At 36.6% G+C, this 72,089-nt stretch overlaps 1 protein-coding gene and 1 non-coding gene across 3 annotated transcripts; both read left to right on the forward strand.

The window, feature by feature from the left end:
• Window positions 1-8,920: 8,920 nt before the first annotated feature.
• LOC128294334 (small nucleolar RNA R71) lies at window positions 8,921-9,027 on the forward strand. Its single transcript, XR_008284646.1, has one exon. It is a non-coding gene; the product is annotated as a small nucleolar RNA R71 (small nucleolar RNA).
• Window positions 9,028-40,590: 31,563 nt separating this feature from the next.
• LOC108487031 (constitutive photomorphogenesis protein 10) lies at window positions 40,591-43,695 on the forward strand. Of its 2 annotated transcripts, none has more exons than XM_017791235.2 (4): window positions 40,591-41,053; window positions 41,887-41,960; window positions 42,723-42,870; window positions 43,199-43,695. In XM_017791235.2, the coding sequence occupies exons 1-4, from the start codon at window positions 40,846-40,848 to the stop codon at window positions 43,294-43,296; spliced, it is 528 nt and encodes a 175-aa protein (XP_017646724.1). In that variant the 5' UTR covers window positions 40,591-40,845; the 3' UTR covers window positions 43,297-43,695. The 2 variants fall into 2 exon arrangements, with proteins under 2 accessions (XP_017646724.1, XP_017646725.1); XM_017791236.2 differs by having other exon boundaries at window positions 40,591-41,008.
• Window positions 43,696-72,089: the final 28,394 nt, after the last annotated feature.

Consider the following 72,089-nt stretch of genomic DNA (forward strand, 5'->3'; position numbering starts at 1 on the left):
GTGACCGTGTAAGAAAGGCAGTAACCTCTTAAAAATCACACAGTTTTGACACACGGGCGTGTCATATGGCCGTGAGCATAAGTCAGTAGCTAGCTAAGTATCACACGGCCATAGCACACGGGCGTGCCTAATAGCCGTGGGTGAAAGTCAGTATGGGTGCCTTGTTTTGGCACGATTGGTTCACATAAGTGTGTTTGATGCCCGTGTGAGGCACACAACCTGGTCACACAGGCATGTGACCTCAACAGAAGTGAAATTTTCTCTGAATTCTAAAAATTTTTGTATGCGTTCAGTTTAGTTCTGACTATTCTTAAAAGTATGTTTTAGGTCTCGTAAACCATCTTAAAAGATGATTGCTTATGCAATGATGTTATATGATAATTTTGATTCTGAATTGGTCTGAAGTGTTCTGTCTGTCTAGTAATGCCCCTTACCTATTCCAGCGACGGTTACGGGATAGGGGTGTTACATGGTCACACGATCATAATACTTCTTGAATTTCTTAAAATAAAATGAATGTGACTTACTCATGGTTCTTTTTCCAGAAACCCGAGCTTCTCTTTTGGCTTGTTTCTTTTCTTTACTCAGTTCCTTCGCTTTGTGTGCTTTCAAGAATCCCAATTAATAACTTGATATCTTCATTTAGGCCCTCTCCAAAGTGTTTACACATTTCAGCCTCGGTTAAAACCCATTCTTAGGCATACTTGCTCAGTCGAACAAATTCCCGTTCATATTTAGATACGATCATGTTTCCTTGTTTGAGCTCTAGAAATTCATTCCTTTTCTGATCCATAAATCTCTAACTAACATACTTCTTCCTGAATGTAGCCTCAAAGAATTACCACGTGACATTCTCCCTCGGTACTACTGAAGTTATGGTATTCCACCAAAGATAAGTTGTATCTTTCAGTAGAGATACTGCACATTTTAGACATTCAGCAGGTGTACAAGAAAATTCATCAAAAATCCGGATAGTGTTCTCTAGCCAAAACTCAGCCTTTTCCGGATCATCATCTGCGGTAGATCTAAATTCTTCCACCCTATGCTTGTGGATTTTATCTATCGAAGGCTTACCAATTTTAACAGGTTCAGCACCCTGTGGTACCTCAGGGATTTGTTGGAGAGCATGTGGGGGAGGTTGTTGTACAGCAAGGTTTGTTCTCAAGTACTGAGTAAACCATTTATTCATCATTTGAAAGAAAGTTTGTTTTCCCTCCTCACTTCAGCCTTCAGAAACAAGCCTTTCACTACCAGACGCAGACGCAACTCTTTGTACTGAAGCTGAAGCATTGCTCTCAGCTTCTTCGAATTTAGCTCTAGTTCAGTTAGATGACATTACTATATGAAAAACAAATTTTAAAATGACCAGGAGTCATCACACTATCACAATTTATATAATGGCATGTATAGCTAAACTCGTGTTCGCTACGTCAAATTTGAGAATCGGCTAAACCACAGCTCTGATACCACTAAATGTAACACCCTTAACCCATACCCTTCACCGAAATAGGGTTTTAGAGTATTACCAGAACATTCAAAATATTTTTTCCATTAATCTACATAAATTACTATTCATTTATCGAGATCAACCATAACGCCCCTTGATCGGGCCCTCGAGACCCAATACGAACATTAGAATCAAGTCAGGACTTAATCGGACCTCTAAGAATTTTTTGTGAAATTACAAAATTTTTCCAAGGTGCAAGGCTCACATGCTTGTGTGGTCCAAGGGACATGCCCGTGTGACCCTCGGACATGCCCATGTTAGAGTCCGTGTTTGACTCTGTGTAACTTTCTGACTTGCACACACGGCCATGCCACATTTTCGTGTGCTAGGTCGTGTGGTTAATTAATTCAATTCAAAAATAGGTGCAGGTTTCACATGGCCAAGACACACGCCCATGTTCTAAACTGTGTGGCATACACGGTTGAGAAACACGCCAGTGTCTCTGCCCATGTGCCCAATTCTGATCATTCTGTTTCTCAAAATTAAGGTACAAGGGACACACGGCCTAACCACATGCCCATATTGCCAGGCCATGTGTCACACACGATCTAGTCACACGCCCGTGTGGACAAAATGACGCCATTTCTAGCTCCATTTCTTAACCAAATTTTCACCCAAGACCTGCACATGAAACACACATCCAATACCAACCAATCCAAGCATTCAAAATAGACAATTTTATCATTCATCATAGCATACCATTACATGCATATATGGCTGTAAACTTACCTTGGATGAACTTAGGCATTACACAACATTGATCACATATTCTTAACATATCTCATGTGTAAATATATATCATGATAATCTACTTAATAATACCAAAATGAACAATTACTAGCCATTCCAATGGCTAGATTACAAAATAATATTTAAAGCCACTATTGGCCAAATTGTCCTATACATGCCATTATACCAAAATGATTTCACTAAGTATATCCAAAATGACTAGTTGATAGTGTGACAATGCTCCAACGATCTCCAACCCTCGCGAGCTTCTAAGCACTATAAAACAGTTGAAAATAAAATGGAGTAAGCATTACATGGTTAGTAAGTTCGTATAATGGAAACTAAACTTACCAATCTTGCTTATTAAATCTAGGCATACAATGTTATGTTTCCATCCATTTGGCTAAATTTTCCTAATCTCATACGTTCAATCAAAAATGTTAGTCACCAAAATCTTTAAATCAATAAAGTAACATACATGAGCTCATCAAGCAATATTCTTTCAAGTCATTATCATATCATCTCAAGATTTTCATGTCATGTCAAGAGTTATATGTCCATTGAATCATTGAACTCCAATGGATGCTCAAGTAGTACACTTGAAGTGTACGATTCAATAATCTGTCAATTTCATGTTCAAGCGTACCCATTAGGGCACTTAACCAAGAAACACTCGCTTGAGCCACATATCGTATAACAGGTTGCCAGTCCAGGCTAAATCATTTATATAACGTAAGCTCAGAGGAGCTCGATTAGGATTACCAGTCCAGGCTAAACCCTAATCATAATGTATGCTCGAGAGGTATTATATCGGGATTACCTGTCCGGGCTAAATCCTTTATATAACAAGGTCAATGGATTATTCATCCGAGCTAAATCTCGCCCGCAACAAATACATGACCTTATTAGTTTTAGAAAAGCACAAATAATCATCGAAATTCACATTCAATTAGGACTTAACCCTTTATCACCATTTCAAGCATGTATCAATTTCCCATCATAGTATACAATTAAAGCACATTACATACTAACACAACATTCAATTAACATAATTACATGCTGATGCGTGACATTCATGATAGGTTTTAAAGATTTATGAATGAATCGTTCTTGAAACTAACTTATTATCACGATTAAGGCAAGTGTACCTATCAAACAGTAGTATAGTTCAGCAAGACCGGATTGTCGAACCTAAAGGAACCACGAGTACTAGTATTTACTTCCTTTTTATTATCTAGCCTAAAAATTAAGAGGTTTGGTTATCTAAACTAATTACTAAACTAAGAATGCACAGAAAGAAAATTTGGTAAAATACTTTTGCGAAAATTTGATTGATTAAGACAATACCTAAGGAAAAATCCACCTAGACTTCACTTGTTATTTGACTCTGAATTAGACGATTTATTCGTTTGACTTGATCCGTAGAAATCCCTAAGTTATATTATTATCTCTCTTGAGACTAATAACTCTAACCCTAAGTTGAACAATTGAAATCTCTTTCTAATTAACACCCTAGAATTGCATTAACTCGATCTATGGATTCCCTTACTAGGTTTCACCCTAATTTGATAAAATCTTATCACCCTATCTCTAGGGTGCAATCAACTCAGCTTATGACAAATTTACTCTTATACAGGGTCTATTCCTCCTCTGAATAAGAGCTTAACTTGAATCAATATCCTAGAATATCAAAGCAAGAATTAAGAACACATAATTAAGAACAAGTCAAATATTTATCATACAATTCAGATAATAATAACAAGATCTGTCTTAGGTTTCATTCCCCTTAGGTATTTGGGGGGTTTAGTTCATACTTATGAAAGAAAACATCTCAAAAGCTTAAAGATAAAAAAACATAAGAAAACACAAAAAAACTCCTAAAGGAACTTGAAGGGAGATCTTCAGTCTTGATAATGTATCCAGCTTCTGAGATGGATCAATTGGCTACCCTTGAGTAATTCCTTGCTTCCTACTCTGCGTTCCCCTCTTAAGTGCCTCCTCAGGTGTTTAAATAGGCTTTTAGATGCCTAAAAGCCCTAAAAATTGGTCTTTTCTGAATAGGACTATACTTGGGCTCGGTAGGGACACGCCCATGTGCGATTACTCCAGCCCGTGGTCAAGGCTATTGAATAGGCACGGGCATGTAGTCTACCCGTGTAAGTCATGCTTCAATCCTACCAAATGGACATGGCTATGTGACACACCCGTGTGAGGAAGTCCAGGCCGTGTTGATTTCCCACGTGGGTCTATTTTCTCCTTTTTCGGCCCATTTCTCGCTCTTTTTACTATCCTATGCTCTCTTAAGTATAAAACATGAAATTAAAGGATTAGGAGCATCGAATTCACCAAATCTAAGGAGAAAGCATTCATAAATGGGCTAAGCATGGGATAAAAATATGTATAAATTACGGTTTATCAAATACCCCCACACTTAAGCATTTACTTATCCTCAAGCAAAATCCTCAACTCACAATCAAAATAAATTTTTTGCAATTTATAATCCCTATCAATAATATCTCAAAATAATCCATAATTATTTATAAATTTAAAATTCAACTAAAAGTACATTAAAATTTCAAACATTCCAAGTTGAGCATTTTATCACGAAAATATAGGTGTCTCCCCTTATCTAAGTGATATCCTTTGATAAAAATATCGCAGAGTTTAACATCCTCACTAAAGATTCACTCAAATCACTCAAGGTGTTTAAGGACATCAATAAAAGCACTCATTAGTCAATATGAAAAGTTATTACCATAGGCTTGCTTGAAAACCAAATCTCTACCACTATATATTGAGCTGATACATCAATCAAAAATGTCTTTTAAGAGGGTTGTAACGTGGCTTTAGTTAGGGGGTGTGGTCACAAGCTGAAAGAAAATGTTAGAATTGAGATTGAATTGAAAAATTACCTAGCTAGAAAAATAAATTGAATACAAGTGAGCTTCTTCTCAAAATATGGAATTAACACTCAAGCTCAAAAATGATGAATTACTACTAATATGTAATGAATTAAACTCTTTTTTTTTAAGAACAAATCAAATACATATAAGAGCAAAACATAGCTAAGCAATTAGTTCAAGACCAATCTCGACAAAAATAGGGATCAAATTAGGGGATTTCAACAATAATGGGTTATGGGCTAATATTGAGGGTAAATCAATTAATGGCTTGTTAGGCTCAAAAGGGTTCACTAAGAGTTAATTATGAAGGTAGGATTTTATGGAGTGAGTAGTTTAAACCTAAGTGCCTTTATCATCTTGACATATCAAATCAAATGGTGTGGTCTGGACATGCATAATCAAGCAAGTTCTAGAATAACAAATCAATACTGACGCACTCATAATAAAAGTGAGCATGAAAAGAATAAAATATGCTCTAAAGGCTCAAGATCTCACAAAAATTATGGCTTTTTATGTTCAAACTTGTGAATTTCAACTGAAGATAATACCTAAACTTAGGGAAACAACCTAAAAGTTTTTAATTCTTCAAAAATCAACTCATCATGCTTGATTTCCTAATGTCTTAAAGTTTAAACAATCAATGCATAATTGCCTATGTTTTAATTCAAGACATATCAATAAAAATCATAAATTAATTAAAATTCATTCTAATAGTAATATGAGTGATTCACGTGAGAATAAGATAAAATTCAGAGATTTCTAATGATGATATGAAAGACCCCCCCACACTTAAGATGTACATTTCCCTCAATGTACAAAGATAGATATATTGAAAAAAATAGATATATAATCATAAGATAGGGAGAGGAGTGAAACTTCCTGAATGATGAATGAACTCCTTGAATTGGAGTTATGGAGAATAATCGGCCAAAGCAATGATGAGGGTGGAGGAGGATACTCCTGCTGTGGTAGAGGCTCATTAATCCATAAGTCTTTTGCCCTTGGAGTTTTTAGTCATATTTGATGATGAGCTTTGGAGCTCTTTATGACTGTGATAAAGTCAGGAACTCTTTAGGAGATATACTGAAGCATAATTACTCGTAATGAAATAGCTGAAAAATAAAAATTGTAAAAACTCAATATAAAATAGTATTAAAAGGAAATTAAAAAAATGATTTCAAAATATAGAGATAAAAATAAATAAATAATAGGTGTTTATAAAGAAATTGGGGCACACGGCCGTGGGGCACGCCCGTGTGCCTTCGTTTCAGCCCGTGCGTTTTGTAGTTTTCGAAATTGGGCGCATTGGTGTACACAGCCATGTTGCACGGCCGTGTCAATATTAGTTCGCTTCTCTCACGCCTGTGTATGCAGGCACATGCCCGTGTTATTGTGACGACCACGGGGGCTGGGCACAGGCGTGTCGAACGCCTATGCTAAATTGACAGGTTTGCCCACAGTTTCAAAACACGGGCATGTCGTACTCCCGTGTTATTTTGGCAATTTTTCCCACGGCCATGTTGTACGGCCATGGCAACTTATCGCATCCCGTGTTGGGGAAAAAACTTTTACCCTGTTTTTACACGACCGTAGCGCACGCCCATGTTACATCCCGGGGTATGTGCACGGCCTACAGCACGCCCTTGTGCCTGGCCGTGTGGTTCTGAAAATCCTGTGTTCAGTGATTCAGTTAGTGAATTAAATGTTAAAGACTAAAATTTAAAGAAGTTAGCACCGTTAGTGCTCGGGGTGCCTCCCGAGAAGCGCTTGTTTATAGTCTAAGCTCGACTCTATCTTGTGGGTATATTTAGGTAATTGATGGAGCCGTAACACCTCTTTATTTTCTTTAAAATTCTCACCATTATACATTTTGAGACGATGTCCATTTACCTTAAAAGTGCCTTGATGACTTACCTCTACTGTCCCATATGGAAAAATACTGAGTACCGTAAGGGGAATTTCTTCATTAGGTTTAGGAGTGGTAATGCGAGGATCTGGTGCATCTAGTAGTACTTTGTCTCCAACCTTAAGTTGATTTGGTGAGGTATTGAGCTCGTCCTGGCTCAGTTTCAGTTTATTGGGTGTTCTCGATTTTTGTGTCTGCCATTCATCTAGCTCCTCGATTTGTAGCCTTCGTTCTTCATAAATAGGTCATTTGCTATTGTTTGAACATGACTCATATGCGTTCTTCGTAATTGTTTCCTACACAGAGGGTTTCACCACATGATCAGTACTAGTAGAATGATTTATACAACCACCTTCAATTTTTTATGTGTTACTCGAATTACGAGCTTGAAGGGTGATTGTTTCGTCTCCCACATGAAGTGTGAGTTCACCTGTATCAACATCAATAATGGTTCTAGCAGTCGCTAAAAAGGGTCGTCCTAAAATTAAAGGTGTGTTACTATTATCTTCCATGTCTAGAACAATAAAGTCTACTGGGTATATCAATTTATCGATCTTAACAAGAACATCTTCAATGATACCCCTAGGAAATCTAATGGTTTTATCAGCCAATTGAATGCTCATCCTAGTTTGTTTGGGGTTCCTAAGACCTAGCTGTTTAAACATTTTATAAGGCATAACATTAAAGATTTCCCCTAAGTCAGCCACTGCATTATGAACATCTAAACTACCAATTAAATAAGGAATCGTAAAACTCCTTGAATCTTTTAATTTGTTGGGTAGCTTATTCTGTAGAATGGCTGAGCAAACTGCATTCAACTCCGTATGCGATGCCTCATCCAACTTTCATTTATTTGTTAAAAGCTACTTTAAGAATTTGACTGTGTTTGGCATCTGCGAAAGAGCTTCAATAAATGGTAAGTTAATATGTAATTTTTTTAATGATTTAAGGAATTTACCGAATTGTTCTTCTTTTTGGCCTTTCCTTGTCATGTTTGGGTATGGCACACGAGGTTTGTATTCTTTACTCACCAATTTCTGGTCATTGTGGTCCACATCACCCTTACCTTTACTTACCATAGTTTCTTGCTTTGGTTCTAGTTCAGGTGCAACTAACCCTTTCGCATCTTGAATGGTAATTGCATTGATTTGCTCCCTTGGGTTAGATTTAGTGTTACTCGGCAGACTACCTTGTGGTCGTTCAGAAATCAGTTTGGCGAGTTGGCCTATCTGAGTTTCGAGCCCTTGGATTGACGCTTGATGATTCTTAAAGGCTGTCTTGGTATTCTAAAAATGAGTTTCTGACACCGAGATAAAGTTTGTTAACATCTCCTCAAGGTTCGGCTTCTTTTCTTACTGGTAAGGTGGTTGTTGAAAACTCGGAGGATCTTGTGGCCTTTGATTTCCTTAACTGCCCCACGAGAAATTGGGATGGTTCCTCTAACCTGCATTATAAGTGTTACTATACGGGTTATTTTGGGGTCTAAAGGTATTGTTACCCATATATTGGACTTGTTCCTCCTCAATGCTAGGGTTGAAGGGTTGATATTTTGTGTATGCTCCTCATCCATTCGAATCGCACCTCATCACTAGATGTACTTGAGTAGAACTACACAAACCGTCAATCTTTTTATTTAAGAGCTCTACTTGGTTAGATAGCATAGTAACCACGTCGAGGTTGAAAACATCGGCTGCTTTCGTCGACTTTGTCCTCATAACTTGCCACTGATAGTTATTCAGTGACATCTCCTCAATAAATTCATAAGCCACCTCAAGTGTCTTATTATTGATAGTTCCACCAGCGGCTGGGTCAATCATCTGCCGAGTTGAAGGGTTTAGGCCATTGTAAAACGTTTTGACCTATAGCCAGAGTGGTAACCCATGGTGAGGGCATCTTTGCAAAAGGTCCTTGTATCTTTCCCACGCATCGTAGAGTGTTTCTAAATCCATCTGCATAAAAGAGGAGATATCATTACGTAATTTGGTTGTTTTAGCGGCGGAAAATATTTTAATAAAAACTTTTCGGTAATTTTTTCCCAAGTAGTGATTGATCCTCGTGGCAACGAGTTCAACCACTGTTTAGCCTAATTCCTCAACGAAAAGGGAAACAACCGAAGGCGAATAACGTCATCAGAAATGCCATTAATCTTAAAAGTGTCGCAAAATTCTAGGAAATTTGCCAAGTGAGCGTTGGGATCCTCGTCCTGCAAACCATCAAACTGAAATTGTATCATTTGAATTGTGTTAGGTTTCAGTTCAAAATTATTTGCAATAATAGCAAGTCTAACTATACTTGACCCAATTCCTGTTAAATTAGGTTTAGCATAATCATACATAGTGCGTGGAACAGGAGTCTGATTTACTGGATCAGTAGCAATCGTAGGAGGTAGTGGATTTTCTTGGTTTTCAACCATTTCCTTGGTTGTGGTTGAAGTATCGTCCTCTTGCTAGTTCTTTGTGTATCTTAGGCCTCGCCTTATTTCTCTTCAGTTTTTGTGAACTGTGCAGTTGATCTCACCGTCAAAAAGTAGTGGTCCTGACAGGTTTGTTCTAGTCATAAACTAGGAAAACCTGTCAGAATAAAATAAATGAAGAATTAGAAAAGAAAATAAAAATTTAAATTGTAATAAAAGTAAAATGGCTAAAGTAATAAAAATTGAGTGTTCCTAATATCCTAGTTCCCCGGCAACGGTGCCAAAAACTTGATGCGTGATATTTGTGACAAGTTTTAAAGATTTATGAATGAATCGTTCTTGAGACTAACTTATTATCATGATTAAGGCAAGTATACCTATCGAACAGTAGTATAGTTCAGCAAGATCAGATTGTCGAACCCAAAGGAACCACGAGTACTAGTATTTACTTCCTTTTTATTATCTACCCTAAAAATTAAGAGGTTTGGTTATCTAAACTAATTACTAAACTAAGAATGCACAGAAAGAAAATTTAGGAAAATACTTTTGGGAAAATTTTATTGATTAAGACAATACCTAAGGAAAAATCCATATAGACTTCACTTGTTATTTGACTTTGAATCAGACGATTTATTCATTTGACTTGATCCATAGAAATCCCAAAGTTATATTATTATCTCTCTCGAGACTAATAACGTCTAACCCTAGGTTGAATAATTAAAATCTCTTTCTAATTAACACCCTAGAATTGCATTAACTCGATCTATGGATTCCTTTATTAGGTTTCACCCTAATCTGGCAAAATCTTATCACCCTATCTCTAAGCGTGCAATCAACTCCGCTTAATTATGACAAATTTACTCTTAGACAGGGTCTATTCCTCCTCTGAATAAGAGCTTAACTTGAATCAATATCCTGGAATATCAAAACAAGAATTAAGAACAAGTCAAATATTTATCATACAATTCAGATAATAATAACAAGATCCGTCTTAGGTTTCATTCCCCTTAGGTATTTGGGGGGTTTAGTTCATACTTATGAAAGAAAACATCTCAAAAGCATAAAGATAAAAAAACATAAGAAAACACAAAAAACTCCTAAAGGAACTTGAAGGGAGATCTTCAGTCTTGATGATGTATCCAGCTTCTAAGATGGATCAATTGGCTACCCTTGAGTAATTCCTTGCTTCCTACTCTGCGTTCCCCTCTTAAGTGCCTCCTCAGGTGTTTAAATAGGCTTTTAGATGCCTAAGAGCCCTAAAAATTGGTCTTTTCTGAATAGGACTATACTTGGGCTCGGTAGGGACACGCCCATGTGCGATTACTCCAGCCCGTGGTCAAGGCTATTGAATAGGCACGGGCATGTAGTCTACCCGTGTAAGTCATGCTTCAATCCTACCAAATGGACATAGCTATGTGACACACCCGTGTGAGGAAGTCCAGGCCGTGTTGATTTCCCACGTGGGTCTATTTTCTCTGTTTTCGGCCCATTTCTCGCTCTTTTTACTATCCTATTGTGACAGCCCAAAATTGACCCTAGTCGGGAAGTGGTTTCGGGACCGCTAAACCGAGTCACCGAAATGTTTGAACGTAATATTTATTGTCTAGAATATGTAATTATGAATGTGTGAAAATTTCAAGCTTCGATTTAGCCGATTGCATGTGAATTCAGTTAGTAGGACTTGTGTGACACTTTTGAAAAGTGATAGGCTAATCTATAAGGACCTAATAGTGCATGTAGTCAAAGGGGAGGACTTGCATGTCAAATTTCCCCCCCAAGTTCTAGTGGCCGGCCATGACAAGGAATCATGGGCAAAACATGTCCTAGACATGTTATGTCGGTACATCATGGGAGAAAAGAAATAAACAAATAAGTATGGGTAATAAAGAATGAAAAAAAAATGTGTGTGAGTGAACCCCCCCTTTTGCCGTGAGTTGAAGAAAAGCAAAGAAAAAAAAATTGTTCATCTTTTCTCATTCTTTTTGGCCGAAAATACTAAAGAAGAAGGAAGGAATTTTGCTTCATGCTTGGTTTGGAAGAGGATTAGGAGGAGGCTTGGCCATACTAGTGTCTACATTAAGGTATGTTTTGTGACAACCCGAATTAGGGCCTAATCGAAATAGTGGTTTCGTGACCACAAATCCGAGATAGAAATAATTGTTTTATAATTATTTTGGGGTTTATGATATGATTGCATGATTGTGTGAAAATTTCGTGATGAAATTCTATGCCTAAAGTGCTTAAATTGAAAGTAGGGACTAAATCGAATAAGTTGCAAAATTTGCATCCCGAAGTTTTAGTATGAAATTGTTTTGGAATATTAATTAGGAGGTCTTAAATAGCAATTTGACCAATTTTAAGTTCATGGACAAAATTAGGACATGGAAGGAATTTTGAAAGTTTAGTAAGGAGGGCATTTTGGTCATTTGGATATTAAATGAAATAAAATGGGAAAAATAACACAAAATTGATCATCATCCTCCTTAGTTGCTGCCGAATTCTCCTCTCTCCATAGCTAGGGTTTCTTCAATTTTCAAGCTCCATAGTAAGTGATTCCAAGCCCGCTTTTAATGTTCTTTACGTTTTGGAATCCGGAAGCTCGATTAAGCTTATGCTAGTAATAATTTAACCTAGGGTTCACATTTGGAAAAATACCCATAGGTGAAATTTGTGTATTTTGATGTTTTATGATAGAATATGAGGTTTTAAATTATGTTAAATAACTTGTGCTACTCGGTTTTAAGTGAAAACGAGTAAAAGCAAGATAATCAGTAAAAACACCTATTGTTCATAACTATATGATAGAGTGAGAATTTGATGTTGTTGTAGAAGAGAAAATGTTCAACATATCATAAAATATAAGAATAAGGGCTGAAATTAAATTCCGAGCCTAGGGGCAAAATTGTAATTTTGAAAAGTTAGGGGCAAAATGTAATTTTTCCATGATGTGATTTTGGATTGAAATAAATAGTATGAGTATTAAATGAGCTAAATGTGTTATTATAGATCAAGAAAGACGGAATTGATCTCGAACGGGAAGGAAAAAGTTTTGGACTAAATTGCAAAATTTCCACATTTTGCACCAAGGTAAGTTTGTATGTAAATATTACAATAATTTCATGTACATTCTTATATTTCAGCCTATTATATAAATATACTAGCTGATGTTAAAATATAAATCGACTATTGGAAGAATGGAAATAAATATAGAGAGAGATCCGGTTGAACATTCTGAGAGATCGAATGAAATAGAGGGCGTAGCTAGGTCACATGTATGATCTTTGAGTGCACATCATGTGTACAAGAAAGCTACGAGACACCTCAGTAGTAGCTAGGTCACATGTGTGATACGAGATGTATCCCATGTAGACAAGAGAGCTACGTGAAAGATAAATGTAGCTAGGTCGCATGCGTGATTCCAAGTGAAGGACACCATGTAGACAAGAGAGCTACGTGAAAGATAAATGTAGCTAGATCGCATGCGTGATTCCAAGTGAAGGACACCATGTAGACAAGAGAGCTACGAGACAAATCGGTTGGGTCGCATGAGTGGTACTAAGTGTTCACCATGTGTACAAGAGAGCCGAACTAAACGAAGTATGATGGTGGGGGTGTCTGTGAAACCATTAAATATCGAGGATTGATCCGAATTGTTCAACGGGATGGTTTTGTGGTGATATTGTGGTTTGGACCTACACTTATGGTGAATGAAATGTGGTGAAAATGATTTGTGGTATATACATATATAAGATAAAATAAGGTTAGCATAAAGAATGTGTGAAAGAGTGAAATTAGCATTAAAACTGTTTTTAGATGGTAGCAGTGACGTGATTTTGAAAAATCACCAAAAATAGGAGGAATATAATTAGAAGTTTAATGAGATTTGAAATTAAAGTTTAATGAGTCTACTTTCATATAAAAGAAACAGAGCAAGCAAAGGAATTCTATATTTTGAGATATTTACAATTGTATGTGACTTGCTCAGGATGAATATGTGATCCCCTGTTCCAACTTTGAAAAATCATTAAAAATTGTACAAAGCAAATAAAGAAATATAGTTTACATTCCTAAATTCCTTATTGAGACTAGTTTTAAATGAAACAGACTTCAGGGTTGTTTGAATTGTGTACTGAGAGAAATTCAATTTGTAGTGAACAGAGGTCAGATCAGTCGAGCTGTGTAACATGGGAAACTTTAAATAATAAACTGTACTAATCGGCTGAACCAAAAATTATAGAAAAAAATTAGCAAAAAGCTTTATGAGTCTAGATTCAGGGAAATTTTACGGATTTGAATTTTGAGTTTTGTAACTCGAGTTATGATTTATTTAGTGAATATGACGCAGCAGAGACAGCTTAATCAAAGTGGAATGAATAGTGAAGTTAAAGTAGATATACTTGAATTGTTATGTAAACATGTTAGATTTTTTTTTATTAGTATTTACATACTTACTTACTAAGCTATAAGCTTACTTTGTTTCTCTCTTTTGTCTTATAGTGTTCTTCGGCTTGCTCAGGAGTTAAGGATCGTGAAGATCTACCCGCACTATCATACTTTAGGGTATTTGAACTAAACGTTTTGAATTATGGCATGTATAGTAGGCTTAATTATTTTGTTACGTGTCATATTTGTCTAGGTTTAAAATATTAGTTACGATACTCGACCAGCTAATTTGTACAAGCCATTAAAGTTGGCTAATATTGTTCAAGACATATATTATACGATGCACTATCAAATTGGATGACATATTTATATTTCGGTTATGTTTAATGGTATGTGTTATGTTCGGTAATACCTTGTATCTGTTCCTATGACAGTAACAGGTAAGGGTGTTACATTTAGTGGTATCGAGCTATGGTTTAGTCGGTTCTCGGACTAATAAAGTGTGTGTAAAAGTCTAGCTATACATGCCATAAAAATATTGTGATAGTGTGGTGACTCTGATTATTCTAAACGTGTTTTGTTTTAATATAGTAATGGATCCTGAAGGAGGCTGCGGTGATGATCTTTGGTAGTAATGCGCCGGCCCCGCACAAGGGACCGCTTGTGGAAAGTAGACTGAGACATTGAGACAAGGAGATGAGGCTCGGGATGCCTTTCTCCAAATGATGAACAATTGGTATCTTGAATTTATTCGAGCAAATCCAAATGCTCACCTCCTCCACCCCTCCTATACCTCGGACGATTCTCTGTAGCTACTCAAGGTATAGATTTGGTAAGAATGAACAAGCCTCCGGTTGACAAGATTCGAAAACAAAGGGTCAAGAGTTTAGAGCAAAGGTCGATGATGATCCCGAGAAAGCGGAATTCGGCTTGAAAATTCTACCCGTGTATTTGATGAGCTCTCATGTACACCGAGGAATGCCTAAAGTGTGTCAGATCACTTTTGAGAGATTCGACTTACCAACGGTGGAAGACTTTGGTTGCACGGTGCCAAAAGAAAAAGTTACTTGGGATTTCTTCCAGAAGAATTTAGAAAGAAATACATAAGTCAGCGATTTATTGATCAAAACGGAAGGAGTTCCTTGAATTGAAGCAGGGAAAATGTCTCAGAGTAGAGTATGAACGCGAATTTGTAAGACTCAAACAAGTATACCCGAGAATGTGTGTCCACCGAGGCCATTATGTGTAGAAGATTTGAAGATGGGCTGAATGAGGACATTAAAGTGCTTGTAGGAATTTTGGAGTTGAAAGAATTTGTAGTATTGGTTGATCGAGCTCTTAAAGTCAAGAATTGAACAAAGAAAGAAGAAAAGCTGCTATTGAGGCCCGAGATGTCGAAAAAGATGAGATAAGCAAGCCATTTCAATCTCAACCAAAGAGGTCCAAAGAGACAAACCCTCGAATGACAGTTTCAATTGGGGATTCACAGAGATCGTGGTAGAGCATATTCGGGTCTAAAGCTCAAGCTACTTGGTGGCAAGTGTGGGTAATGTGCGACCTAGAAAGCCCGAGTGTCGACAATGTGGCGAGCAACATTATGGTGAGTGTTGGGGACCGAAGCGAGCTTGTTTCAAAGTCTTGGTTCTCGCGAGCATTTTATTAGAGATTGTCCGGAGAAAGTTAAAGAAGAAAGATTTCAGAGTGCTAGATGAATACCACCGCTAGTAGAGGTAGACCACCGAGAAATCTGGAGGTGGGACTAGTAGTAAACTGTGATGAAAGATTTAACGGCAAGATCGAAGCTAGAGCACTGCTAGAGCTTATGCTATCGTGCTCGAGAAGATGCATCATCTCCGATGTTATTATTGGTACATTTCTCTCTATGATACTATTGTTATTGCATTGATTGATCCCGGGTCCACTCATTCCTATATTTGCTTGAATTTAGTATCCAATAAAAGTTGCTGTTGAATTTCTTGAGTTTACGATTAAAGTGTCGAACCCCTTAGGCCAATATGTGCTAGTTGACAAGGTTTGCAAGAATTGCCCATTAATGATTCAAGGTCACTGTTTTCCCGCCAACTTGATGTCTGTTACCATTTGGTGAGTTTGACGTTATCTTGGGAATGGTGGTTAACATTGTATGATGCTAAGGTAGATTGTAAACAAAAGACACTAGAGTTGAAATGTGAAAATGGAGAAATTCGTGGGTTGAAACAGATGAATCAAATAAATTGCCTATGGTGATTTCGCACATGTCCGCATGTAAATACATGAGAAAAGGTGTGAAGCTTATCCGCTTATGTAATGAATATTGAGTTGCCTCAACTGAAATTTGAATCGCACCGATAGTCCGTGAGTTTCGGATGTATTTCCGAGGAATTGCACAGGTTGCCTCCGAACAGAGAGATAGATTTTGCCATTGATTTGTTGCTTGCATCGCACCGATCTCGATTGCTCCATATAGAATGGCTCATGAATTAAAAGAATTGAAGGCTCGATTGCAGGAGTTAATGACAAGGGATTTGTGAGACCGAGTTTCTCTCCACGGGTGCTCTGTATTATTCAAAGAAGAAGGATGGTTCAATGAGACTTTGCATTGATTACCGTCGACTTAATAAGGTGACTATAAAGAACAAGTACCGTTCTCGAGGATTGATGATTTATTCGATCGTTAAAGGGGCCACAAGTGTTTTCAAAGATTGATTTGAGGTCCGGTTACTACCAAATTGAGAGTTAAGGAGTCGATGTGCGAAAACCGCCTTTAGGACAAGGTATGGACATTATGAGTTTCTTGTGATGCCTTTCGACTTAACAAATGCTCCAACTATATTTATGGACTTAATGAATCGGATCTTCCGCCATATTTGGATAAGTTTGTAGTAGTGTTTATAGATGACATTTTAATTTATTCTCGAGATGAGTCGAACATGCCGAACACTTGAGAACTATATTGCAGATCTTGAGAGAAAAGAAACTGCTTGCCAAGTTTAGTAAAAGTGAGTTTCGCTTCGTGAAGTCGAATTTTTGGGGCATATAGTCTCGGTGATGGTATTCGGTGGATCCAAGCAAGATTTCTGCGATCGTTGATTGGAAACCACCCAAGAATGTATCCGAGGTTAGAAGCTTTTAGGCTTAGCCGGGTATTATAGACGTTTTGTTGAAGGATTTTCGATGATTGCCTCTCCTATGACTAAGTTGTTGCAAAAGAATGTTAAGTTTGAATGGATGATAAATGTCAACAAAGTTTTGAAAAATTGAAAGCACGATTGATGAAGCACCAATTTTAGTACACCCGAGTCGGGAAAGGAGTTCGTAATTTATAGTGATGCATCATTGATGTGCCTTGGATGTGTGTTGATGCAAGAGGGTAAAGTGGTAGCTTATGCTTGAGACGCTTAAAACCGCATGAGAAGAACTATCCTACACATGATTTGGGCCGGCATTGTTGTTTTTGCCTTGAAGATTTGGCGACATTATTTGTACGGTGAAAAATGCGAATTTTACCGATCACAAAAGTTTGAAGTACTTGATGAATCAAAAGGATCTGAATCTGCGACAATGAAGATGGCTTGAATTATTAAAGGATTATGATTTAGTGATTGATTATCATCCGGAAAAGCAAATGTAGTTCTTGACGCCTTGAGCGAAAATTTCTTTTTACTTTGAGAGCCATGAACACGGGTTAGCATTGTCGATGATGGGTCAATCTTAGCAGAGATGAGAGCTAAACCGTTATTTCTCCAGTTGATTTGTGATGCTCAAAAGAATGATAGTGAGTTGCGGATCAAGAGAACTCAATGCGAATCGAGTTACGACTCGATTTTCGAGTTGGACCGGATGACTATTTGATGTTTCGAGACGGGATATGTGTGCGAAAAATGATAAATTGATTCGAAAATATTACATGAGGCGCACAATGGTCATTTTATCGTTCATCTGGTAGCACAAAAATGTATAATGATTTAAAGAAGTCAGTATTGGTGGCCATGTATGAAAAGGACATTTCGAATTTGTAACCAAGTGTTTGATCATCAACAAGTAAAAGTTGAACATCAAGTGCCTTCGAGATTACTTCAACCAGTAATGGTGCTCGAGTGGAAATGGGACAAGATTACCATGGATTTTGTAACCGGTTTGCCTTTAACTCCTAAAAGAAGGATCTTTGTTTGGGTAGTGGTTGATAGATTAACAAAGTCACCCACTTTATACCAAGACGCACCGATTACTCACTTGATAAATTAGCAATTATATATTGCTGAAATTGTGAAGTTGCACGAGTACCTATGTCTATAATATCGATAGAGATCCAAGATTTACCTCGAGATTTTAGAAAAAGTTACAAGAAGCTTTGGGTACAAAATTGAACTTTAGTACCGCATTTCATCCACAAACAGATGGTCAAACGGAAAGAGTAATCCGGTACTCAAGATATGCTTAGATGTTGTGTTTTAGAATTTGGAGGTAGTTGGGAGAAATATCTATCTTTGATTGAGTTTGCCTACAATAATGCTTATCAATCAAGTATACAAATGGCACCGTCTGAAGCCTTGTATGGTCGTAAGTGTGGAACTCCTTTATATTGGACCGAGCTTAGTGAGAAACAGATTCATGGAGTTGATCTAGTTAAAGAAACCAAGAGAAAATAAAAGTAATTCGGGATTGCTTGAAAGTCGCTTCAGATCGACAAAAGTCATATCTGATTTAAAAAGAAAAGAGATTGAATTTCGGTGGGTGATAAAGTGTTCTTGAAGGTGTCACCATGGAAAAGATTCGAGATTTAGTCGAAAAGGCGAGGTTGAGTCCGCGTTTTATTGGGCCGTCTGAGATTACTAAGAGAATTGGACCATGGCATATCGGTTGGCCTTACCGGCAGAGTTAGAAAGAATTCATAACGTGTTTCATGTATCAATGTTATGACGTTATCGTTCGATCCTTCACATGTGATTTCCCAACGAAATTGAGATTCGATCGGATATGACCTATGAGGAGAAACCAATAAAGATTTTGGCTCGAGAGGTTAAACAGTTAAGAAATAAAAGTATAGCTTTAGTGAAAGTATTGTGGCACGGACATGGGATAGAAGAGGCTACGTGGGAACCCGAGGAAGCTATGAGGAAACAAGACCCAAACCTCTTTCTGGGTAAGATTTTCTGGGACGAAAATCTCAAAAGGGGGAGAATTGTGACAACCCGAATTAGGGCCTAATCGAAATAGTGGTTTCGTGACCACAAATCCGAGATAGAAATAATTGTTTTATAATTATTTTGGGGTTTATGATATGATTGCATGATTGTGTGAAAATTTCGTGATGAAATTCTATGCCTAAAGTGCTTAAATTGAAAGTAGGGACTAAATCGAATAAGTTGCAAAATTTGCATCCCGAAGTTTTAGTATGAAATTGTTTTGGAATATTAATTAGGAGGTCTTAAATAGCAATTTGACCAATTTTAAGTTCATGGACAAAATTAGGACATGGAAGGAATTTTTGAAAGTTTAGTAAGGAGGGCATTTTGGTCATTTGGATATTAAATGAAATAAAATGGGAAAAATAACACAAAATTGATCATCATCCTCCTTAGTTGCTGCCGAATTCTCCCTCTCTCCATAGCTAGGGTTTCTTCAATTTTCAAGCTCCATAGTAAGTGATTCCAAGCCCGTTTTAATGTTCTTTACGCTTTTGGAATCCTAAGCTCGATTAAGCTTATGCTAGTAATAATTTAACCTAGGGTTCACATTTGGAAAAATACCCATAGGTGAAATTTGTGTATTTTGATGTTTTATGATAGAATATGAGGTTTTAAATTATGTTAAATAACTTGTGCTACTCGGTTTTAAGTGAAAACGAGTAAAAGCAAGATAATCAGTAAAAACACCTATTGTTCATAACTATATGATAGAGTGAGAATTTGATGTTGTTGTAGAAGAGAAAATGTTCAACATATCATAAAATATAAGAATAAGGGCTGAAATTAAATTCCGAGCCTAGGGGCAAAATTGTAATTTTGAAAAGTTAGGGGCAAAATGTAATTTTTCCATGATGTGATTTTTGGATTGAAATAAATAGTATGAGTATTAAATGAGCTAAATGTGTTATTATAGATCAAGAAAGACGCGAATTGATCTCGAGCTGGGAAGGAAAAGTTTTGGACTAAATTGCAAAATTTCCACATTTTGCACCAAGGTAAGTTTGTATGTAAATATTACAATAATTTCATGTACATTCTTATATTTCAGCCTATTATATAAATATACTAGCTGATGTTAAAATATAAATCGACTATTGGAAGAATGGAAATAAATATAGAGAGAGATCCGGTTGAACATTCTGAGAGATCGAATGAAATAGAGGAGCGTAGCTAGGTCACATGTATGATCTTTGAGTGCACATCATGTGTACAAGAAAGCTACGAGACACCCTGTAGTAGCTAGGTCACATGTGTGATACGAGATGTATCCCATGTAGACAAGAGAGCTACGTGAAAGATAAATGTAGCTAGGTCGCATGCGTGATTCCAAGTGAAGGACACCATGTAGACAAGAGAGCTACGTGAAAGATAAATGTAGCTAGATCGCATGCGTGATTCCAAGTGAAGGACACCATGTAGACAAGAGAGCTACGAGACAAATCGGTTGGGTCGCATGAGTGGTACTAAGTGTTCACCATGTGTACAAGAGAGCCGAACTAAACGAAGTATGATGGTGGGGTGTGTCTTTGAAACCATTAAATATCGAGGATTGATCCGAATTGTTCAACGGGATGGTTTTGTGGTGATATTGTGGTTTGGACCTACACTTATGGTGAATGAAATGTGGTGAAAATGATTTGTGGTATATACATATATAAGATAAAATAAGGTTAGCATAAAGAATGTGTGAAAGAGTGAAATTAGCATTAAAACTGTTTTTAGATGGTAGCAGTGACGTGATTTTGAAAAATCACCAAAAATAGGAGGAATATAATTAGAAGTTTAATGAGATGTGAAATTAAAGTTTAATGAGTCTACTTTCATATAAAAGAAACAGAGCAAGCAAAGGAATTCTATATTTTGAGATATTTACAATTGTATGTGACTTGCTCAGGATGAATATGTGATCCCCTGTTCCAACTTTGAAAAATCATTAAAAATTGTACAAAGCAAATAAAGAAATATAGTTTACATGCCTAAATTCCTTATTGAGAGTAGTTTTAAATGAAACAGACTTCAGGGTTGTTTGAATTGTGTACTGAGAGAAATTCAATTTGTAGTGAACAGAGGTCAGATCAGTCGAGCTGTGTAACAGGGAAACTTTAAATAATAAACTGTACTAATCGGCTGAACCAAAATTATAGAAAAAATTAGCAAAAAGCTTTATGAGTCTAGATTCAGGAAATTTTACGGATTTGAATTTTGAGTTTTGTAACTCGAGTTATGATTTATTTAGTGAATATGACGCAGCAGAGACAGCTTAATCAAAGTGGAATGAATAGTGAAGTTAAAGTAGATATACTTGAATTGTTATGTAAACATGTTAGATTTTTTTTATTAGTATTTACATACTTACTTACTAAGCTATAAGCTTACTTTGTTTCTCTCTTTTGTCTTATAGTGTTCTTCGCTTGCTCAGAGTTAAGGATCGTGAAGATCTACCCGCACTATCATACTTTAGGGTATTTGAACTAAACGTTTTGAATTATGGCATGTATAGTAGGCTTAATTATTTTGTTACGTGTCATATTTGTCTAGGTTTAAAATATTAGTTACAGATACTCGACCAGCTAATTTGTACAAGCCATTAAAGTTGGCTAATATTGTTCAAGACATATATTATACGATGCACTATCAAATTGGATGACATATTTATATTTGGTTATGTTTAATGGTATGTGTTATGTTCGTAATACCTTGTATCTGTTTCGTGACGTAACGGGTAAGGGGTGTTACATGTTTGATGTTGTGCCATGAGATTCATGCATGTTTTTGGTTGCTAACTTGATGTTCTTATTAGCCCATGGTTCAAATCTTTGTTATATCATGGGGTTGGTATTTGGCCAAGGTGGATTTTGTGTTAATGCCATTGCATGTTAAATATGAAGCTTGCTAATGATATATGTGATGGTGGATTGATGGCTCTTGGACTTTCTTTTTAGTATTTTTGAGTAAGACATTAAGTTCTTTGTTTAATCATGACCAAAATTATGGTGTTGTGATGTATTCGGCCATGGTACATTCATAAGTATGATTTATGCTCATTGCATGGAAAGTAAGATTTGTGTTTTGGATTTATGTTCATGTTTAATTATAATCAACTTGAGATTCGGCTCTAGCATATATATATGTATATATGTTTGCACATGATCTATTGGTATGACATATATAATATCTCAACGTATATACTTACTTATGATGATGTTTCGGTTATGAAGGAAATGATAGATGTGTATTGAGTTACAATATGGAATGCATTAGTTAGTAGAATGTATGCTGTTTTTTTTTTTTTTGTGTGTGGTATTAAGTGTATAATTGGCCTCAACATGGACATGCATATTCGGCCACATGAGGGGAATTGGTGTGCATGCATTCGGTTAGAGGCAAACATATTGATGCCTATTCTTGGCTTAGAAAATTCGCCAAGGAGAGTACTAACTAATGTGTTGAGTTGATTCATGATTTCGTACCTCATTGACTTTAATGTCTAATGAAAATATGTGGGCTAACTACCTTGAATTCCTCTTCGATGCTCAAATGATTAAATCAATTTATTTGTTAAATTAAGCACAAGAGCAAAGGGAGCTAAATCCGATAAAGGGAAGGAAAAAGTAGTTGAATAGCCGTCAAATCGTTCGACAACATCCGAGGTAAGTCTTGAGTAATGACCCTACTTGAATTATATTGAAATCATGCTCCTTGTGTGTGGCTATTGAGCCGAAATTGTAAAGGTTTGATAAATATTTTGTGTTTGAGCCTTAGTAACGAAAATGAAATATGGATGTGTCGTGATTATTGATATATGTGTACATGAGCATTTGAATGATATCCGGCTAAGTCCCGAAGGCATTTATGCTAGTGATTATGTCCGGCTAAGACCAAGGCATTCGTGCGAAGTTGTTATATCCGGCTAAGACCAAGGCAATGGTGCAAGTTACCAAATCCGGGTTAAGACCAAGGCAATTGTGCTTGTGGTTGTATCCGTTAAATCCGAAGGTACGTGACTCGAAATTGTAACACCCGAACCCGAGACCATCGCCGTGTCGGACACGAGGGGTTAGCAAGCCAAGTTCACTTGTTTTGCCCATCCATTGGACATTTCCAGTCAGGCTGGAAAAACTGCGTCACTGTCGCCTTAAAATCATATCTCGAGTTTCAAAACTCGGAAACTGGTTTTGTAATTTTTCCCTGAATTTAGACTCATATATCCATCCATGGATTTATTTCTAGAATTTTTGGTCGGGCCAATTGGTACAGTTTATTAGTTAAAGTCACCCATGTTACAGGGATCGACTGCTCTGACCTTCGCGCGGTATAACTTGAATATCTCTCTGTACAGGGCTTTAATGTTGGTGCCGTTTGTTTCAAATGAAACTAGACTCAAAATGGAATCTGTACATATAAGGTATGTCGCCTAATTCTTTCTGGATAATTTATAGTAAATTTTAAAGTTACGACAGGGAACCCAGAAACCATTCTGGCCCTGTCTCACAATAGCTTTAATATCTCTTAACCTGTAACTCCTATGACCATTTCGTTTCTTCCATAAGAAAATAGACTCATCAAGGTTCATTTACATAGCTTATTCACTATTTAATTCCATTCCTATGAATTTTGGTGATTTTTCACATTCACGCCACTGCAGCTGGCAGCATCTGTTTATAAGGTAGGTCTTACCTATTTGGTAGTCTCCATGAACCAACTAGTCTTGCCATACATAGGTTCATATATGATCATTTTAACCATGCCAATGGCTGATCATATGACCAACATTCCCATTTCCAATCCATAGCCACATCATGACACCAAATATATACATACAAACCACAATTAGTCTAAGTTCATGCTTCCCTTTTCGAGCCATTTTCGCATGGCCGTACATACTTACATTACAACATATTTAACAAACAAGAGGTAGTCCTATACATGCCATCTCAAGTTCAACCAAAAATTTATACCAAAATGGAGGCTTGATAGTGTGGATGACTTCGACTTCAACGATCCCGAATCCGATTGCTATCGAGCGAAATCTAGAAAACTGAGAGCCAAAGCAATGAGTAAGCATTTTTATGCTTAGTAAGTCTCAAGGAATATAATCAACTCTAATTACAGCAATACATTCACATAGTTAAATGCATCATTTCATTAATGCACATTCACATAATCATACTTACTTCACCATCCCAACTCTTATGTTCATACACAAATAACGGCTTCATTAAGGCCGATAACTCGTTCCATCATAGGAGCGGATATTCACACGCCTTACTCCTAGCACGCAGCACACACCGCACTTACCTTGTCATTGGGAAATTTCACAAGTGCATTAGCTGAAATTTTCCAGCAAGCTTATAATTTTCAAATCACATACCTTCGAGTTTAACCGGATGTCGCTACTCGATCAATCGCCTTGGGACATAGCCCGGTTATGGTAACCCGCACCAAGGCCTACGGACTTAACCCGGATATCACGATTTGCACAAATGCCTTCGGTCTTAGCCGGATAGAATGACTCGCACGAATGCCTTCGGTCTTAGCCCGGATGTAGCCACTAGCACAATTGCCTTCGGTCTTAACCCGGTTATAATTTCCAGCATAATTTTCTTCGGGCTTAGCCCGGATATCATTCAATTTCTCATGCACACATACATCAATAATCATTGGACATACATATTTCATTTTCGTTACTAAGGCTCAAACACAATTATAATCATTAGCATATTCGCGGGACTTAGCCCGGTGGAATTCAAATACTCATACACACATAATCAATAATCATACACATCCATATTTCATCTCACATAATTCAAGTAAGGTCACTTCTTGAGGACTTACCTCGGATGTTGTCGAACGGCTTTTACGGCTATTCGATTACTTTTTCCTTCCCCTTGTCCAATTGTGGCCCTCTTAGCTCTTGAGCTAATTCAAACAAATTCAATTTATCAAAACCTCATTGTGCTAGCTTATGGCGAATATGACAAGGAATTTAAATGGTCATATGGCCACCCTTTAGCTTGAATACACAATGGTCATGCACATTTTATACTACATCAAGCAATTCAATACAATTTATTCGAGCATCAAGGAAAAGCTAAGGCCTTCAATAGGCTACCCAAGGCCGAATATTCATGTACATGTTGAGGTCAATTTTGCACTTAATACCTCACAAAAACAGCATGCAATTTACTAATTAATGCTTTTCACATTGTGGCTCAAAACTTATAATATAGCATCAAGCACTTATATGTGTGCTAGGCCGAATTGTGCTTGCAATTTCACAAGCATTCTTCCACATTTTCTTCTTTAAACCAATATATTCATCACTTAGTTCATAACCAAACATAATGTGCAATCATATATATGCATATATGAGCATGGCGAATTTTCAAGGTGTCCATAGCCATCCAAAACACAAATTTTAACTAACATGCAAGAAGCATGAATCATGCTCAAGAATGCATCATGGCGAATATGACAATCATGCTCCTTTTCAATTTCAATCATGATAAAACAAAGAGAAAACTCAAAATCTTACTCAAGAGTAGACAATCCATCATTGCATGCATCATCATCAAGCTTCACACTTAGCATGCAATGGCTTTATCACCATAACAACTTTGGCCAAATACCATTTCCATGGCTTAACAAAGATTTGAGCCATGGCTAACATGCACATCAAGTTAGCAACCAAAGCATGCATGAAACTCCTAACACAACCTCATACATACCTTAATCTTGATGCAAACTTAGCCAAATCTCCTTCTAGATCTCTTCCAAACCAAGCATGAAGCAAAAATCCTCCTTCTTCCTTAGTTTTGGCTCAAAGAAAGGATGAACAAAAATTTTTTCTTTCCTTCTCTACAACTCACGGCAATGGGGGATTACCACACTCACACACATTTTTTTTCATTTTTTATCACCCATACACCTTTGTTTATTATTTCACCCTAATGCACCAACAAAACATGTTTCATGACATGTTTAGCCCATCCTCCCTTGTCATGGCCGCCACCACCTATAAAGGGGAATTTGACATGCAAGTCCATTATTTTGCATGCATGCTTTAATTAGTCATCACACATTTCCCTATCATACTTTCAAAGTTCATTACTAAGTCCTTTCTTGTGGAATTCACCCTTATAACACTAAATCAATCATCATAAAATGTCATACATGAGCACACACATATTATAGGCATCAAAATAAATTTTTAATTATTTTTATGCCTCGGTTTTGTGGTCCCGAGACCACCTTCCGACTAGGGTCAATTTTGGGCTGTCACAGAAATGAGCAATCTTGCTGTAAAATTTCAGTTTATACACTTGTGAAAATTCCAGCAATGAGGTATGTTCGTATGTGCTTGAATTAGTTGAGTCCTTACAAGTGAGTATTCGCTTAGTTGATAAACGAGCTACCGGCCTTTGGCTAAGTTGTTCTTTTGTGTATGAACATAAGGGTCGGTAATGTGAAGTAAGTATGATTATGAGAATGTGTATTAATAGAGTGATTCATTTAGCTATGTGAATGTAATACTTTAGTCAAAGCTGATTTCATTGCTTGAGACTTACTAAGCATTAAAATGCTTACCCGCTGCTTTGGCTCTCTGTTTTATAGGTTTCGCTTCGTTAGCTATCGGATTTGGGATCATCGAAGTCGAAGTCATCCACACTATCAAAGCTCCCATTTTGGTACAATTTTGGTTGAACTTTGAAATGGCATGTATAGGACTACCCTTTTGTTGTAGGTCATGTACCTTTCGGTTTTGTGTAAACTTGGATAGCCATGCGAAAATGGCTTATATCGCTTTTAGCATAGTACTATAATCGCTTGTATGTTGATCATTATGAGGTATGGAATTGTTTTGAACGATTAGCCATTGGAATGGTTAATCATGATCACACTTTGTGCCACGTATGCAAAAAGGGCCAATTGAATCATGGAAATCATGAAATAGGTAAAGCCTACCTTAAAGGCAGATGCTGATAGCAGCAGTGATGTGGATGTGAAAAATCACTAAAAATATTAGGAATGGTATTAAATAGTGAATAAATTATGTAAATGAACCTTGATGAATCTACATTCATATGGAAGAAACGAAACGGTCATATGAGTTATATGTTAAGAGATATTAAAGTTCTCGTGAAACAGGGCCAGAACGGTTTCTGGATCCCCTGTTCCGACTTTGGAAATTCATTGTAAATTAACCAGAGGTAATTAGGAGTCATGCCATATATGTATAGATTCCCCTCTGAGTCTAGTTTCTACCGAAACAAACAGAAACAGTATTGAAGACCTGTATAGGAAGATATCCAATTCGTAATGCATAAAGGTCAGTGTAGTCAAACCCTAGAATAGGGGAGACTTTAACTAATAAACTGTACTAATTGGCCCTACCAAAAATTATATAAAAAAATCTGTAGATGGACATATGAGTCTAGTTTCAGGGAAAAATTACGAAACTGATTTTCGAGTTTTGAAACTCAAGATATGATTTTTAAGGCGACAGTGACGCAGTAACCAGCTTGTCTGGAAATTTTTAAATGGACAGTGGAAATGATTAAGTCAAGTTTGTGTGCACCTTGTGTTCGACTCCGATAACGGACTCGGGTACGGGGTGTTACAATTTTATTGGTATCAGAGCTACGGTTTAGTCGATTCTAGGACTACCGTAATGCATTTGGGTCTAGCTATACATGCCATTTTATGTGATTATTTGATAGTGTGGTGATTTCTGACATTTGAATTTGTGTTTATTTATAGTAATGGATCCCGATCCCAACCGAAGCGATAGCGATGATGTGGAGAGTGTGGCGCTGCTCCCCAGACAAGGGACAGCGCCGGACTCTCAACCTATTGCTAGCAATCCGAATGATGAGGCTAGGCAAGCCTTTTATAGCGTGATGAATGATTGGTTCAACCAATACATTCGAACTAATACTACTGCTCCACAACCTCCATTCCCGACTAATACAACCCCGCACCTACAATGCCTCCAGAATCGATCGAATAAGGTCGAATAAGCCCCAGCTGATGTAATCCGAAAACATGGGGCTACTGAATTTAAAGCTACGGATAACGACGACGCCGAGCAAGCTGAATTTTGGTTGGACAACACTATCCTGCACTCGATGAGCTATCTTGTACACCGATGAATGCCTAAAGTGTGCTATCTCCTTGCTACGTGATTCGCTTATTATTGGTGGAGCACTCGACTTCACAGCCCCGAGAGCAAGTAACTTGGGAATTTTTCCAAACCGAAGTTTCGGAAAAAGTATATCATCGAGATTTGTTGATTAAAAACGGAAGGAATTTCTTGAGCTTAAGCAAGGTTCTATGTCGCCATCGACACGAGCGAAAATTTGTTAGACTTAGTAGATACGCCGAGAATGTGTTTCGTCCGAGGTCGCATGTGTAAACGCTTCGAGAATGGGCTGAATGAAGACATAAAATGTTCGTTGGCATTCTTGAAATACGAGAGTTCGTAGTACTTGTCGAGCGAGCTTGTAAAGTCAAGAGCTTAAAAAGAAAAACAAAAGTTGATGTGGGAACCGGAGAGTTTCGTAAAAGATCCTCGGAAAGTCTCTTCAACATGCATCAAGAAATTTAGAGATGATGTGGGTCGGTCTAGAGGCACTTCGGCCTTTTAGACGAGATCGTGATCGACCCGTGGGTACACGAGGCACTTGCCGCCAAGTGTTGGGAATGAACGCCGAGACAAAACGGAGTGTCGACATTGTGGCAAATGGCATTCTAGAAGTCTGTAGGTTCCGTGACCGCTCCTGTTACAAGTGCGGATCGGTCGACCACTTTATTAAAGATAGCCCGAGGTTGCCCGAATGAATACAAATCGAGTGGGAAATCGGTGCTACCACCGCCGAGGTAGACCATCCGGAAATACGGCAATGCTAGTGGTGGTCGAGAGGATCTAGAGATGCTACGACCAGATCCGAGGCTCGCGCCCTCGCTAGGGCTTATGCCATACGCGCACGTGAGGATGCTTCCTCGCCAGATGTTATTACCTGTACTTTCACTCTCTTTGATACTAATGTGATTGCTTTAATTGACCCCGGTTCTACTCACTCTTATATATGCGAAACCTTAGCATCCAAGAAGACTTTACCTATTGAGTCTCATCGAGTTCGTAATTCGGTGTCAAATCCCTTGGGTCGTTACGTGCTGGTCGACAAAGTGTGTAAGAAATGCCCCCTAGTAATTCGAGGTTCTTGTTTTCCGGCGGACTTGATGCTTTTGCCGTTCGATGAATTTAATGTTATTCTTGGTTTGGATTGGTTGACCGTGCATGATGCGGTTGTGAATTGCAAAAGCAAGACTATTTATTTGAGGTGCGCAAATAACGAAATGATCCGAGTTGAGTTTACGGACTTGAAGGGGTTGCCAGCAGTAATATCATCAATGTTGGCCCAGAAGTATGTAAGAAAGGGGTGCGAAGCATACCTTGCGTATGTAATTGATAATAAGGAGCTAGAAATAAAACCCGAATCTGTGCCGGTGGTTTGTGAATACCCAGATGTTTTTCCCGAAGAATTACCGGGTTTGCCACCTGTTCGGGAGATAGAGTTTGGTATTGAGCTTGTACAGGACCACACCGATTTTGATAGCTCCGTATCATATGGCACCAACGGAATTAAAGGAGTTGAAAGCTCGTTGCAAGAGTTGGTGGATAGAGGTTTTACTCGCCGAGTTTTTCACCTTGGGTGCACCAGTGTTGTTTGTGAAAAGAAGGACGGAACCATGAGGTTATGCATCGACTATCGCCGCCTTAATAAAGTGACAATAAAGAACAAATATCCGCTATCACAGATCGATGATTTGTTCGATCAACTCAAGGAGCCTCGGTGTTCTCAAAATAGATTTGAGATCGGGCTATTATCGCCATGAATCTGAGATTCGGATATACCCAAAACTGCCTTCAAAACGAGATATGGTCACTACGAGTTCTTAGTGATGTCGTTTGGGCTCATTAATGCCCCTGCGGTATTTATGGATTTGATGAATTGGATTTTTAGACCATATTTGGATCGGTTCGTAGTTGTGTTCATTGACGACATCTGGTCTATTCAAGAGATGAGACCGAACATGCGAGCACCGAGATTAGTGTTACAAATATTACGGATAGGCGCTTATATGCTAAGTTCAGCAAGTGTGAGTTTCGTTAAGAGAGGTTAGCTTCTTAGGTCATGTGGTATCTGCGACGGTATTCGAGTCGAATTCGAGCAAAATTTCGCCATACTTAACTGGAAGCCTCCAAGAAATATTCTCGAGGTTCGAGCTTTTGGGACTTGCGGTTACATTACCGACGGTTTGTAAAAGGATTCTCGATGATAGCCACACCCAAGACGTAAACCGCTTCGTAAAGATGTCATGTTTGAATGGATGGAAAAGTGTCGAAAAGTTTCGATCAATTGAAAACTCATTTGACGGAAGCTCCAGATTAGTGCGACCGAATCGCAAAGAGTTTGTCATCTATAGTGACGCCTCCCTACTTGGGTTAGGTTGCGTATTGATGCAAGAAGGTCGAGTTGTGGCCTATGCGCCGAGACAATTAAAGCCACATGAGAAAAATTATCCGACCCATGATCTCGAATTGGTCGCCATCGATTCGCTTTAAAGATATGGCGACATTACTTATTTGGTGAGAAGTGCCATATGTATTTGGATCACAAAAGTCTCAAATATTTGATGACTCAAAGAGACTTAAATCTGCGACAAAGATGTTGGCTCGAGTTGTTAAAAGATTATGAGCTTGTCATTGATTATCACCCGAGAAAGGCTAATATGGTTGCGGACGCCTTAAGCCGGAAATCACTGTTTACTTTACGAGCGATGAATGTACACTTGTCTATTCTACCCGACAATGTGTTAGTAGCCGAATTAAAGGCCAAACCATTGTTGACTCATCAAATTCGTGAAGCTCAGAAAGTTGACGATGAGTTGGTTGCAAAACGGGCTGAGTGTGTTCCAAACAAGGAATCGGAGTTTCAAATTGATGATGACGATTGTTTGAGGTTCAGAAGTCGTCTGTGTGTTCCAAGGAATTCGGAACTTATTTCGATAATTCTGAACGAAGCCCATTGTAGCCGAATGGCAATCCACCCGGGGAGTACGAAGATGTACAATGATTTGAAACGTCGGTTTTGGTGGCATGGTATGAAACGAGACATCTCCGACTTTGTTTCGAGATGTTTAATATGTCAACAAGTGAAAGCGGAACATCAAGTGCCTTCAGGATTACTTCAGCCGATTATGATACCCGAGTGGAAATGGGATCGAGTCACAATGGACTTTGTGTCCGGACTGCCATTGTCATCAAGTAAGAAGGATGCGATTTGGGTTGTTGTTGATAGACTGACTAAGTTGGCTCACTTTATTCCCGTGCGTACGGATTTTTCATTGGATAAACTAGCTGAATTATACGCTTCCCAGTTGTGAGATTACACGGGTACCGATTTACATTGTGTCGGATAGAGATCCGAGATTCACCTCGCGATTTTGGAAGAAATTGCAAGAAGCTTTGGGTACCAAGTTGCATTTCAAAGACCGCTTTTCACCCCCAAACCGATGGTCAATCCGAGCTAATAATTCAGATACTTGAGGATATGTTGAGATGTTGCATCCTCGAGTTCAATGGTTCATGGGAACGGTATTTACCTTTGATTGAATTCGCACAACAATAGTTTTCAATCAAGTATTAAGATGGCGCCTTACGAGGCCTTGTACAGCGTAAATGCCGTACACCATTGTTTTGGACCGAGCTCGGTGAAAGCAAAATTTTGAGTGGATTTGATTAAAGATGCCGAATGAAAGTAAAAGCAATCCGTGAAAATCAAGATAGCCTCCGATCGTCAAGTCGACGCGGATCTGAAACGAAAAGACATCGAGTATCAGGTGGGAGATAAAGTGTTTCTTAAAGTTTCGCCTTGGAAAAAGATACTCAGATTTGGGCGCAAGAGCAAATTGAGTCCGAGGTTCATCGGGCCATATGAGATATCCGAACGAGTCGGTCCAGTTGCGTATAGTTTGATTTTGCCCCCTGAACTTGAAAAGATTCACGACATCTTTCATGTTTCGATGCTTCGACGCTATGGATCTGATCCGTCGCACGTAATTAGTCCATCAGAGGTTGAAATTCAAGCCGATATGAGTTATGAAGAAGAACCGATTCGTATCCTAGCTCGTGAAATAAAGGAGTTGCGAAACAAAAGGGTTCCGTTAGTAAAAGTGTTATGGCTCAAACACGGATGGAAGAAGCTACTTGGGAACCCGAGAACTCTATGAAAGAGCGTTACCCAAACCTATTTACGGTAAGATTTTTGGGACGAAAATTTCTTAAGTGGGGAGAGTTGTGACACTCAAAATTGACCCTAGTCGGAAGTGGTTTCGGGACCGCTAAACCGAGTCACCGAAATGTTTGAACGTAATATTTATTGTCTAGAATATGTAATTATGAATGTGTGAAAATTTCAAGCTTCGATTTAGCCGATTGCATGTGAATTCAGTTAGTAGGACTTGTGTGACACTTTTGAAAAGTGATAGGCTAATCTATAAGGACCTAATAGTGCATGTAGTCAAAGGGGAGGACTTGCATGTCAAATTCCCCCAAGTTCTAGTGGCGGCCATGACAAGGAATCATGGGCAAAACATGTCCTAGACATGTTATGTTGGTACATCATGGGAGAAAAGAAATAAACAAATAAGTATGGGTAATAAAGAATGAAAAAAAATGTGTGTGAGTGAACCCCCCTTTGCCGTGAGTTGAAGAAAAGCAAAGAAAAAAATTGTTCATCTTTTCTCATTCTTTTGGCCAAAAATACTAAAGAAGAAGGAAGGAATTTTGCTTCATGCTTGGTTTGGAAGAGGATTAGGAGGAGGCTTGGCCATACTAGTGTCTAGATTAAGGTATGTTTGATGTTGTGCCATGAGATTCATGCATGTTTTTGGTTGCTAACTTGATGTTCTTATTAGCCCATGGTTCAAATCTTTGTTATATCATGGGGATGGTATTTGGCCAAGGTGGATTTTGTGTTAATGCCATTGCATGTTAAATATGAAGCTTGCTAATGATATATGTGATGGTGGATTGATGGCTCTTGGACTTTCTTTTTAGTATTTTTGAGTAAGACATTAAGTTCTTTGTTTAATCATGACCAAAATTATGGTGTTGTGATGTATTCAGCCATGGTACATTCATAAGTATGATTTATGCTCATTGCATGGAAAGTAAGATTTGTGTTTTGGATTTATGTTCATGTTTAATTATAATCAACTTGAGATTCGGCTCTAGCATATATATATGTATATATGTTTGCACATGATGTATTGGTATGACATATATACTATCTCAACGTATATACTTACTTATGATGATGTTTCGGTTATGAAGGAAATGATAGATGTGTATTGAGTTACAATATGGAATGCATTAGTTAGTAGAATGTATGCTGTTTCTTTTTTTTGTGTGTGGTATTAAGTGTATAATTGGCCTCAACATGGACATGCATATTCGGCCACATGAGGGGAATTGGTGTGCATGCATTCGGTTAGAGGCAAACATATTGATGCCTATTCTTGGCTTAGAAAATTCGCTAAGGAGAGTACTAACTAATGTGTTGAGTTGATTCATGATTTCGCACCTACGTGACTTTAATGTCTAATGAAAATATGTGGGCTAACTACCTTGAATTCCTCTTCGATGCTCAAATGATTAAATCAATTTATTTGTTAAATTAAGCTCAAGAGCAAAGGGAGCTAAATCCGATAAAGGGAAGGAAAAGTAGTTGAATAGCCGTCGAAATCGCTCGACAACATCCGAGGTAAGTCTTCGAGTAATGACCCTACTTGAATTATATTGAAATCATGCTCCTTGTGTGTGGCTATTGAGCCGAAATTGTAAAGGTTTGATAAATATTTTGTGTTTGAGCCTTAGTAACGAAAATGAAATATGGATGTGTCGTGATTATTGATATATGTGTACATGAGCATTTGAATGATATCTCGGCTAAGTCCCAAGGCATTTATGCTAGTGATTATGTCCGGCTAAGACTCAAGGCATTCGTATGAAGTTGTTATATCCGGCTAAGACCAAGGCAATGGTGCAAGTTACCAAACCGGTTAAGACCAAGGCAATTGTGCTTGTGGTTGTATCTCGTTAAATCAAGGTACGTGACTCGAAATGAGCAATCTTGCTGTAAAATTTCAGTTTATACACTTGTGAAAATTCCAGCAATGAGGTATGTTCGTATGTGCTTGAATTAGTTGAGTCCTTACAAGTGAGTATTCGCCGCTTGATAAACGAGCCACCGGCCTTTGGCTAAGTTGTTCTTTTGTGTATGAACATAAGGGTCGGTAATGTGAAGTAAGTATGATTATGAGAATGTGTATTAATAGAGTGATTCATTTAGCTATGTGAATGTAATACTTTAGTCAAAGCTGATTTCATTGCTTGAGACTTACTAAGCATTAAAATGCTTACCCGCTGCTTTGGCTCTCTGCTTTATAGGTTTCGCTCGTTAGCTATCGGATTCGGGATCATCGAAGTCGAAGTCATCCACACTATCAAAGCCCCCAATTTGGTACAATTTTGGTTGAACTTTGAAATGGCATGTATAGGACTACCCTTTTGTTGTAGGTCATGTACCTTACGGTTTTGTGTAAACTTGGATAGCCATGCGAAAATGGCTTATATCGTTTTAGCATAGTACTATAATCGCTTGTATGTTGATCATTATGAGGTATGGAATTGTTTTGAACAATTAGCCATTGGAATGGTTAATCATGATCACACTTTGTGCTATGTATGCAAAAAGGGCCAATTGAATCATGGAAATCATGAAATAGGTAAAGCCTACCTTAAAGGCAGATGCTGACAGCAGCAGTGATGTGGATGTGAAAAATCACTAAAAATAGTAGGAATGGTATTAAATAGTGAATAAATTATGTAAATGAACCTTGATGAATCTACTTTCATATGGAAGAAACGAAACGGTCATATGAGTTATATGTTAAGAGATATTAAAGTTCTCGTGAAACAGGGCCAGAACGGTTTCTGGATCCCCTGTTCCGACTTTGGAAATTCATTGTAAATTAATCAGAGATAATTAGGAGTCATACCATATATGTATAGATTCCTCTCTGAGTCTAGTTTCTATAGAAACAAACGGCAACAGTATTGAAGACCTGTATAGGAAGATATCCAATTCGTAATGCATAAAGGTCAGTGTAGTCGAACCCTGGAATAGGGGAGACTTTAACTAATAAACTGTACTAATTGGCCCAACCAAAAATTCTAGAAAAAAATCTGTAGATGGACATATGAGTCTAGTTTCGGGGAAAAATTACAAAACTGATTTTCGAGTTTTGAAACTCAAGATATGATTTTTAAGGCGATAGTGATGCAGTAACCAGCTTGTCTGGAAATTTTTAAATGGACAGTGGAAATGATTAAGTCAAGTTTGTGTGCACCTTGTGTTCGACTTCGGTAACGGACTCGGGTACGGGGTGTTACACCTATGCTCTCCTAAGTATAAAACATGAAATTAAAGGATTAGGAGCATCGAATTCACCAAATCTAAGGAGAAAGCATTCATAAATGGGCTAAGCATGGGATAAAAATATGTATAAATTACGGTTTTTCACATGCCCCATTAAGTTACACAAATTACCTCGACACTTGTTCGCGTTAAAAATCTATTAATCCAAAACCTTTTCTTTTCCTCGATCTAACCTCGAATTGGTATTGTCTGGATCTATATAAATGAATTTAACCATCAATTTCACACATTTCATATTTAAATGGACTCAATTTACGTCTTAGGAAAAATTACCATTTTACCCTTAACTTTTCCATAAATTTTGATTTTGTTCCTAAGCCCAAAAAATGAAACTTGTGCAAATTACTCCCTATTCCAAGCCTAACCAAAGCCTCATTACAAATTTTCCAGCACATGTATTCTTAAAATTTTAGAATTTTCATCAAATTTTACAACTTTTCATTTTAGTCCCTAAATCATGTTTTCATCAAAAATCACTTTGTAAAAGTTGTTTATCTATGAACAAAATTTCATTTCTACCATACATATCTAATTTTCAACATATTTATCCATGACCCAAAGTTCATACCTTGATAACTTTTCAAATTAATCCCCTAGATAGAGAGATTAGACTATCCCGGTTTCAAAAATATAAAAATCATTAAAAACGGGACTTGATTTCATACCTTTTCTAGCTTGGTAAGTTGCCTACCTCTCTCCTAGGGTTTCCATGGAAATTTTGGGGAAGATGATATGAAATTAGATGATTATTTCTTTTTATTTAACTACTATCTTTTAATTTTAGTGATTTTCAATTTAGTCCCTTGCCTTTTTTAATTTTTACATGGATGAGTCATTAAAATATCTACTAACTACTCTTCAATGGTCTAATTACCATATAAGGAGCTTAAGTTTTGAATTTCATAACTATTTGATACATATAGCTACTAGAATCCAACTTTCGCATTTTATGCGATTTAGTCCTTCTCCTAATTAAGCATTTAATCGATAAAATTTTCGTGTCAAAATTTTCACACGACATGTCTATTATAATACTGACCTTATAACGAAATAAAAATAAACCTTATTTTTGGGTCAAATTTGTGGTCCCGAAACCACTGTTCTGATTTCACTAAAAAATGGGTTGTTACATAAACTTAATAAGTTCGTATGATAGAGAATTTAACTTACAATTTTAATCACATTTAAGGTAAGTAAACCAAAGCATATCTCAACTTAATTTGGCCAAAAGCCTAACACATATTCATCAACCATGTTAGCCATGTGATTCATATAAAAACCAAGAATCATGTATGAGTTCAACAACTATTCAAACTCCATATACATATAACATCTATACCATGTATCCATATATTATATACAAACCATTTCCATGTAATTCATGTAAATACATGTACTAGTTCATATCGAACGCATATAATATCGTAACAGAACTATCCTCGTTGAACCATTTAGAATATCGTTGGATACATGGGTAGTACACACAAGGTGTACTGAACTATAATCTGTCAATTCATGTACATGTTTGCTCATACGAGCTATAAACAATAAGCTCCTCCGAGCTGAATAACGGTTAGCTCTTCCGAGCTGAATAATGATAAGCTTATACGAGCTGAGTATCGATAAGCTCATAAGAACTGAAATCGGTAACCCTAATGACATGTCATTCGTATCCTACGAATTTCTATGGTTCAAACGGGGCTCCGTAATCATCGTACATTGTTGGATATGCAATCGGTATTCATATATGATGATAATACAAATAACATACATCTAATTCAATCGAAGCATATAATTACACAATTTAATTACATGAACTTACCTCAACGAGTGTACATAGATACGGAGATGAATAATCCGATATTTTCTCTTTGCCTCGATCTAACTCCGTATGAGGTCTAATCGGATCCATATGAATGAATTTAACTCAATTCAATATAATTCATATTCAATTTAGTCCAACACGCATTTTTAGCAAAATTACCATTTTACCTTTATACTTTTAATTCTTTGCAATTTAGTCATTAAGTTCAGAAAATATAATTCATTCAATTTTATCCCTACCCTAGCCTAGCCAAACTATATACATGCTTATAGCAGCCCACATATTTCACAAATTCACAATTTTACCACACAATTTATCACAATTTCCAATTTAATCCTATTTGACAATTTTACTAAAAATTCATTTACAAAAGTGGTTTATCTAAAAACAACCATTCATTTTATTTCATTGCACTTCAAAAATCAAGCATGATCATCAATGAAAAAAACCCTAATACTTAAATAGTTTCACAAATTAGTCTCTAGGCTAGCTAGATTAAGTTGCAACGATCCCGGAAACTTAAAAATCATTAAAAACGGGACAAAAATCACTTACCAAATTGCACACACAAGCTTGGCTGAATGTGAAGGATGAAAAATTGCTTCTTTTTACTTAACAATCGGCTGAGGAAGATGATACCAAATGATATTTTAATTTGGTTTTAATGATTATAACCTTAATTACATAATTACCTATTTAACCTATTAAAACATTAATAATTACACTTATACCAAGCCATGTGTATCCACTATCACCATTATTAGGTCAATTTCCATTTAAGGACATCCATTTTAAATTTATATAGCTCTTTAATACCTTTAACTCTTAGAACTCAACTTTTGCACTTTATGCGATTTAGTCCTTTTAATCAAATTAAAAATGTAAACGGTAAAATTTATTAATGAAATTTTTATATGGTATTTCTATCATAATGTAGCCAAAAAAATAATAATAAAATAAATTTTTTGACTTTATATTTGTGGTCCTAAAACCACTGTTCCGATTTCACTAAAAACGGGCTGTTAGACCCACTTAACCACTTAGCAAAGTTTCCACCAAAACTATCATTCAAGATTGACCAAAAACAAATCACCTATATACGTTCCTTAAAACTGAGTATTAAACGATTAGAAGATTACTAAATCAACAACATGATAGTGTAAGCTTCTTTATGATCTATTTGACATTTTCCGCAAGTTAACAATGTACAAGGAAAAGAGAATAAATGGAGTAAAGCATTAAAATTCTTAGTAAGTTCATAGTTATCAAAATAACAACTTACCTTATTTTATGAATTTCTACAACAAGTTATTTAACTTGAAGATTTTGCCTAAATTCGGCAACCCTATATCAACAAGGTGAGTTCATTCCGTAACCAATTCATAAAATAATCTAAATGTTTAGGATTTAAAATAACTTTAATACCAATTGCATGGAAAACAACAACTCAATACCATTGACATTATTCCCATAAACATTTCAGTTCACAAATACAACTAAAAGTCTCAATAGTACTTGTGTATCAATGTATACAAGCTTCAATTAATCAATCTAAAGATTATATCGTCTCATTTCATTTTGTTATCAACAGAACATCCAATTTCAATATGGTAGCAGTCATTATTCCATTTTATTGTTCGAATTCTGCATCAAATTCATAGATTTATCACATTTTCGTATTGGCCCTCTAACTCGTAATCTGATATGTATGAGCATTCAATACTATTGATATTCATCTATATTGTTCATCAACTTTGTATTATCATATCACAATTATCAATCTGGTTTATATCTCGCAAATCAAACATCACATTACTTTCCATTTCATATTTATTTGCAATCTCAATTATCAAATAACACTTTTCATTTCCAATTTTCAATCTCATGATTTTGAGAACTCTATCATCATCGTTTCAATTATACTTATCTCAGTTTTACCATTTATTCTCCCTATTAACTCGACTCAGATTCGGATACACGGATCCAACCAACACACCAGATTGACACGTAGTGCCTCAATAGATAAATCCAAAGTAAATAGTTTGCGCCCATCACTCATTAATAAATTTGACACCCAATGTCTCATATGTATAACTGAAGTACTTTGGCATCCAGTGCCTCATCGACTCGTAATCGAAGTAACCCTGAATTCTTCCTATCCTATGGCATGCCAACTATATTCAAGTCTGCCTGAACAGTTAATAGGGAAACCATTTTTAATTTCCATTATAAGTCAATTTCTCAATTCAATTATATATGTGCAATAGTAATTCATCAATACATATCAATATACCAACATAATTATATTTAAATTAAATTGATTAAATTTACTTTTTACTATAGAATTCGAATAAATATAAATCATTTTATTTTTAAGGTATAATGGCTTTTTTTTACCCTCTAACTTTACAAAAAAAAAGTCATTTTAACCTTTCATTTAATTCTTTTGTCTATTTTAGTCTTTGAACTTGTGTTTTTTGTCAAATCACCCCAAAATGGATGGAAAAATTAATGTATCTTAACGTTGCCGCCATAGCATACATGTGGATTGTTACATAGATGACATGCCAAGATTTAATTACTTTTTAAAAATTTTAAAATTTTAAAAAATATTTTTGAAAATTAAAATTATTAAAATTATTAAAAAGTAAAAAAATTATAAAATTATTTTTAACGTTTCTAAAGTTTCAAAGAATAATTAAATGCTTGATATGTCATACACACAACAATCCACATATATGCCAAAGTTAAACATTAATTTTTCCATCTAATTTTAGGTGATTTGACAAAAAAGAAGCAAATTTAAGTGTTAAAAGAGATGAAAACTTAAATGGTTGACTAAAATAAATTTTTTGTAAAGTTAGAAGGTCAAAAATCATTTTATTTTACTTTAATTCTTAATTGATTTGCCTCTAATAAATTAAATACATTTACTAATAATAATTATGTTATTGCATTGATATATTGATATTAAATATATGTTTTATATTTTTAATTTTATCAAATTTTATTTAATTAATAAATTTCTATTGTATTTAAAACAAATTATTTTTTAAGATTTATTTTATTTAATTAAAAATGTTTTCAAATATTTAATTATTTAAAAAATATTATAGTAATTAAAAATCCATGGCTCGCACGGGACAAAAACTATTTACATTGATAGAAAAGTAAAAATGTATCAAAAGTGAGACTAAAAAGAAAAGGAGCTGTATATCACATTAGAAAATCGGATAAACTAAGGGTATGTATAACATTATTCCAATAAAAACTTGTAGGGTTTAAATTGATCCGACCGGAAATCGGATTAGGTTCTGTATTCTGATGTGCAGAGAGAGAAAGAGAGAGTCAAAATCGAGAAATAAGAAGAAATTAGATGTTTACTTTATTACAAGAAAAATGATGAGTGAGGGAAGATCACAATGATGATAGGAGGAAGATCATCGTCGTCTTCATCAACAGCGACAGCAGCAGGTGGAACTTGGGTTTCAACAACCTCGGTGTCGGCTTCGGGGAGGAGGATACAAAGGGAGATGTCTGAGCTCAACGCCGACCCTCCTCCTCATTGCTCTGCTGCCCCCAAGGGTGACAATCTCTTCCATTGGGTTGCCACCATCATTGGTCCTCCTGGTTTATAACTCTTCTTCTCTCTCTGTCTGTTTTTTTTTAAAACTTATTTTCCCTTCCTCACAAATGGGTATTTTTAAACATCTCTTGTATTTTCCTTCTTTCCTAGATTTTACCGTTACTGAGAAATGGGTGCTTGTTAAATCTCTTGGTTTTACGCTCACTTGCACAATGCTTGCTTTTCTAGAAGTTGGGTTTTGTTGAATTTACATGTTTTCTTGTCAATGATGTAATTGTTTTTCTTTTTTGGCTTTTGAGATATTCGTTCAAGAGTGGTTGTTCAATTTTGCTTCCTGGCATTTATTTGATTACTTTTTAGATATGGTTGTTTCCAAAATCGTTTTTCTATCACTCCCTTAACGGTCTTCTTCTGAATGATTTGGGTGCTTTTAGAGAATAGTCGTTACAGTTTCTTGTTTTCATGCGTGATCTTGCTGTTCTGTGATAATTTCCTTCGGGTTTGAATGTTAGCTTAAGCTTACTTGCTTAGCTCTTGTTTCATGATCGATTGTACTGAATGTGGGTGTTTATTAATTTGATGCTTCTTTTGGTAAGAAATTAAAGGTGAAAGGATGAAAACCTGCAGGCATAATTAGTTGAATTTTGCACAAATTACAGATTCATTTTGAAGAAACAAACAATTGAAAAGTATTGTGAATGTGCTTTCAGTAACAGGTGCATGTTATTATTGATTTTCTTGTTTAATTTAACTGAATGCTTGAACAAATTTGGTTTTAATTCTAGTTTCCAAAATTGTCATCTTTTATTTTTATTGTTGTCCAGGGAAAAGATTAACTCAGCTATATTGATAAGCTCCCTGTTGTTCATTTTTCTAGGAACACCATACCAAGGTGGCATATTTTTCCTTGACATAACATTTCCAAGTGATTATCCCTTTCAACCTCCCAAGGTAAGCTCATTACTCATGTTGTCGAAGATCGTTAAACAATATCTTTTTGTTGTCTTACATCACAGTTTAAATCTTGTAACCATAATATATAGGTCCATAATCTCTCAAACCCAGCTTGAATTTTTAATTGTGTTAAGAGGGAGAGAGGCTGGGGTACTTGTATGACAGTGGGAGGTACTTAATGTTTTTGGCTAGCTGAAAAATACATAATTATAGTAATATGTATTTTAACCACCAACATGCATGGCATTCTGTTTCTGTATAGACTTCAAATATTTGGGGGTTTAGTAGGTGCCAATAAAAGAATTAGGCTAGACAAATATTTTCATTTCCTGCCTGCGTACCTGGATCCGCACTAACTTTTCTTTGACAATGTTAATTAGTGCTGCACTTTCCTTTCCCAAGTGTAAGTGCTAAAAGATCTTCGAATTAAATTGGGCAACATGGTCCAAGAGTTCCCCCTACCACCTTTGCTTTCATGCATGTTAGATGCTTGATATGTGCTGGTTTAGGGAAGTATGTATTGCCAGCCCGCCAGCTCCGAATTTGTAGTACCATTCAGAATATATAAACCTTGTGTCTTGCTGTGATGTAGATTGATACTAGATTGTGTTGCAAATATAGAGAGTTTTAGTTGGAACTCAAGGTTCAGACATATACAAGGTTCTTTTTATATGTGAGAACTCTATGTAGTCTTACTCGACATGTGTAAGACTTCCATTTTTTTCCTTATTCCTTTTGATTACATGTATCATTTTGTAGGTAATATTCAAAACCCGCATATATCACTGCAACATTGATGCTGCTGGCAATCTTAGTTTGGACATCTTAAAGGACAGCTGGAGCCCAGCCCTAACGATCTCAAAGGTTCTAACTGCAATCAGATCAATTTTCTCAAACCCTGACCCTTGTAAGTTCCCCAATTCGTCTTGAATTCTCTTATCATTTCTTAACAGGTAGGCAGGTAGGTTTGGAGGCAATTTGTCGAGTTAAAGGAGTATATCCTAGTAGTTACTGTGAGGAATAAAAAAGTTGGTGCAATTGTCGCACAAGGAACAACAAACAATATCTAATTTGTGCTTGACGCTTCTCAATATGTTTCCTTTAAGCTCTCGAAAACAAAACTGATGTTGCATTGCTGCAACTGGTTCAAATATTACGATTTTGTTAATGTAAAGTATGCCGTATGTCATATGCCGTTATCATGCTGAAGATATGGCTCTTCTTTTTAATGACAGATAGTCCTCTCACTTCTGGTGTTGCTCGCTTGTACTTAGCTGATAAAGCTAAACATGATGAAATAGCTTCAGAGTGGACGCTGCGGTTTGCTAAATAATCCTTCAATAATGCTTTAGAGAGCTCTATAAGCAACAAACAAAGTTTGAACTGAACCACATGCTGCTTTCATCATAAATATAAGGGTCACCAATTAAACTTGATTCGGAGGTCGTTGGTATTCAAGGTGTTTTGATGTTGATATAAAAACCAGCCAACTGCTCTGCAAGTGAACTACAATAATGAACTATTTCTAGTTGTAGACCCCAATTTGCAGCAAAAAATGAGGCAATGGTGGATCATTGAGGGGAAATGTAGTTCAATGGGACTTATATATTAGGATTTATTTGTTCTTTCTAGTGGTTTATGGAGAATAACTAGGATGTTTCCATGCTTTTAGAAAATGATATGGTACTTGCTATTTTGTCAATAAAACCGTATGGTTGCAGTTTAGAACCAACTATATTCAGATTTGCAAGAATTGAAATATGTAGCTATAATGCAGCAGCTGTTCTGCAAGTGAACTACAATAATGAACTGTTTTTAGTTTTAGACCCAACTTTGCAGCAAAAATGAGGCAATTGGGGGTCATTGAGGGGAAATGTAGTTCAAGGGGGCTTATATATTAGGACTTGTTTGATCTTTCTAGTGGTTTATGGAGTAGAATAACCAGGATTTATCCATGATTTTAGAAAATGATATAGTACTTTCTATTTTGTCAATAGAACCGTATGGTTGCAGTTTAGAACCAACTATATTCTGATCTGCAAGAACTAAAATATGTAGCTCTGCACTGTCTACAATCATGCTCCTGTTCATATCATGTGAACGACGCAGCGTATGTTGCCAATTCATGTTAAACAAACAACAAATGAAAGCAATTTTGAACAAAAACATGCCTCTTTGGTTGTTAGCATGATGCTATTGAGGTGATAATTAATGGCGGCAATTGTTGATCAATCGCACCAAAAGTTCAAGTTTTTTTCAGATTTCCTTCTTTCCCATCAACAATTGACTATTTAAATCTAATTTTTCTTTGGTGAAATATAAGGGGATTAATATTTTTTTAATTTTTATTAGAGGTTAGAAAGTAGGAAAGTTTTGAAAAGTAACAAGTGGCCCAATATAACGAAAGTGTATAGGGATATCATCTTCCTCTCTGTTGTGAGTGGAAAGGTTTGAGGAATTCACTAAGGAACAAAGGATGGACGTTGGAAGGGCCTAAAGGTCTTTCGGTGGCTTCAAGGTTCTCTACCTCCTTTTGGATGAACGATCAGTGTTGGAAGAGCTTGAAGGTCCAACTATTATGGCTTCCAAACTCCTCAAGGATAAAGGATCTTGGAAGGGTCTATAGGGGCCAACTTACATGGTTTTCGGATCCTTAAAATTCCTTGGGGATGAGGGATTAAAAGGCCAACTTTTGTAGTATAGGACTCCTCAAACTCCTTTAAGACAAGGGATCTTGGAAAGGCTTCAAAGGACCAATTTTTGTGGTTTCAAGACTCCTTAAACTCTTTGGAGATTAGAGATCTTGAAAGGGTTTTCAATGACCACCTTCTTAGGTTTGAAGACTTTTTAGGGATGAAGACTTGAAGGACCAACTTCTGTGATTAGAAGAGTTAATGGGGTTAAAGGCTCAAAGGACCAATTTTCATGGTCTCGAGACTTTCTAAGGATTAAGTTTGATGAATCGACTTTTGTGGTTTATATATTTTTGGGGATGGAGGCTTCAAAGACAAACTTTCATGGTCTTGACACTTCTTAAACTCTTTGGGGATCTATTGTTAGAAAATATTAGTTAAGAAACAATGTTTTTAGCACATCGAAAGTTTATATTTTTTAAAAAACTGAGTTTTGTGATATTTATAGTATTAAACCCTAAATCGAATTATCGCATGTACTTTGAACAATACAATTTAGGTCGTTTCTTGGCTTTCTACCAAACGATTTTCCCCACTATCCTTGAATCTCGTTTTGCATTGAGTATGAGCTCAAACTACATGACTGAACATATAAAATGAAAATTAGATTAACTTTTAGTGGGAAAATTAATTTCTCTTTATGAGAAACCGAAAAACTTTTGAGTTTTTTTAGAAAATAGAAGTTATTCTGTAAATAAATTGTCATTATTTTCTGACAGAGTAATGAACCTCAACTGGTATGTTTTTAGGTCATCCCATAGTTCCTAGTTATAGGAATAAGATACAAGAGTTTTACTTGAACAAGTTGTAATTAAATAATATTTTAATAGAAAAATATACTTTTCTTGTTAGAAAACCCTAAAGGCGGCGACAACCCTTATTGGGACTATGGTTTGTCGCTTGTCATGTATTAGGATGGGCTCTCGGGCCCATCTCATGTATTGGACACAATTATATGTGTTATCTGGATTTTTAACCAACAAATAATTTAACCAACCAAATATTTTTTTTTATTTCCCAAAATATAAATGGACTTCTTTCATTACTTCTATCGCCACATTGATCCTATCTTTGTTTCGTAATGAGAGTTCCTTATCCCAAAGGCTTATAATTTCCTTGAACCATTGTAAAAGAAACACAAACATGATTAGTGACTCTAGAATCAATGAATTAATGGTCTGTAGAGTCTTTCACTAAATAAATTTCAATAACAGATAGTTTCATACGTTTACCCTTAGATGCTTAGTAATCATTCTACTCTTTATAATTAATCTTGAAGTGCCATTTGTTTCCCTAGAAGAAACATTTAGACATAGACAAATCTTTAGGCTTTCTAGGCTTATTTCTTAGCATTTTTACTCTTCCTTAGCTTGTTTTCCTTTACTCTTCCTTAGCTTGTTTTCCTTTCTTTCTAGAGGGAGGAACAATTACTAAGTTCTTTACTGCTTTTTGGGCTTGTTCTCCTGATTGGAGTTCCTTTATGAGTTATGTAAGATTTAACTGTTTGTTTTCTAAGTTATATGTGACTCAAAAGTCGATGAAATCCTTAAATAAACTTTTGAACACTACTTCAATTTGAATGTTCATGTCTAGTCCAACCTTATTTGTTTGACATGGTGCCCTAAGTGCAGTATTTTCGTCTATGTACACTTGTAATTTGTTTTGAACAGATTGGTTAATAAAATTATTCATGATTACATTAATACCCTTTGTCTATTGCCCTCACGTGGTTTTTGCATGTAAAGAAATATAAAAGCAAATATTAGCTCACTAGTTACCTACTGTTTAACTAATACTAACCATTATTACGTGGTCGGATCATAATATGAAAAGACAACTTATATTAATACACGAATCTAAACATATCTTTAGTCTAATTGAAAATGAAAAAACTGATTGAAAAATTAATGTCGTTTATTAAGTCCAATTGCGGAGATGCTTTATCTTAGGCATCGAAACGAATGACTCACAGAAGATGGAAACATAGATGTGACTGACTGGATTGATAATAAATCGGACTGGACCCAACTAGAATAGATCCAAAATTCGTTTATTGATTTGATCACTTGTGATGTTAAAAGTGTGATATACCTTAATCTTGAGTGGATGACGGACTATGTATGCGTGATTCGTATACTTTGATTTAGGTAAAAACTTAAGTTTAAATAGATGGAATCGAAAGCTAGTGTGTTGGGTATATGATAACTTTCGAGAAGAGTTATATTTCATGCCTTTAGACCTAGCTAATTGCTTGTACTTGGGTACACTTAATGGCATTTTAGGACATTTTATTAGTATTTTTATTATTTGCATTAGGAGCTTGGACTATGTTTACATGCTAGATACTTTAAATTGCATGTGGAAGGGTTGTGTTTGGTGGTTTGGCAGGTGTAGGATATGCAAGAAGAAATAAAAGAGAGATGGTTTACCGAGGCAACAGGTTGGATAGTTTGCCATCTTGTATGCCATAGCAATTCAAGAAAACGACAGAGTCAACATTCAACACATACCAGTTTTAGCCCAACTTTACTTGTACCAGAAAAATCTGCCTAAAAAAGATGAGAAGATATCAAGGGCTGTTAGAGCTATTCTAGGAAGAAAAAGCCTATAAAAAGTCGAAGGAGAAAGCCCTAAGTGTGAAGATCCAGAGGCAACAATTGAGGGTAGTGGCTGAGTAGAGACGAAAAGGGGAGACCAGAGGTAGTCTCTTTCAGCCATCACAAGACGCTGTGCTGTTGGATTGAAGATTGATTTGGTGATAGTTACCTTCCTAAGTTCTTCATTTATTTCTTATTCTGTTCACTGTGAATTAATTTGATCAAAACGATGTTAGGTGTTATTTCAAACATGAATTTTAATCGTCGACCCATGAGCTAAATCTCATAGGGTTGGGATTACATGATGGAAACTTTTATTTTCTCTAATATTTGAATCATAAATTTGACTTAATTTATTGTTTCATTCAATTGTTGTATTTCCTAAGTGTATGCGTATATTATATAGACATAGAGGAATGTGAAATATGCCCATAAATTGAATCTAATTCTAAAAAGGTTGGATTAGTTGGATCGTAATTGAATGATATGAGCAAGTACTTGATAGATACTTGTAGTAGACTCTAAACATAGAGCAACGATCATATGGAATGAAGACAAAACAGTGCAGGGTACCGTGACAAGGCCTATAGACATAGGCCAAGTAACTTAAGACCTTGCTCTCGAAAGAAGTAGGTCACTTTAGGTCTCTTGTAACACCCATGACTTGTCCCATCGCCAAAATAGGGTTACGAAGTATTACCGTATAAAACGAAACATTTTATATCCAATAGCAATTAATTTTCAAATTAATTTAATAAATTCGTAAGAAATTCAAAAATGGAATGATCATGCATTTACGGGCCTTAAATCAAGCCCACGTGGCCTAAAAATAGCTTTTGAGCAATTAGGGACCAAATCAAAACAAATTAGAACAATTCCAGAAAAACCTGAAAAATTTCACCTACAAGGGTCGCACGGTTATGTACCTAGGTCATGTGAATCTTGTACCTAACACGCTCAGGACATACGCCCATGTGGGCTGCCCGCGTGTGTCACATGGTCTTGTGATAGCTCGTGTCCCAAGTCATGTGTATGTCCAAAAATGATCAAGATCATGTTATTTCCTCACCCAATTACATAGGTACCTAAACCAATTCTACATAGGTACCTAAACCAATTCATAATGCATGTTAACAAGTCTATAAACACACCTTTAAACAACCAAAATATGCCATTTTCAATTACTTAACATCATACCAAGTATCATATATTAAAACACATTATAGAGCACATGATACTCATTATCAAAATAATAATCTATAAGCCATAATATACATTAAACTAACCCATTTCTAACACACCATACCAACTTAATATGACACCTATCATTTCATAGCCGTATTTAAATGTACGTAAAGTTTAACAACCATAATACAAAGACTACCACTCTATCATCAAGTACCAAACATCACACATAGCCCATGAAATATAGCATAATAACCATTTGCACTATTACATACCATATAAGCTAGATGTTTGCAAAATCTACCAAAAGAGTCCTCGAAATAGTGTGATTCTGTGAGTTGATCCGATCTCCCGATCACAAAATGTAATCTACTAAACAAAATACAAGACACAAATAAGCTTACTTGAAGCTTAGTAAGTTCGCTAAATTAACAATAAATATTGCCAAATGAACACAGCAAATCAAGTTAAAGTTTTTAAAATAAAATTCCTGTCAAACACAGCTCACAACAGGTGAGTATTACATAGTGCATTAATTCACATCACATTCTCAATTGTTGCATTAATAAGATCTAATCTCAGGTAGTCAGAGGGTATCACTCATTCGAGTTTAATTTTAGAGTTTTGACTTGCTCACGATGCTGCTCATACAAGCTGCAAAGAATCCGCAACAGATGTAGGATCTCAAGCCATTGTTTCAATTTGCATCACTGGTACATAGTACCTACTAAATAATCACTGGCTCATGATGCTGCTTACAGAAGCTATAGAGAATCCACAACACATGCGGGATTCAGCCATCGCTACGGTCTGTATTACCGACTCAAGTCTTGATAGTTAATATTCATACTCATTTATCATGCAATCTCCAATCATTCTAAAGTCAAGTATAACATTGAATATAATCATAACATACATGAAATAAAAATGTATGTAATATAGAAATAACGACACGAACTTATAAGACTAATCTGCAGTAACGGCTCAAGTACAAGGACTACTCTGAAACTTTTTCTTTTCCGCTATTGTCAACACGTTCTTGATCTAAAATAATAATTCCATTCAATTAACTAAATTAACATAAAAAATTAAATCATTTTATGAAATTAAACCCCTTGTTGGCATTTTACAAAATTTCCTAAACTTTTCACTTTTGTTTAATTTAGTACCTAAGCCTCAAATCATGCAAATTAACCTTTTTTTATTAAATCCAAGTTCAACCAAATATTCAATGACCTCAATACAGCCCATTTTTGCAATTATTTCTTATCAAGTCCTTGTAATTTTATCATTTTAACAATATAATCCTTAAACCTTAAAATCATCAAAAACTACTTTACAAAATAGTCCTATCTAACAACCATAATCAATAATCTTTTATAAAATTTAAAGAATGACTCAAACTTAACAATGACACAACTCAAAACATTAAAAAATTTCACAAATTAGTCCCCGAGTTAGTTAGAGTAAGCTAATATGAGCTCAAAAATATAAAAATTACTAAAAACGGACTAAGTTTCACTTACCAATTTAAGCTTTGAAATTTCAAGCATGAAAAACCCTAGTTTTGGCTTGTTGTCGTGAAGAAGATTAATAGAAAAGAAAACAAATATCATCTTAATTTAGCTTTAATTTAATATATACCTAGGTGTTTTTTGTAAATATTTAAACTTTCTTAATTAAATCTTAGTTAATCAATATTAAGCCTAATTAAACTATCCACATATGCATATCATCATTTAAATCCACTAACTTAACTCTGATGGGTTAAATTATTCATTTAGCCACTTTAAATTAAATAACTCACCTTTTGCAACTTTTATGATTCAATCCTTAATAAACTATCTAAATGAAAAAAAATTTAACTTAAATTTAATACAACCTAAAGATCTCGTAAATATTAAATAAATAATATTTATGGATCATCATGTCGGAATTGTGGTCCTGAAACTACTATTTTCGACACTACTGAAAATCGGGCTATTTCATCTCTTCTGAGCAGTAGATTAAGCACGATTTTGCTGAGGCATTATTGAAAGTAAGGGCAAATTCTTAGTAATCCTAACCTTCCAATTAACACCGTAGACCTTTAATTCGTTGTCATAGCATCTTTTCCATAACATTCTTAGTTATTTATTTATTCACTTGTAATTTATTCACGTAATTATTCTCGTAATTGTTGTTGCATTTTTACTCTTGCTTTACCTTAGAATTTTTCAGTATTAGTTAGTTTATATTTCACACTCATCTTTATTCTTTTAGTTTACCACTATGTACTTAACTCGGCTTTGCCATAACATTAATCATCATCATAACTTGACCATTTCTACACCTAATCCAATCCCTATAGAGACGATTTCACTTATCACTTTATTACTTGAATCAATATTTATACTTGCACAATTTGCATATCATATTCACATGCGACAAGTTTTTTGCGTCATTGTTGGGGATCGCAATTTTGTGTAATTTGGTTGTGTTATTTTACTTAGTTTCATTAGTTTTTAACTTAGTTTACTTTAATTTCCACAAGTTTTCCACCAGTGCATGAAAAGAGGCAATCCTAGTAACAAATTATATCCTTTTGACTTAGGGATCAAAACTTTACAAAAAAGGCGAAAAGAACTACGAAAAATAGGTAGGAACGGGAATGATCCTGGTCTCAATGATAATCCTAATGGTCAAGATGCTAATACTCTTGTTCATAGGGTGATACCTAGTATTAATGATAATTTGAATGGTCAGGACGCTAATCCACATATTCTTGGGGTGATAGGTGACTGAGATGGACCAATCAGAGATCATGTTCTGCCAATTTTGGATTACTTGAATTCGGGGATAGTCAGACCACAAATACAGGCTTAGCAATTTGAGTTAAAACTGGTAATGTTTTAGATGTTACAAATAGCAGCATAGTTTGGTAGACTGCCCGTCGAAGATCCAAGACTACATTTACTACTTTTTCTAGAGGTTTGTGACTTGTTTAGGGAACAAGGTGTTCTTGAAGACGCACTGCGGCTTAAATTGTTTCCATATTCTTTAAGAGATCGTGCGAGAGCATGACTGAATGCTTTGCCATTGGGAACGGTGGCATTATGAAATGATCTTTCCTATAGGTTTTTGCTATGGTATAATCCCCCAAATATGAATGCCAATATTAGAAATGACATCACATATTTTTGGAAATTGGAGGATGAAACACTATATGAAGTTTAGGAAAAATTTAAATATTTAATTCGAAAATGTTTGATGCACGGGTTTCAACACTAGACTTAGATAGAGATATTCTATAATGGGCTGAATGCACATATGAGGATGGTAGTTGATGCTTTGACTAATGATACTTTGCTGGACAAATCTTATTATGAAGCATATAAGATTTTGGAGAAGATTGCCAACAATGATTATCAATATCCTACCACAAGAGTTGGGATGGGCAAGAGAGTTGCTAGTACTATGGAGCTGGATGCAGACAATTCATTGAAAACCCAAGTGTCTTTTTTGGTTAATATGATTAAAACAATGAAAAGGCGTATTGTAGTCTAGGAGATAAAATCAGCCGAGCTATCATGTGTTTATTGTGGTGAAGACCATGTGTTTGATGAATGCCCATCAAATCTAGCATTTCTATGCTACATGGGTAATTTCAATCAGAGCAATAACCTCTATTTCAACACATATAATCTTAGGTGGAAGCAGTATCTGAACTTTAGTTGGAATAATCAGGGTACGAGGAATTTTAACAATTCGACAAGACAAAATGCCATCAAGGTACCACCTGGTTATAATCAACCTATGCCGAGGCAAAATGTCCGGTAAGGTTAGCCATCAGTTTCATTATCATCATCAATTGATGTTTTTCTGAAAGAATATATTGCCAAGAATGATGCTGTAATTCAAATTCAGGCTATGTCTCTTCGAGCTCCTGAGAATCAAGTGGGGAAAATAGAAATCACTTTGAATTCGAGACCACAAGGGGCATTCCCAAGTGATACCAAGAATTCAAGAACACAAAGGAAGGAGTAGTGCAAGGCCATCATTCTCAGAAGCGAAACTCAGTTGAATGACGTTGTTTAAGATGCCACAACAGTAGAGGATAACTCAAATAACAACCATGAGAAGACTCTGGAGTCATCTGAAAAACAAATTGAACCTAAAAAGGGCAAGCAGCAAAATGCTGTGGCAGAATCGGATAATGTTGTCAATAGAATGCCACGAAAACAAAATATCAACAACCTGAAGGAAGACCACCTTTACTTTTTCCTCAGCAATTTCATAATTCTAAGCAGTATATTTAGTTCAAAAGATTTTTGAGGTTTTGAAACAACTCAACATACCACTGGTTGAAGCTTTAGAGCAAATGCCTAACTACGTAAAATTTATGAAAGATATATTGTCAAAGAAACGTAGATTGGGAGAATTTGAGACTGTCGCTCTCATTGAAGGGTGCACAGTAGTGTTGACAAATATATTACCTCCAAAGTTGAAGGACCCAAGGAGTTTAACTATCCCATGTTCAATTGGAAATCATTATGTTGGTAAGGCGTTATATGATTTAGGAGAAAGTATAAATGAAATGCCTATATATATTTTTAAGAAGCTAGGAATTTGAAAAGCAAAACGGTTACGTTGCAACTAGCTAATCGATCCTACGCGTATCCTAAAGGTAAAATTGAAGATGTGCTAGTAAGAGTAGATAAATTTATCTTTCCTGCGAATTTCCTTATTTTAGAATGTGAAGCTGTCCAAGATGTGGCAATTATTATTGGAAGACCTTTTCTTGCTTCAGGCAAAACTTTAATTGATGTACAGAAAGGTGATCTGACCATGAGGGTAAATAATTAGTAGGTTACCTTCAATGTGTTTAATGCTTTGAAATGTATTGATGTTAATGATGAATGCCACACCATTGGGTTAATAGAAACAGCAGTGGAGGAGTTCACCATATATAGCCACAACAATTTTGATAGTGATGAAGACGCACTTGAGTAGAGTGATATAGTAAGTTTTGAGGGATTTGGTGAATTTATGGCAGCCAATCAGATAGTGGATAGACCAGGGAAGAAGTTTGAATCCTTGGATTTATCAAATCAACCTTTCAATACTCTTAAACCTTCTATAGGGGAACCTCCTACATTGGAGTTAAAACCTTTGCCGTAGCAGTTGAAGTATGCATATTTGGGCGACAATAGTACTTTTTCGGTAGTAATTTTTGCGGAGCTGATACTCGAGCAAGATGAAAGGTTGTCAGAAGTTCTTCGGTGATTTAAGAGGGCATTGGGATGGACCCTGGCTAATATAAAGGGAATTAGCCCTGCATTCTGCATGCATAAGATTTTGTTGTAGGGTTGCCCTAGCAATTTCATTGAACAACAGCGAAGACTAAATCTAATCATGAAAGAAGTTGTTAAGAAAGAGATTATTAAGTGGCTTGATGTTGACATTATTTACCTGATTTCAGACAGTTTATGGGAGAGTCCTGTGCAATGTGTACCTAAGAAAGAAGGTGTTACAGTGGTAAGTAATGACAACAGTGAGCTCATACCAACTTTTACTATCACGGGATGGAGAGTATGTATGGATTACCGCAAGCTTAACACGGCAACGAGGAAATTCCATTTCCCCTACCATTCATTGATCAGATGTTGGATAGGTTAATTGGGTAAGCTTCCTACTATTTTTTTGATAGCAAAGAGGCGGAAAGGAAACTTGAATCAGTACCAGTGGTTTGTGAGTATTCAGATGTTTTTCCTGAGGAGTTACCGGGGTTGCCACCGGTTCGAGAGGTGGAATTTGGCATCGAGATTGTACCTGGTACCACGCCAATCTCAATAGCCCGTATCGTATGGCATTAACGAATTAAAGGCATTGAAAGTTCAATTGCAAGAATTGATGGATAGAGGTTTCGCCGACCGAAGTTTTTCTCCATGGGGCGCACCCGTATTGTTTGTGAAAAAGAAGGATGGAACCATGAGATTGTGCATCGACTATCATCAGTTGAATAAAGTGACCATAAAGAATAAATACCCGCTACCACGTATTGATGATTTATTTGATCAATTAAAGGGAGCCTCAGATTTTCCAAGATAGATTTGAGATCCGGTTATTATCGTTGAGGGTTCGAGACTGGACATACCCAAAACCGCTTTTAGAACAAGGTACGGTCACTACGAATTCTTAGTGATGCCGTTTGGGCTCACTAATGCCCCCGCAGATTTATGGATTTAATGAATTGAGTATTCAGGCCATACTTGGATCGATTTGTAGTTGTGTTTATTGATGATATTTTAGTTTATTCACAAGGTGAAGCCGAACACGCCGAGCATTTGAGGTTAGTATTACGATTTTATGAGACAAGAAGTTATACGCAAAATTCAAGAAATGTGAATTTTGGTTGAAAGAGGTTAGCTTTTTGGGGCACGTGGTGTCCGTGATCGGTGTTAGAGTGGATCCGAACAAAATTTCGCCATACTCGATTGGAAACCCCGAGGAATGTTACTTGAAGTTAGGAGCTTTTTGGGACTTGCGGATACTACCGACGGTTTGTAAGGGGTTTTCGATGATAGCTGCACTGCTGATTGAAACTACTCCAAAAGATGTTGAGTTTGAATGGATGTAAAAACTGTCGAAGAGTTTCGATCGACTAAAGACTGCTTAACCAAGCCCGGTGTTAGTACAACCGAGTCCGCAAAAGAGTTTGTCATTTATAGTGATGCATCCTTACTTGGGCTAGGTTGTGTGTTGATGCAAGAAGGTCGAGTTGTGGCTTACGCGTCGAGACAATTAAAGCCGCATGAGAGAAACTATCCGACCCATGATCTTAATTGGCGGCCATAGTGTTCGCCCTAAAAATATGGCGGCATTACTTGTTTGGGGAAAGGTGTCATATTTATTCGGACCACAAAAGTCTTAAATATTTGATGACACAAAGAGATCTAAATCTGCGACAAAGACGTTGGCTTGATTTGTTGAAAGACTATGAACTTGTCATTGATTATCACCCGGGGAAGGCTAACGTGGTGGCCGATGCTTTGAGTCGTAAAGCATCGCTTGCTTTGAGAGCGATGGATGCTCACCTATCCGCTTTACCGATGAGGTGCTAGTAGTTGAATTAAAGGCCAAACCATTATTGATTCATCAAATACTTGAATCCCAGAAAGTCGACGCTGAATTGGTCGCTAAACGAGCTGAATATGCCTCGAATGAGGAATCGGTGTTTCGGATTGACAATAATGATTGCTTGACGTTCAAGGGTCGATTATGTGTTCCAAGAAATTCGGAACTTATTTCGATGATTTTGAACGAGGCTCATAGTGGCCGAATGTTTATCCACCCGGGTAGTACTAAAATGTACAACGATCTGAAACGTCAATTTTGGTGGCCGGGTATGAAACGAGACATTTCTGAATTTGTTTCAAGGTGTTTGATATGTCAACAAGTAAAAGCGGAACATCAAGTGCCATCGGGATTACTCCAGCCAATCATGATACCCGAATGGAAATGGGATCGAGTGACAATGGACTTTGTATCCGGGTTACCTTTGACTCGAGTAAGAAAGACTCGTCTGCAGGTTATTGTTGATAGATTGACCAAGTCTCGCTCATTTTATCCTCGTCAGTATAGATTTTTCGCCGATAAATTGGCGAATTATACATCTCCCAAATTGTTCGATTGCATGGGGTACCTATTTCTATCGTGTCGGATAGAGACCCAAGATTTACATCGCGATTTTGGAGGAAGTTACAAGATGCGTTGGGTACTAAGATGCATTTTAGCACCGCATTTCATCCCCAGACTGATGGCCAATCTGAACGAATAATTCAGATACTCGAGGATATGTTGAGATGTTGCGTCTTAGAGTTTTGTGGTTAATGGGAAAGATATTTGCCTCTGATTGAATTCGCTTAGAACAATAGTTTTCAATCAAGCCTTAAAATGGCACCTTACGAGGCCTTATACGGTCGTAAATGCCGTATTCCCATTATTTTGGACCGAACTTAGTGAAAGTAAAATTTTGGGGTTGATTTGATTAAGGATGCCGAGCGAAAGTTCGAGTAATTCGTGAAAGTTTGAAAGCCGCCGGATCGTCAAAAGTTGTATGCGGATTCGAAAAGAAAAGACGTTGAATATCAGGTTGGAGACAAAGTATTTCTCAAAGTTTCACCCTGGAAGAAGGTGCTTAGATTTGGTCGTAAGGGCAAACTAAGTCCGAGGTTCATCGGTCCGTATGAAGTATCCGAACGAGTTGGGCCAGTCGCATACCGGTTAATTTTACCCCCTGAGCTTGAAAAGATTCACAACATTTTCCATGTCTCGATGCTTCGACGATATAGGTCCGACCCGTCGCACGTAATCACTCCATCTGAGATCGAGATTCAGCCTAACTTGAGTTATGAAGAAGAACCGATTCGCATTTTGATGCGTGAAGTAAAAGAGTTGCGAAATAAGAAAATCCCATTAGTGAAGGTGTTGTGGCATAAACACGGAATCGAAGAAGCCACTTAGGAACTTGAGGACTTTATGAAGGATCGTTATCCGAACTTATTCACGGTAAGATTTTCGGGATGAAAATTCCTTATGTGGGGAGAGTTGTAACAGCCCTAATTTGACCCTAGTCGAATGTGGTTTCGGGACCATTAAAATCGAGTCATAAAATTTAGTTAAAATTTTATTTGCATACCTTATATGTGTGGTAGTACTTGTATAAAAATTTGATGTTTTAATTTTTATCTTAGGAATGTGAATCTTGCTTGAAAGGATTTAGTTGAGAGACTTAGAAAATTTGATAGGTAAATAAGTAAGGACCAAATAGTATTGAAATATGAAAATTTGGGTTTGCATGTCAAAATGCCCCAAACTATGTTGAGTGGCTGCCAAGCATGGCTTCATGCTTCCAAGGTTATGTTATTTATTATTTAATATTGGTGAGTAATTAAAATAGAGAAGAAATAAAGATTAATAATAAGAAAATGAACAAAAAAAAGTGTGTGTTCATCCTTGCTATCCTTTAGCCGAAAAACCAAGTAAAAGAAGGAGAGAAAAGCTTTGGAGAAATTCGGCCATAATTGCATCTAGGTTGAGGTATGTTGAAGTTATTCCTTTAAATTCATGTATATTTTTGGTTGTTAGTTTGAATTCCATCTATCCCATGGTTGGATTTGGGGTTGTTGGAGAGTTGGGATTTGACAAAGAAGCTTAAAAATTTTAGTTGATACCTTGATGCTATTAACGTGTTAGTTATATGGATGTGTTAAGTTGCTTGTTATGTTAGCATGAAAGTTGAAGTTGTTAAGTCATGGTGTTGGAGGTGCCGAATGTAGGACTAAGAAGAGGATGAGGGGTCGGCTAACTTAGTTGAAAGGGGATGTTGCCGATTTTTAGATTTAGATTATGGGAGTGGCTATAATGGGCATTAAGATGTTAAACTTAAGAAATGTAGTCACATGGGGATTTATATGATATTACAAATAGAGGTGGAGCTATGCTAGATTGGGAAAAAAAGTCGATCAAGTAGGCATGAGAAGAATTTAGGTGTTTAGATGATGTTATAGATGACATTGTACATGTATATATATTCGGCCATCAAAGTGAGTATGTAGGTGATGTTGAATCAAATTTTTGGTGCACATTCGGTTATGTATATATATATATATACATAAGTATGCCCATTCGTGATGTTACCTTTAACTATGTGTATAATCGACTAAATGGGTAATTAGAAAGAGTGGTTGCCGAATATACAAACATACATATGCATGTGTAGTTGAGTTATAAATGTTTAGCAAGATGACTAAACTAGTTAATTTATTTATTAAGCCCGAGAAGTTAAAGAAGGGGAATCAAGCAAGGGCAAAGCCAAGGACATCGAGTAGTCGGGTCGGAACCGTTATACCCAACACAAGGTAAGTCCTTAAGCACTTTTTGCTAGAACTCCTTGGATAGATATTTTCGAATGATTCCCTACTTAATAATATGACCATATGTACAATTTGAGTTAAGTAAATTGCTTTACCATGATGAAACAACATAGGGCACTATGTGTGCAAAATTATGTGGCACTATGTGTGCCGATTAGGAGGTTGAAGCATGAGGGAATCTCAAATGCACTATGTGTGCGATTTACTATGGCACTATGTGTGTGAACATAATAAGCACTATGTGTGCAACATTCGGTTGTTGATATAAATTGTGCATGAACGAGGTAAGTGATTGAGCTACTAACTAAATATCGAAATTGAGATTGTGCGGTGTATGCATAAAATTATCTAGTGCATCGTTGTTCCAAACTTGAGGAAATGGATCTAAATCGATTGGGCTGACTTGGCATTTGATTTGATTGAAGGACTTGGCATGAGATCGAACCAAAAATTTAAGAAATTGCAGCATAGTTTGTTATGGTTGGAAAAATTGATTTTGTATTATTTGTTTTTCACTTATGATTGTTATTGTTGGACGGTAGAGTAGTACTTACGACTTACTGAGTTATGTACTCATTTGGTGTGCTTATTTGTTGCTTATTTAGGTTCTTGATCCATTTTGTGTGCTCGGGACCGTCGTCAAGTCATCACACCGCTAGCAACTTTTGGTATTTTCTTTTAGTTGGTCTAGGAGAACATTTCGGCATGTATAGGCTATTATGTTTTGTTGAAATTGGGTATGTAAACTTTAGCCATGCGAAAATGGCATAATGTTCGGTTGGATTTGGTTCTATGATGTTTGGACACAAGTCTTGGTAATTCGGTTTTGGTTGAATATTAGTCGAGGCCTACTCGATTGTTATGCCATAGGTCATGGCTGATTACTTTCGGTGTTAAATTCATGATTTGGTAATAGTGTAGTAGGGAGATGCTCGGTGATGATTAACCCTTGGCATGGCTAGTCATGATCATAATTTGTAATATGTATGATGAATTATTAGTTAGATCAAGGAAAAATCATGAAATAGGCATAGTTGCTTTAGTAACAGATGCTGACAGCAGCAGTGATGTGAGATTGAAAAATCACTAAAAATAGTAGAAATGGAATTAAATAGTGAATAAATTATGTAATCAAACCTTGATTAATCTACTTTCACATGGAAAAAAGAAAAGATCCTATGAGTTGTATGTTAAGAGATATTTAAGTTTTTGTGAGACAGGGCCAGAACGGTTTCTGGAGTCCCTGTTCGGAATTTAGAAATTCATTATAAATTGACCAGAGATAATTAGAAGTCATGCCATATATGTACAGATTCCTTTTCGAGTCTAGTTTCTGTAGAAATAAACGGCATCAGTGTTGAAGCCCTGTACAGGGAGATATCCAAGTTGTAATGCGCAAAGGTCAGCGTAGTCAATCCCTGTAACATGGGAGACTTTAACTAATAAACTGTACTAATTGGTCCAACCAAAAATTCTAGAAAAAAATTTGTAGATGCATATACGAGTCTAGTTTCAGGGAAAAATCACGTAACTGATTTTCGAGTTGTGGAACTCAAGATATGATTTTTAAGGTGACAGTGACACAGTTAGCCAGCTGTCTGGAAATTTTTTAAAAATGAACTGTGCTAGTAAGTGGATTAAGCCTGTTAACCCCTCGTGTCCGACTCCGGCGACGGTCTCGGCTACGGGGTGTTACAGGGAGAAATGCCACTTTATGGTTCATGAATGAATTTTCCTAGGGCATAGGATATCATAGAAAGGAATTGAAGTAGACAGAGAAAAAAATTAAAGTGATAGAAAAACTACCACCTCCCACCAGTGTCGAAGGTATTAGGAGTTTCTTAGGTCATGTTGTTTTTTATAGAAGATTCATTAAGGATTTTTCGAAGATATCTAAACCTTTGTTCTTTGTTGGAGCAAAATAGACCTTTCAATTTTGATGAATAGTATTTGGTAGCCTTTGAAGATTTAAAGAAAAAACTCATAGTAGCATCGATTGTAGTAGCTCCAGAATGGACACTGCCTTTTGAACTCATGTGTGATGCCAGCAATTATGTTGTGGGAGCCATGTTAGGGCAAAGGAAAGACAAAATACTTCAGGCAATGTACTATGCTAGTAGAACCTTATCAAAAGCAAAGCTAAATTACATCACTACTAAAAAAGGAGTTATTGAATGTGTTGTTCGCATTTGATAAAATTAGTTCGTATCTAGTTGGTATAAATGTCATAGTCTACATAGACCACTTCGCTATTAAGTATCTAATGAGCAAAAAAGATGCTAAGTCGAGGTTGATTAGGTGGATATTATTGCTACAGGAGTTTGACTTAGAAATTAAAGATCGAAAAGGGATTGAGAATCAAGTGGCTGATCACTTGCCAAGGATAAAATTTGGAAGTGAAGGTAGTCAATATACACTTATTAAAGAAGAATTTCTAGATAAACAGTTGTTAGTTGCCACGACATTACCTTAGTATGCTGACATAATGAACTATTTAGTGAGTGGTGCGTTGCCACTCGATTTAAACAGTCAGAAAAGACGAAAAATTTCTTTATGATGCCAAGTACTATTATTGGGATGAACCTTTCTTGTTTAAACATTGTGCTGATCAAATAATTAGGAAATGTATTCCTGATGATGAAATACGTAGCATTCTACAACATTGTCCTTCAGCTCTATACAGAGGACATTTTGGAGGGATGAGAACTGTTGCCACAGTACTTTAGTTAGGATTTTATTGACCAAGCCTGTTCAAAGATGCTCATAAATTCTATTAGTCATGCGACCATTATTAGAGAACAGGGAATCTATCTAGGAGATACAAAATGTCATTGCACAGTTTACTGGAGATTGAGTTGTTTGATGTATGGGGAATAGACTTTATAGGTCCATTTCCACCATCAGTAGGTAAGGTGTACATAATGTTAGTAGTGGACTATGTCTTTAAGTGGGTTGAGGCTGTTTCCTTTCCTACTAATGATGCAAAGTCAGTAATTAAGTTTTTACACAAGAACATTTTTACAAGAATTGGTACACCTAGAGCCATTATTAGTGATGAAGGGTCTTATTTTGACTATAAGTTGGTAGCTAATGCTTTGCAGTGATATGGGGTGAAATATAAGATTGCCACAACATATCACCCCAAACAAATGGACAATCTAAAATTTTGAACAGAGAAATTAATTTTTTTTTTAGAAAAAATGATAAATCCTACTCGTAAGGACTGGTCTACTAGATTGGATAAAGCTCTATGGGTGTATCGTACCGCATACAAACTCCATTGGGAATGTCACCTTTTAAACTTGTCTATGGCAAGCCATGTCACCATCCTCTTAAACTTGAGCACAAAGCATTTTGGGCTATAAAGAACCAGAACATGGATTGGGTCGCTACTAGCCATAAAAGGTTGTTAGAATTGAATGAAATAGAGGAGTTCTGAGTGCAAACATATGAGGATTCTAAGCTATACAATGAAAAAACCAAGTGTTGGCATGATAAAAGAATCTTGTAGCTACAATTTGAAACAGGGCAATAGGTGTTGTTATTTAACTATAGGCTCAAATTGTTTCCTAGTAAATTAATGTCTCTCTAGTCAAGTCCTTTTGAAGTAGTTCAAGTGTATCCTCATAGAGCTGTTAATATCAAAGATTTGAAAATGGGGGTCACATTTAAGGTTAATGGGCAATGCTTAAACACTATTGGGGTGCCCATGTGGATTGAGACAAGCACTCCATTGATCTCCGAGATGGTTGAGCTAACAACTTCTTTTATATTTCTTTTCTTTAATTTCTTTACTTTTATTTTATTTTATTTTTAGTAATTATATTATTTTCATTTTTGTTTTTATTTTTGAAAAAGTTTCTATGATTTTCAGAGGAAGAATAAAAAAAATGGGAACTGAGCAATTGCGATATTAAGAAGAGATTGTCGTAGCATTGCGACAAACTAGGTAGTGGCAATGTGAGGTTGACCAGGCAGATAAGTCCAAAGGGAAACATGGTTTTTTTAGTTGGGCTAATTCTATTATTGAGCGAGCCCATAAAGGGAAGTTAAGACTTTTTGGGATTAGGGCACTTCACATTTTCCCTCCCAAAGTCCTCTTAATTTTCTCTTTTCCTTTTCCACGTCACACAACTTCCCTAGCACATTTCAGTTTTGTTGAACTATCATCGCTATGCCCTTAGTTTTCTCTCTCCAACTTCTAACATCTTTTAAGTTCTCTTGAAGTTTTCATTTTCATCATTTTTTTCTCTTCAATCTCTCATATTTTGTCCACTACTCCAAGATTTCTTATAGATTATTCCCATGGCTTGCGTCAAAACTGCTGAATTATTAAGGGGACATTCTTTAATGCTGTCACAGCTAGAGATATAACAGCAATATTGTGAAGCGGTCTTTCTGTTTTGAGCAAGGGTTCTTGTTTAAAGATGAACCACACATGGGATACGATAAATCTATATCTTCAATTGTAGAAAAACATAGGTGGAACATTTTTTGTTTGCACCCCAAAGATGTTTTAGGGAAATTTGTTCGAGTGTTTTATGCCCATGTCAACTCACTAGATTCACCTTTTATTTACATAAGAATTACTTCCGTTCATTTCGATGAAGACCATATTAATATACAGTTTGGTCTTGCAGGTATACAGGACCAAACACACAACATTTGCTAAAAATATTACTGTCGAGGGTTTAACCTAGGTATTGGAAGATTTATATATTGAGGGAACTCAATGGACTGTTTCTAGCCAGGAATGTTATACTGTCGATAGGGCTTTATTGAAGCCTATTGGAAAAATTTGGTATCATTTTCTGAGAAGTTGACTTTTGCCGTCTATGCACAATACCATTATTTCAAAAGAAAGAATTCTTTTACTGCACTCCATTTTAAAAGGAAGGAAGATTAATGTCGGGAGGATCAGTTTTCAAAAAGTTCATTGATGTATTGAGAAGAATTCGGGTAGTTTAAATTTGCCCTCACTGATTACTGCCCTATGTCGAAATGCTCAAGTCCCTCTTAATACAGACAAGGATATAACACCAACAAAGGGGGGCTGGGCAGGACCATCTTTGCCAAGATCCAAGGCACTGAAATTGCCAATGCAGCTTAACACAGTTATGCCATTACTTCTTCTGCTGCGCATACTCCCACAATAACACCTCCAGTTTCTCGTAGCTCCCTTGAACAGCAAATGCTGCACTCCTTAAAGTAGTTAGAGTAGAGGATGTCACTTTTTGAAATCCAGCAGTTTCACTTGGCTGAGGAGATGGCACAGGCCCAACAGCAGTAAGCTGAATATTAGGCTTATAGGATTTGGCTCTAAGGAAATCCTTGTAAAAGAATTTTACGAAGCCAATACCAGCATTTCCTATCTTCCTGGCCACCTTGCTATTATTTATTAATACTGTCGAGGCACCCATTCAAGTTGCTGCTAAAGCGCCCAGTCAACCGGCTACCGCGACACCTACTCAAACTATTGCTGAAGAGCCCAAGAAGAAGACACCTTAAATGCTGAGAAGGAAAAAAAAGGAGAAAAAGGATGATACTACTACTACTACTACTACCACCACCATTAAGGGTAAGAAACTTGCTCCACCGTTGCCACTAGCTCCCGTCATCGCACAGGACCTTGACATTGATCGTTTGATCGATGAACTCACAGAAACTGACAATGAAAGGGAAGAAATGACCCCTAAAAAGAAGTGGCTATACAAGGTTAGTGCCTGAAAGTCTACTAGTTGGGCAGAGTGAAGTATCTACATGCCAGTCCAAGCAAACTAAGTTTTTTCTCTCTTTCATGCATCATGCATCTTGCATTTCATTTCTTTTACTATAGCGTTTGTTGAAAAAAAATTCTATTTTGGTTGTTCTCTTATATATTTAGTCATGTATTAAGGACAACGCATCCCTTAGATTTGGGGTGTGTTGTGCATTTAGGTTGTATTTTACATTTAGTATGTATGATCATTTTAGTATAATCATTTTAGTTTAGTTGAATTTGCTTTCCCACAATAATGTAACTATCATGTACTATTTGTAACACCCCAAACCCGACCTGGAAGTTTGGCTCGAATCTGGCGTGTCACATTGAAGTGTTTTTCAGAAACGATGTTTCCATTAAAAACCCTTCTTAATAATTAAAAACTTGTACCCTTTTTAAACCTTGTTAGAAAACCTCATTTGAATAACATTCTTAACAACTTTGTAAAAAATCACGGCGATATGGAAGCTTAATTTAAAAACAATTGCGGTTACGTGATGTTTTGAACAACAGTAGTTGCTTTGGAAAATCGTGTTCTAATACAAGCAATTATAAGAACAATAAATAAAATTCCAAATTTGAAATCCAGAAAATTACAACGGCTTTACTACAACCCACATAAAAACATTTAAAAGCAATAATCAAAACTATAACATAAACATTATGTGTGGCTTCCTCCGAGCCCCTCGTAGCCCCGATCCGTCTAAGGTTGGAAGTTACCTGAAAGGTTAATAAACGGGGTGAGTTTACGAAAACTCAATGTGAAAACCCCTACTATATAAAAGGAACAATCAGTCATAAAAAAAGAATTAAAAGTCTGCCCCTGACCTTACTTACGGCCAAGATCAATTGGGCCTTAGCCCATTTTAAATGACGATGCATCAGATGGGCTTTAACCTATTACATAATAAGAAACATTATCGTAACTAGAATCGAATCGAATCGAATTAGGTGATAGAATCGAATCGTAATCGAGATCGTAATGTAATCAAAATCAATCAAGATGTGTAATGTAATTAAAAATCGAATGTGAATGCAATCCCAACCCAATCCAAATTTATAACCAACCGCTACACTCCATCCGTACCAGCCCTACACTCCATATGGGGAATAGCTCAACCTACCCACCCTACACTCCACGGCTTGCAAGATTCTCGCTCGGTTATCGATATTGTGACAGAGTCACCAGATATCTGAATATTGTGGCGAGCCACCGTATCAGATATTTGTGGCATAGCCACCGTATCAGTATATTTGTGGCATAGCCACCGAAAGATAATGTGGCAAAGCCACTTAATGTAATACGTGGCACAAAGCCATCGATAACTGGATTATGTTAGGCACATAGCCATCAACTAGAGTAACACAACCGGCACACAGCCCTAGGTAAATGTGATCGACACAGAGTCGTCAATAACCATATATTGGCACATAGCCTTAGGCAAATACGTTTGGCACACAACCATAATCAGGTTGGCACAGAGCCATATGTAGGTTGACACAAAGCCATAATCAGAAGGCTTTAAGCCATCGGTAGCTGTATCATGTTAGGCACATAGCCATCAGCGACGGTAATATAGTCGGCACACAGCCTCAAGTAAATATGATCGGCACTCAGCCATTGATCGGTCCACATTCTTATTGGGCGACCCGTGCAACCTTATCAAATCAGTAGGAATATACGGCTCTTAAGCCTTCGGTGGATCCACAGTCGTCAAGCAACCATGCGATCCTAACAGATCAGATCTTCCTCCGTACAAAATCCCAACCCATGCAACATGTCATGTATGCAGAATGTCATGCACATATTTGAATCAAACAATCACAGTCAAGTCATTCATATACCAACATATATTCACAATCAAATTCGTCAACCACACAGTCTAAGTTAGTCACTTGGCCACAAGGGCAAAACAGTCATTTAACACCTTAGGGGCAAATTGGTAATTTTCCCCCACAAGGTATCTCGGTAATTCCACCCTACAGGGGTATTTTAGTAATTCTACCCTACAGGGGTATTGCGATAATTCTACCCTACAGGGGTATTTCGATAATTCTACCCTATAGGGTAATTTCAGTAATTCTATCCTATAGGGGTATTTCGGTAATTCTACCCTACAGGGGTATTTCGATAATTTTACCCTACAGGGGTATTACGATAATTCTACCCTACAGGGGTATTTCGATAATTCTACCCTACAGGGGTATTTCGGTATTTCTACCCTACAAGGGTATTTCGGTAATTTTGTAAATCGAGGGTAAAACAGTAATTTTGTAAATCAAGGGTACTTTGGTAATTTTACAAGTTGAGGGTATTTCAATAATTTTACAGGTCGAGGGTATTTCAGTAATTTCACAAATCAGGGGTATTTTGGTAATTTCACAAATTAAGGGTATTTTGGTAATTTTACAAACTAGGGGTATTTTGATAATTTTACAAACCAGGGGTATTTTGGTAATTTTATAAACAAAGGGTATTTTAGTAATTTTACAAACCAGGGGTATTTTGGTAATTTTGTAAACCAAGGGTATTTTGGTAATTTTACAAACCAGGGGTATTTTGGTGATTTTATAAACCAAGAGTATTTTAGTGATTTTACAAACCAGGGGTATTTTGGTAATTTGGTAAACTAAAATATTCTAAACAGGATAACAATACGAATGGCCCTAAAGTTTATTCTCTACCAAATGGGCCCACACGCTCGTGTAGCCCTTTTAGCCCAAATCCGACCACAAATATGAGATTCACCTAGCCTAGTCCAATATTTACTACACAATCAAACAACTTATCCAATTGGGCCAGAGGCCTATTGGGCCCATATGGCCCTTTCTACCATCGCTACCAAGTAGCCATCCTACTGACTAGAGTAGCGAGAAATACACACCTAATTGGAGACTAGAGTTAATCCACGCTCTGAGCACTATTAGCCGATGCCCAACCCAAACGAGCACGCCATAAAGCGAAAGGGATCAGCCAAGAAAGGTACCTTTACTCTCCTCATGGTTCTCTATATTTAAAGCCAGCTTCGCATCCACTCTTATGTTAGCTTCCCGATGTGGGATCCCTCCATCATCAGAGTTTAAATTCAACACCAACTCTTGCGGCCCCCTGTTAGCAAAATAAACGCTCTTTGCTTGCCATGGGATTCGAACCCATGCCTCCCCTTAAATGCTCCACACGCTACTTGCCACTAAGCCACAAGGCTTTTTGTGTCACAATTTCTCCAACAATATTCTTAAGGCCTACCTACTACACCCAGGGTTAATTCACCTTAAACCAAAATTTTTGCTAGAGTCCAGGTTTGAACCTAGGACTTCTCCAACACTTCCCAGCACGCTTAACCACTAAAACAAGCCTTCATTAAAGAAATTTTCACGCACAACAGAATATTATAAGCTGCCTTCAACCGCTCCCATGCTCAAGGCCCAAAACTTCTAGGCCAAAATTCAGGGTGTTACAACTCTACCTCCCTTAAAGAAATTTCGTCCACGAAATTTCCATCTAACAGGGTAGTCGTGTAACATCTACCCCACTTCGCTACCACTGCGCACTCTGATCCTACTATCACTATCACACTTCAACTAGAACTTGAAACATCTCATACATACAACACTTATTCACAGAAGCAGCCACATATTTATCACACATATATACAATTTCTATATCCAAACATCACATCCACATAAAATAAATACCAAATTTAAATTCAGACCAATATTTAAAATAATCCACAGTATTTCAATTTCTAAACAGACAAAAGTATTCAGAAGACTTACGGATTCGGCGCTGGAGACTCGGTGTGCCACACTTTTTAAAAGAAATACTTCAAACTGACCACGTGGTTGAAAATAATTTTCTGAAATTCAACCTTTGAAAACCCAATCCATAACCGAGTTGTTGTAACCCAGGCTCTGACACCACTAAATGTAACACCCCAAACCCGGCCTGGAAGTTTGGCTCGAATCTGGCGTGTCACATTGAAGTGTTTTTCGGAAACCATGTTTCCATTAAAAACCCTTCTTAATAATTAAAAACTTGTACTCTTTTTAAACCTTGTTAGAAAACCTCAGCTGAATAACATTCTTAACAACTTTGTAAAAAAATCCTGGCAGTTGCAGAAGCTTAATTTAAAAACAATTGCGGTTACGTGATGTTTTGAACAACAGCAGTTGCTTTGGAAAACCGTGTTCTAATACAAGCAATTATAAGAACAATAAATAAAATTCCAAATTTGAAATCCAGAAAATTACAACGGCTTTACTACAACCCACATAAAAACATTTAAAAACAATAATCAAAACTATAACATAAACAGTGTGTGTGGCTTCCTCCGAGCCCCTCGTAGCCCCAATTCGTCTAAGGCTGAAAATTACCTGAAAGGTTAATAAACGGGGTGAGTTTACGAAAACTCAGTGTGAAAACCCATACTATATAAAGGGAACAGTCAGTCATAAAAAAGAATTAAAAGTCTCCAGCCTTACTTACAGTTTCAGTATCAATTGGGCCTTAGTCCATTTTAACAGACAGTACCAAATGGGCTTTAACCCATTACAGAATAAGAAACATTATCAGAACTAGAATTAGAATCGTAATCGAATCGAATTAGGTGACGTAATCGTAATCGAATCGACGTCGAATGTAATCAAAATCGAATCGATGTCGAATGTAATTAAAAATCAGAATGTGAATGCAATCCCAACCCAATCCAGCCTATAACCAACCGCTACACTCCATCCGTACCAGCCCTACACTCCATGTGGGGAATAGCTCAACCTACCCAGCCCTACACTCCACAGTTGCAGCATTGCTGCTCAGTTATCAGATATTGTGACAGAGTCACCAGATACAGATATTGTGGCAGAGCCACCAGAATAGATATTTGTGGCATAGCCACCAGAAACAGATAATGTGGCAAAGCCACTTAACAGAATACATGGCACAAAGCCATCAATAACTGCATTATGTTAGGCACATAGCCATCGACTAGAGTAACATAACCGGTACACAGCTCTAGGTAAATGTGATCGACACAGAGTCGTCAATAACCATATATTGGCACATAGCCTTAGGCAAATACGTTTGGCACACGTACCATAATCAGTTGGCACAGAGCCATATGTAGGTTGACACAAAGCCATAATCGAAGGCTTTAAGCCATCGGTAGTTGTATCATGTTAGGCACATAGCCATCAGCGACGGTAATATAGTCGGCACACGACCTCGGGTAAATATGATCGGCACTTTCACCATTGATCGGTCTGATGCGTCTTGGGCGACCTGTGTGACCTTATCAAATTAGTACGAATATACAGCTCTTAAGCCTTCGGTGGATCCACAGTCGTCAAGCAACCATGAGATCCTAACAGATCAGATCTTCCTCCGTACAAAATCCCAACCCATGCAACATGTCATGTATGCAGAATGTCATGCCCATATTTGAATCAAACAATCACAGTCAAGTCATTCATATACCAACATATATTTACAATCAAATTCGTCAACCACACAGTCCAAGTTAGTCACTTGGCCATAAGGGCAAAACAGTCATTTAACACCTTAGGGGCAAAATGGTAATTTTACCCCACAAGGTATCTCGGTAATTCCACCCTACAAGGGTATTTTAGTAATTCTACCTTACAAGGGTATTTCGGTAATTCTACCTTACAGGGGTATTGCGATAATTCTACCCTACAGGGGTATTTCGGTAATTCTACCCTATAGGGGTATTTCGATAATTCTATCCTATAGGGGTATTTCGGTAATTCTACCCTACAGGGGTATTGCGATAATTCTACCCTACAGGGGTATTGCGATAATTCTACCCTAAAGGGGTATTTCAGTAATTCTACCCTACAGGGGTATTTCGGTATTTTTACCCAACAAGGGTATTTCGGTAATTTTGTAAATTGAGGGTAAAATGGTAATTCTGTAAATCAAGGGTACTTTGGTAATTTTACAAGTCGAGGGTATTTTAATAATTTTACAGGTCGAGGGTATTTAGTAATTTCACAAATCAGGGGTATTTTGGTAATTTCACAAATCAGAGGTATTGGGTATTTTGATAATTTTACAAACCAGGGGTATTTTGGTAATTTTATAAACAAAAGGTATTTTAGTAATTTTACAGACCAGGGGTATTTTGGTAATTTTGTAAACCAAGGGTATTTTGGTAATTTTACAAATTAGGGGTATTTTGGTGATTTTATAAACTAAGGGTATTTTAGTGATTTTACAAACCAAAGGTATTTTGGTAATTTGGTAAACTAAAGTATTCTAAATAGGGATAACAATACGAATGGCCCTAAAGCCTATTCTCGGCCCAAATGGGCCCAGACGCTCGTGTGGCCCTTTTAGCCCAAATCTAGCCACAGATATGAGATTCACCTAGCCTAGTCCAATATTTACTACACAATCAAACAACTTATCCAATTGGGCCCGTAGGCCCATTGGGCCCACATGGCACTTTTTGGCCCATCGTGGCCCGAAGTAGCCATCCTACAGCTAGAGTAGCGAGAAATACACAGTTGATTGGAGACTGGAGTTAATCCACGCTCCGAGCACTCTTAGCCGACGCCCAACCCAAACGAGCACGCCATAAAGCGAAAGGGATCTGTCAAGAAAGGTACCTTTACTCTCCTCATGGTTCTCTATATTTAAAGCCAACTTCGGATCCACTCTTATGTTAGCTTCCCGATGTGGGATCCCTCCATCATCAGAGTTTAAATTCAACACCAACTCTTGCCGCCCCCTGTTAGTAAAATAAATGCTCTTTGCTTGACATGGGATTCGAACCCATGCCTCCCCTTAAATGCTCCACACGCTACTTGCCACTAAGCCACAAGGCTTTTTGTGTCACAATTTCTCCAACAATATTCTTAAGGCCTACCTACTACACCTGTGGTTGATTCACCTTAAACCAAAATTTTGCTAGAGTCCGTGTTTGAACCGGGACTTCTCCAACACTTCTCAAAGACACTTAACCACTAAAACAAGCCTTCATTAACGAAATTTTCACGCAATGTGAGAATATTATAAGTCGCCTTCAACCGCTCCCATGCTCAAGGCCCAAAACTTCTAGGCCCAAATTCAGGGTGTTACACTGTTTTCCTATGAGGAGTACAGTTTGTACTTTCGATGATGAGCTTAGATTATTCAATACACCTAGAACATGTGATAGTGAATTAAGTGAATTTAGCTTAGGATTGGTTGCTTGAAAATTAATTTCTAAAAATGAGATGTTCTATACTAAGTTTTTCTTCTCATGTTATAGTAAGTATTTTCTAATGAACTTAGGGACTTTTAAAACTAAATTCAGTCATTTTGCCTTGGAATTACTAAATAAAGGACATCAGGCACTCCAATGCTTAGAATTGTTGAGTAAGTCAGTGTAACAGCCTGCTTTCAGTCAAATCAGAACAGTGGTTTTGGGACCACAAATCTAAAGTAAAAATAATTATTTTATTACTATTTTGGGGTCTACAGTATGATAAAATGATTGTGTGAAAATTTCATTAAGAAATTTTATCGTTTGATTGGTCAATTTGATAAAAAGGACTAAATCGAGTAAAGTGAAAAAGTGATGTTCTATTAGCTGAAGGTGTTATAGAACCTTAAAGAGAAGGTTCTTAAGTAGTAATTAGACCGTTATTAAGTTAGTGGACAATTATAATATTGGTATTGTTGTAATTAGTGGGATTAATTAAGGTTATAATGGTAAAATAATTAATAATGATATAATAACATAAGATTATTATGTTTATCTTCTTCGAAAAAACACCAAATCCAATTTTAACATGAAGAAACCATAGCTAGGGTTCGTCCATGATTGTTTTGCTTGATTGGTAAGATATTTTGTCCCGTTTTTAATGATTTTATGTTTTTGAGATCGTTGTAACTAGGTCTAGCTAGCCCAGGGACTAATTTGCAAAACTGTTAAAGGTTTTAGATGTTGGCATTGATAAATAAACATGTA

The sequence above is a fragment of the Gossypium arboreum genome, chromosome 6 (assembly GCF_025698485.1).
Source record: "Gossypium arboreum isolate Shixiya-1 chromosome 6, ASM2569848v2, whole genome shotgun sequence".
Lineage (NCBI taxonomy): Eukaryota > Viridiplantae > Streptophyta > Magnoliopsida > Malvales > Malvaceae > Gossypium > Gossypium arboreum.

Bases quoted from the DNA above. Each gene is read 5' to 3' on its own strand.
- LOC108487031 (XM_017791235.2), top strand. From the start codon at position 40,846: ATGATGATAGGAGGAAGATCATCGTCGTCTTCATCAACAGCGACAGCA. The intron at 41,054-41,886 runs GTTTATAACTCT...TCATTTTTCTAG, and splicing joins CACCATCATTGGTCCTCCTG to GAACACCATACCAAGGTGGC. The intron at 41,961-42,722 runs GTAAGCTCATTA...ATCATTTTGTAG, and splicing joins ATCCCTTTCAACCTCCCAAG to GTAATATTCAAAACCCGCAT.